General features: G+C 30.9%; 3 protein-coding genes and 1 long non-coding RNA gene across 4 annotated transcripts; 3 read left to right on the forward strand and 1 right to left on the reverse strand.

Annotated features, from left to right (window-relative positions):
* The first annotated feature begins 2,521 nt into the window (after positions 1 to 2,521).
* On the forward strand, positions 2,522 to 3,632 carry LOC123881936 (calmodulin-like protein 6). The gene has a single exon (XM_045930703.1). It carries the CDS (start codon positions 2,677 to 2,679, stop codon positions 3,355 to 3,357), a length of 681 nt encoding a protein of 226 aa, XP_045786659.1. The 5' UTR covers positions 2,522 to 2,676; the 3' UTR covers positions 3,358 to 3,632.
* Positions 3,633 to 12,946: 9,314 nt separating this feature from the next.
* LOC123881937 (serine/threonine-protein kinase PBL34-like) lies at positions 12,947 to 16,220 on the forward strand. Its single transcript, XM_045930704.1, has 6 exons — positions 12,947 to 13,344; positions 14,132 to 14,451; positions 14,560 to 14,695; positions 14,835 to 14,968; positions 15,072 to 15,195; positions 15,417 to 16,220. The coding sequence occupies exons 1-6, from the start codon at positions 13,221 to 13,223 to the stop codon at positions 15,866 to 15,868; spliced, it is 1,290 nt and encodes a 429-aa protein (XP_045786660.1). The 5' UTR covers positions 12,947 to 13,220; the 3' UTR covers positions 15,869 to 16,220.
* A 6,289-nt stretch (positions 16,221 to 22,509) lies between these two features.
* Positions 22,510 to 23,525, reverse strand: LOC123881938. Its single transcript, XR_006799643.1, has 2 exons — positions 22,874 to 23,525; positions 22,510 to 22,777 (listed from the first exon to the last, which is right to left on the reverse strand). It is a non-coding gene; the product is annotated as an uncharacterized LOC123881938 (long non-coding RNA).
* Positions 23,526 to 35,476: 11,951 nt separating this feature from the next.
* LOC123881939 (TBC1 domain family member 15) lies at positions 35,477 to 45,510 on the forward strand. The gene is made up of 15 exons (XM_045930706.1): positions 35,477 to 35,820; positions 35,995 to 36,165; positions 36,253 to 36,304; positions 36,575 to 36,682; positions 38,874 to 38,958; positions 39,461 to 39,515; positions 40,019 to 40,414; positions 40,584 to 40,643; positions 41,191 to 41,289; positions 41,393 to 41,503; positions 42,118 to 42,189; positions 42,282 to 42,398; positions 43,030 to 43,179; positions 44,165 to 44,265; positions 45,006 to 45,510. Exons 1-15 carry the CDS (start codon positions 35,758 to 35,760, stop codon positions 45,331 to 45,333), a joined length of 1,968 nt encoding a protein of 655 aa, XP_045786662.1. The 5' UTR covers positions 35,477 to 35,757; the 3' UTR covers positions 45,334 to 45,510.
* The last annotated feature ends 16,235 nt before the right edge of the window (positions 45,511 to 61,745 follow it).

Here is a 61,745-nt window from a genome sequence, read left to right on the forward strand (position 1 = left end):
TTTGATAAATTTTTTACTCTTATTACTTTTCTAAATTTTATTATTTTTATTTAATTAGATAAAGTTGGACAACTTAAAATAAATTTTTATCGATAAAATATAAAAAAAGTTTAGATTAATAATATTTTTTAAAAAATATAATGGACATATATTATATTTGACGAGTTTGATATCCACCTCTTGGTATGGAGATAATTTGTTTGGGAGGGGAGAATTCATTTTGCTGGAAAGCAAATTCCGCGATAGAGATAGTCACCGTTAAATGACGATTGAAATTTTGTACCTATAACATAATAAACAAAAAACTAATATTTATATTCGTAATATATTTATATCTTTTTAAGAATTAATAAATTGGGTTTTCTGTTCAAATATTAAGCTGGGCTTGAAATACATGGGCCATTACAAATACAGACCAAAGTGGAGCATGTAGGAAAAATTCTCTTCTCTCCAACACTCTCTTATCCTCTCTTGAAATTATTTTTTGTGGTTAAAAATAATATTTAAACTGTAAAAAATTCGGAAATAGAAAATATGTTCCGAACTTTATTCGCATGGGTAAAAATATAATTTTGAGGGGATAAAATAGTGTGGGGGAAGCATGTTGGTGTCTTGGACCCAAAATGTAGTTTAGGACAAGCTCAAACAAAGGAAATAAAAACTAAGATGGCTTGGACCCGAAAATCTAGTTGATACCCCTCTCCTAGATCATATACCTCTATATTTCTCCTAAATTTCACTTCTTTTTCATTTCACTTTTATCCTTCATATTTTCACAATAAATATTTAAAAAATAATTTTCCAAAAATTTCAAAAACTAAAAAAATCCAAAATTTTATATTTTCAAAATGTTATTTTTTTTTTGACTAAACAATCTTGAAAATTTGAGAACTAGATTTCTCACAAATAAAATAATATTTGATCACAATTAAATTTCCCAAAAATATAGTTAGCGCCAACCAAGCCTACACTTTGGTTGACATTATACAATGCAGAATAATATTAGACATGGGTTAGAAAATACACAAATTTGTCATTGTGAGCATAACTTAGTTGACATGAACATTGAATGTAATATGTGTAAATCAAATTTTAAACTCTGATACTTTCACTTATTCATCTTAAAAGATAAAATTATAGCCACCAGACTATTTGACAAAAAAAATTATACAAAATTTAGTAAGAATTAATAAATAAAAAATAGACAACTCAATTCGCTATGTCCTCCCTAAAAATACTGGTCATCAAATCCATCACCATATACTATGAAAAGTGTCACACTTTGTTGGTTGAAAGTTGTTTTCCTTGAAAGAAATTTAACATAAAACATCACAAAATGTGCAACATGCAAGTGCAACCACCAGCCTCGATGACTATTTATGACCATTAAAATTAATAAAATTTTATTTCCAAAAAAAATAATATTAATACTATTTACTGTGTGAATAGAAATTAGTCAAAATAATAAAAGTAAGACATCTATATATATTGTGTGTTTCTCGTGTCCGAAATATTTCGTACATATTGGTATTTCCCTTATGTTATACTTTAACTATATCATAGTATTTTGTAAAAAAAAACTATATATCATAGTAGTCTTTTGTGATTTTTTTTTTCTTTTCAAATAGTCATTTAAGTCATAATATTATCTCTGTCTCTTATTAAAAGATCTCTATAAATTTCACCGACCAGAGCAGACTTAGGTGTAGGTCTCTAATGGTCTTTTACAAAACAAATAATTATGTATGCTCACAAGTTCAATTTTTGACATTGTTAAAAAATATGTAGTCAATAAATGAGAATATCAGGTTTAAATGGTCTTTATGTATTATATGTAATGTTCATATCAATTGAGTTATGTTCACCACAACCGTTTACTCTATTCCACTAAACAAATCACTATTGGTTGACTACACTTCATTCATCATTGGCTCCACATACATTAATATTCCAATTAACTTAAAAAATAGTTTTTTTTTGCTCATAATAGTGACCGAAAGGAGTAATATACATGCATGTCCATCAATTTAATTCAACTAACTCAAATGTTAAAATTTTTAAGTCAGATATTGTGATCGAAATTTGAATCTCAACTCTTGCATTATGTGTGAGTTTTCATTTTCAATAGTCTTTATCATTTTTAATTTTTTGTCAAATCAATGACTAAAAATTCACTTTTAAAAATAAATAAATGAAAGTACTAAAATTCGAATTTAAATTCTTACATGTAACATGTAATATTTCTACCAACTAAATTATATTCATGTGACAATACACATAAAAAAAAGTAATACACATGCATGGCAACAATAATTGGTCCATATTTAAAGTTTTGGGATACACTATTGTACTTTGAGATTCACTATTAGTATATCTTATCTTGAATTGAAAGAAAACATCACACTCACGTTTCACGCGGTTTTGTGTGGGGATAAAAAAAGCACCACAAACCGCGTAACTTCTTTTTCACTAGGAACTAGTATACTTATATTTATATATATATATATAGATATCAAATTTAAAAAATAAATAATCATCAACAATAAGAATATTAGAATCATACAAAGTTTTGCATACTCTTATATTCTAGTAGTTCCTTGCTTCTTTCCTCGTCCTCTTCTTCCTTATCTTTGTTCTCTTTTGTTGTTTGGAATATTAATTTTGAACAAAATTAACATGGTTTTTGCTACACTTTTGCTAGTGGTTCTTTTCATTGCTGGTCTAATAAATATAGTCTTTTACATACCCACCAACAAAATTCGTTCTTTGCTTCAAAAAATATTTCCCAACAACAACATTAATAATGCTCCCAAATCCAACTTGGTTACAACGACCAAGTTGGATAAAGATGCTAATTTTAGGAAGGAAGAACTCAAAAAGGTGTTTTCGACTTTCGACAAGAATGGTGATGGGTTCATAACAAAGCAAGATTTGAAGGAATCATTAAGGAACATAAGAATCTTCATGAATGAGAAAGAGATTGATGATATTGTTGTGAAATTTGATTCAAATGGAGATGGTTTGATTGATTTTGAGGAGTTTTGTTTGTTGACTAGTGAGTCTTTAGGAGGGGGTGAAGAAAAGAAAGAGGGTGTTGTTGGTAGTAAGGAAGATGAATTGGAAGAATTAGAGGCTAATTTGAAGGAGGCTTTTGAAGTGTTTGACAAAGATAAAGATGGGTTAATTTCAGTTGAGGAGCTAGCTTTGGTTCTAGGTTCATTGGGATTAAGGGATGGGAACAAGATTAATGAAGAGTGTAAAGAGATGATTAGGAAAGTTGATGTGGATGGAGATGGTATGGTCAATTTTAATGAATTCAAGAGAATGATGATGAACAAAGGAGGAAGGCTGGTATGATTACAACCTATTTGACACCGGCACGATAACGGTACATCCAGTGTTATATATTCAATCACTTTTATTTTCTTAAATTATTAGCGATATCTAATTTCAGTATCGGTATGGTATTTAATTAGTGTGTGTGCCGTGCTTCATAGAAGACAAGACACCAACAACATCATACATGTATATTTTGCATAACAGCAAGAAAATGGTGCTTTGATGTAGTATCTGTAAATTCTTGATTAGTTTCCAAGTTTCTAGATATGTAACGATGACCTACTATTATTCTTCTTTCTTCTTCCTTTTGCAATTTTTTTGTTTTTATAATTTGTTTGCATATTGATGTAAATAACTACCATAACTCCATTAAAAATGAAGTTGTGCTTTGCTCCTAGCGTAGATTACTATATCAAGTCTTGAAGTTTTAATCTTGTTCTCTTTTCTTCATGAAATCGAGAATATATATATATATATATATATATATAAAATATGTATAGATCGATGCATGCAATTTTTAGGACACAATATATTATGAAGATTAATTTCCATGAGGTAGGTTATTTTAAGCAAAAACTAATATTTTGTATCTCGATATTTTTTGCTTTACGCGCAAAACCAATTGAAGATAGAATAGAAAAGAATAAATCAAGATATCTAGTATCTCAATATTTAATGTGCCAATTGATTTGCGAAGTATGACTCCAATTGGTTTGTTGTCAATTATTTGAGTGGTTCAATTGTACTTTCGCCCCGATTCAAGCAATTTTTAAAGTAACAAAACTATAACTTTGCAATCTCGTCAATTTGATGCCAAATTTTTAAAACAACCCAAAATAGGGTCTAATTAGAAGGGAAAAAAAAACTTTAAGCATAGGCTTAATTATATTTTTTTATCTTAATCTTTCAATTTTCTAATAATATAAAATTCAAGGGAGAGATAATTAAAATTTGATCAAGAATTGTTCCGATCTATATTTACAAGAGATTTCTCCGACCACTTTCCTTGATTGGGTATTGTTTCTTGTGTCCTTTTCCAGCTCTAACAAATGCGTCTAGAAAAGCAAAAGTGCATATAATGTATTAATGTATACTCCAAAACAGTAATGCTTGCTCTTTACATGGTCCACTATAATATGCTTTTTTTTGCACACATCAAGGAAGACAAAAGCTTGTTAATTTAGTTGACCCTATTGATAGGCTTTGCTTACTTATTAAACAATTTTTAAGTAGACTTTTACACTAAAATTAAAATCATGCATGACACCTTGATGGATGAGTGTGTTTTAAAGTGGATCCTTTAACAATGAGTTATTCGTAGACATTTGACTTTTGGTAATATTAAGGTTTTAGTTATATTTGGCTGAATTCTAATGTAGTTTATGTAGAAGTTGTTGTATACTTGTATAGTTTTAACTTTTAATATTCTATTCTCTAAACTATGATGTATCTTAAGATCAAATACCCTAATTACCGTAAGTAGGTAGGTTAGTCGACAACGAAGGAAAACATTTGCTTTGGATTTAGTTGGATTACACACTCAAATACTAACATATGATGTATTGACATTTTTTCCTTTTTTTTTTATAAGCACTTTGTTGTGTTTAAAATTGAGTACTTTAACAAAGGATTAATTAAAGACTCTAGAGAAGTAAAATATAAATAAACCACTGCTAACGCAAATTGTCAAGATTACATGGCCCGTGACTCAGATGATGAAAACTGTGGTCCTCACCTAATCACTTATCTACCCTCCAAATTCAGTTTTGTTCTCAAGACTGAAATTTACAAACATTTGCCGATACTTTGATGATATCACTTTGGGTATCATACATTACTAGCAAGTGGTCCCTACAATGTCATGTAATATAAGTGGTCCCTATAATGTCATGTAATATTTATGCAACTCATACATATTTTGCTCCAATAGTGATACCATTTTGGATATCATACATTAGTAACAAGTGGTCTTTTCTATATTTATTTATTTTATTTTGTCTAAATAAAAATAAAAATTATTTAATTTAATAAATACGTAGATAAATAAATTAATAATTAAATATAATGATAAATACATGACAATAAATAAAAAATGGTGAAAATGCATAAATATGACGGAAAATATATAATGAAAAAATAAAATATGACTTGAGAACAAAAAAAAAATTGTGTAATATATAGAATAATATGAAATATCATCAAATTAACATCCAACTACAACAAAAGAAGAAAAAAAAATTCTGCACTGTTGTTGAAGAAACAAAATTGAATAAAAACTTATGAAATGAAAGCAATGTTTTAAGAACCGGACCGGACCGGCCGGTTCGACCGGTTCGGCCGTAAACCGAACACGGCACCGGTCCGGAACAAGAGCCAGAACCGCTAGTCAGTGACTGTGGCCTCTGTGTGGCGGCTTGCTGCTATCAAATGAATGAATTTTAGGTTTAGTGAAAAGTACTCCCTATATATATATTACCTTGTGTTTTTTAAACAATTACATTGGGTTGGGCTTTTTTTAGACAAATAAATGTGTATTGGGTCATCCCATTATGTTTTTGAAAAACTGCCATTACTATTATTATTGTGAATTTTTTAATAAAAATATTATTTATCAGGTCAAATATTATATTTATTATTTATTATTATTATTATTCCGGTTCAATAGCGATCTAACCGGTCCAACCGATTGAACCATGAACCGGAGGTCACACCGGTTTGACCTCCGGTCCGGTTTTTAAAACATTGAATGAAAGACAATAAAGAAATAAAACCTTCCTATAGTAAAAAGGAAAATGTTGTATCTCCCGAAAACCTACTCACGAAATCTTCCCGAATGACTTGACACTGATTTTTTTATTTTTTATTTGTTAATTGACTTGTTCTTTTTTGGTACAAAACAACCTAATGAATTCAATTAGTTCTCTTTCTCTAGTGCGAGCAAATATGTATTTATCATCTTCTTTATTTATTGCCGCTTCATAATCATCCATGAATTCATGGCAGTAGCTATCACCGACAACCATTCTTAGAGATAAGTTTGGTTATATACTTTCATAGTTGTTTCTGATTTTGCAGATCCTCCACCACTGAGTGATACTGATAAGTGGTAGCTATGGTTCAAAGAAACTAAAGTGTTTGAAATTAGATTTTATGTTTTTTAATAGATAATTTTGATCAAGATTTTCCTGAAATAAAAAGTAACAATCCTTTGGAAGGTGTTTACAAGAAACATGGCGGTGGTTCTTTTTGGTTGTTTGTTGTTTTTCCTATTTTCTTTTTAATTTTTATTAAAAAAAATATATATAAAAGCTATTCGTGAGTTTTTTGGGATCTATTTTTCGGGACATATAGCATTACTCTAGTAAAAAAAGAAAAAGATATGGTCATTGAATATCAACGGTAATATTTTAACATATATGGAAGATAATAATAACATTAAATTGATGATATGGTACCTTATTTAAGGTACCAGTATCATCAATTTTGATACCCTATGTGCCACGTAATGAAACTCCAATGATAAAATAAATAAGGTACCGTATCATTAGTCTATGAAACTCTCTTAGATACCCTTATTGGAGATGCTCTTACATACATTAAAAAAAATGTAGTATATTTAATGTGTTTAATTTTTTTTCCTTCTAATTATCTACTAATGACTAGACTTTTTTTTTTATGGTATCTAATGACTAAACTTACACACTACTATAAATAAGTATGGAAAAGTGAGGAATTTGAAGTTTGAACTCCAACCTCTCTAATAATATCTTTGATAGCATTTAGATTCCCTACATTCAAAAATCATATATTTACTTACATTAAGTACAAATATATCAGGAGAGAGAGAATAAAGAGAGATAGTATGATAGGTGATAATGACAAAATTGATAATCTAGATCCGATATTTGGTAGCTACCAACTCTACTGCCTTTACAGAACTAATGTGTTTATATATATATATATATATATATATATATATATATATATATATATATATATATATATATATATATATATATATATATATATATATATATAGACGTTCCACCAAGTGTAATACGGAGTAATATTTATGCAAATAATAACTAACATTCTTTTTGGAGATATCTTAATCTATATGCCTTCACTGCTAGGACTAGACTCATTGTGTACTTACTGATGTGTGAGAAATTTCTGTTAGTAGCCATACTTGATGCACTGGATTACCTGCAGTTGTGTGCAGCACAACTGCAGGATGACACAGTTGAGTAACTTTGTCCAATTGTTATTTAAATAATATAAACAAATTATAAACTAAAAAAAGAATGTGGATGAGAATGGCTTAAAAGCCTTACAGCAGGACCCTGCAGTAAAATTCAACTGCAGGCAATCCTTTTCCCAGTTAGTGTACTTGGTGATGTGTGAGAAATTAGGTGTGTTTTTCTTTATATCAACAAGGCCTTCTTTTTTGTACTATGTGCTAGATTTTTTTTTTTACTATGTGCTAGATTATATTTGCAAAAATAATGTTGTTCCAATCATTTTTCATTTTCTTTATTTCTCATCAATTATTTAGCTTATTAACTTTTGTCACACACATTTTTAGAAAAGGAAATCATTGTGCGAATAAACTTACTTCCATTGATATAAGTATTCCAGACTTATCTTGATGGAATGAAGTCCACATGAATCTTATTTCAGACTTTGCTAGGAACAAAGTATGGCTTCCGAAAATGGATTTCCTGCTGTTACAGCAGGACGCTGACCGTTCGATATGAATCAGTGGCTCATATTGAATAGAGATAAATTGATCACAGCCGTCCGATCAAAAATCAGTGGTTGTGATTTAAAACAGCGGGAAACTGTGTTAATATCTACAACAGCAAATTTGGGTCCCTAAACTAATGGGGTTTTGGTTTTTGTCCCTCTATTCCCTTTCTTCTTTGTATTTTGTTTTATCTAATATATTTTTAGGGTTGTTGTTCCTCCCCCTTTTGAAAAAAAAAATATAGGAATTTTTCCCTTTCTTCTTTGTATTTTGTTTTATCTAATATATATTTTTAGGGTTGTTGTTCCTCCCCCTTTTGAAAAAAAAATATAGGAATTCTTGTTAGTCCATGTGATGTCTTTGAGTGTCTTGTGTGTGTTTCTTATATGTGTTAGTGTTATGGTGGGGGGCCATTGATTAGGACCCACAAACTTAGTGGGAGCAATTAGTGTCACTCTTTTCCAACAAAGTTTGTCAAGTTGCAACCACAATAAAATAAAGATCAAAACTCCGATACACATATTATATGAATATATTATGATATATAGTTTAGATAGATGATTGTGATTAGTCCATAAATAGTATTTAATATAAAAAAATTAAGAATACTATTTGCAAATCAATCAGAAACCAATCAGAATTACCTACCTTAACAAATGTATCGGTACATATCAACTAATATGTGTACTAAAACAATTAACCTTTTATTTTAGGTGAATTCTTTAGTACACATATTATGTGGATATGTACCGGTAGTCCGTACATTTCACCTAAAATGAATTTGGTGCCATAGAATTGTATATGTAATTGTGAAATAATTAAAACTCCTTGACTAAAAAAAATAAATTCAAATTTAAAATTTACTTTAAAATAATTATATAAAAATAATATGACATTAAAGAATTAGATGTTAGCTGAGTTAGATATATTATTATTATTATTATTATTATTATTATTATTATTATTATTATTATTATTATTATTATTATTATTATTTTCAAGTAGCTTAGTGACTGAAATTTCACCTTTTTATGGTGAATAAGTAGGAGTACCGATGTTTGATCAAAAAAAAAAGTAGGAGTACCGATGTAACAAAAAAAAAGTAGGAGTACCGAAGTTCGAACCTCAGTCCCTACATATAATATACAATATCGTTACCAACTGAACTATACTCATGTGAACAATTAGATATATTATTATTATATTCAACAAAACTGTAAGGTATTAACTCAAACTCAATTTTTGTCACGGTCAAACCAAACACATATTAAGTGTTAAAAATATTTCAAATTGCTTTTCGTCACCTAAGCATTACATGTTCTGTTCAATATGTCTAATATTATATTTAATAGTATTTTTTCATTGATCAAATAATAAAAATAAAATTATATATAATATAAAATTTATTTCATTTGTGCGCTATATACCCTACTCACTCTTCCCTTCTCCCCTTAAAAATACCCTTTTAAGAGAATTGATATCTCACTACCTCAATATATACACTATGTTTGGTTCGCAAGAAAGCAGAAGGAAAGAAAGTCCATGAATGGAAAGCACAAAAACCAATAAACCTTCCACCGTTTGTTTCAAGGGAACAATTTGAAAGAAAGAAAGCTTACGTGGGACCCACTGAAAAATGCTTTCCCTCCATTTGTGAGCGGAAAGGCATAATTGTTGGAGAAACCCACTTTTACCCATGTATATATAAATGTAATAAATATTAATTATTTTTAATATAAGGGTATTTATGTCATTTACTAAATTTATATCTTTCTTTCCTCTCACTTTCTATTCACTTTCACTCAAACCAAACAACTAAATAATCATCTCACTTTCCATTCATTTTCTACTCACATTCAATCAAGGTTATCAAAACCGGACCGGACCGGCCGGTCGGACCGTGAACCGATCATGAAAAACAGTTCAGTTATGAGCAAAAATCGGATAGGAAACCAACCGACAAAAAAATGCATGAACCGGTTTTGAACCGGGTTGAACCGGCGAACCGGGCGGCACGGTCCAAGCGGTTCTGCAGATTTTTTTTTATAAAAAAAAACAGGGCAAAACGACGTCGTTTTAATTTTTTTTAAAAAAAAAAATCTTAAACAAAACAACACGTCGTAGGAATAGAAAATGTTTGTTTTTCATCGTAGGAATTGCTTTTTTTGAAGGCAGTATGTTGTCAATTGATGTTATGGTGCTATTTTATGTTATTGAATTTAGTTTATTATATAATTTCTAATTTGGTTTGAATTATAAATTTTATTTTATTTTGACTTTTGATATTTTATCTTTTTAATGTGTGAAATTATGAAATATTGAGCAATTATTCATATATTTTTATTTATATACTAATTAAAATATATATTTAATTAAAAACGGTTTGACCCCGGTTGAACCCGGTTCGACCAATTGAACCTTGAACCGGTGAACTCGCCGGTTCGATGACCGGTCCGGTTCTGACAACCTTGCATTCAATCCTTCAACATTCTTTCCTCTCACTTTCTTTCCTTCAACTTTCCTTTCTCATCCAAACGAAGCCTTAAGGAGAGGATCGTCTCCCGTGTAAATACCACTAGAGGGCATCCAGTTTCAATATCTACTTTTTCATTGATTTTTTTTGTTACTATTGGATTCATAAGAAAAAAATGGATAGCTCGAATCTAAGAACATTCACAATGGAGCTCCTCAATTTTTAGTACTTAAGTGGACCCCACTATACACATATACTCATTTATAATTTTTTTAATAATAGTACTTAATAAACACTCAATCCCTTCAACCCAACATCTCTTAAAAAGTTTTAAATTGGTCCTACCAATAACACATCTAACTAATAACTCTTCATCATTTATAACGGGTCCCACAAAAATCATATATGTATCATTGCTTATTTTAGAACCAGTACTTATTAGGTACTCGTTTCTATTTTGCTCCAATAAAAGTACTTATTAAGTACTGATTCTTAATAAATAGGTACTTACCATTAGAGATGATCTAATGAGAGAAATTTTTTTCCCAAGACAATCCTGTCCCCAATACCTAGAGAGGGAAAGAGTGATGGGATTGTAAATGCACTCAAAATATGCTCTTGACCATCTTTTTATTAGTTTTGTCCAACAATAATATGTGAAATGATCCTAAATTGTGTAATTAGTATAACATAATTGACGCAAATTAGTAATTACAAGCATCTTGGAGATATGCTTACATATTGCAAAGTCGCCTTTGTGGATATCTCGTGCAAAGATGCTATTTGCAACTAACATTTATGAAGAAGAGGAAAGTGAAAGCAATGTATAAAAATCCCCTATGTTCATTCAGTCCCAAATAAGTATTTGTATGTAATGTTCACGTGAAATTAACTTAGTTGGTAAAAATATTGTATTATATTTATGTAGGAGTTGAAATTTGAATTTCGGACATTCTATTTATTCACCTATAAAATTTTAGCCACTAAAATATTTGATGATATTTTTGTTTTGTTTTATTGCACGTTGTGTAGTAAAGTTTTTTTTTTCTTGTCTATGGAATCAAATTTTTATTGAGGTTTGATCATTTGAATTTTTATTTTTTTTATGGACAAGGTTTGAACTTTTATCTTAAAGTTACGTAACTAAACTAAAAATAAGGTTCGGATTTCAGCTAGGAGTACTATTATTCGGTGTTGGATGCGCCAGAAATACCTCCAATAAAAAGAACTTGTGAAAACCAACGATGAATTGGTTCAAGTGAGAAGAGTTTTGGTTCCCTTAGATATGTGATTAAGAGTTCGATTTTTTGTTCATGCATATGAAGAAAATTTGGTTGGGAGGAAAGAACTCAATCTGTGTCCCATAGATTCCTCGACGAAAATTAGTTATTACTAACAAAAAAAAATTGAATATTTTTGAATTTTTTTATCTTCTTGTTTAATTTTTCAAACCGAATCAAACTAAATATATCATAAAGCTGCAATTAGAACAACCTCTATGATTGCATGTTGTTAACTAGAGCTGCAAGATCTATAGTTACCTTGTAAAATGGTCTCACGGAAGGACTCCACCGGAAACTTTTTCCAATTAATCTTTTAATCTTGCGTTTCATTGAAAATTTGTTCCACTAATCGTTAGTTGGTTTAGTGGTAATTGACGCTGAATTTGGTAGGGAGGACAACGGTTCGATTCCCCACAACTACGATCGGGGGAGGCTAGAATCACTTAATGTCTGACCCCCGAATCAAATTAAACTGGCGGTGAAAACAAAAAAAAAATTTGTCCCAATTAATCCGATGAAACTTTTTCTTCTCTCCTTTGCGTAATCCCACCAAAATTGTTTAATTATAACTTCAATATGATCACCTAAATAAATAAATAAATGTCACCTAAATCGGTAAGAGAAAACATCTCTTAATATAGTTGGAGTTAATATGTGTTTATTCTTGCAATATAGGCGAATTTTAGTTTATTCTTATAATTTTTATTTTTTTCGATTACTTTATTTTATAATATGAAGATTTCATCATTTACCCCGTAATTTTCTTCCACACATGATGTTAAACAAATTTGTTTTTTTTCTATGTCTGCACCATCTAAGATCTAAATCAAATCATTATACTCCCTCCGATCCTATATATAAAAAAAAGTTTGTTTTTTAGATTTATTGTAAAGTTGATGTATCTAGAGTTTAGATACATCAACTTTAGGATGAACCTAAAAAATTAACTTTTTCTTATATCACACTGAAAAAATGTTGTATTTACTTTTTCAATTTTTAAAATGTATATGCGAGGGATGAATAATTGTGGTGAAAAAGATGGATGGCATCAAGTAAAAATGCTAAAACTTTATTAGACAACATGAGTTTTTACTTTTTATTATGTTTTTTGGTTAATTGTAGCAAGCAAAGAGGTTATGTAAAAAGAGAAAGAAAAAGTGTTGAACAATTCCCATCCCCACAGCACAAAAAGGTGGTAGCAAAAAAGTTCTTTTTGTACACACTGCGATGATGGTGATCATGATGCCTCTTGCCTGCAATTTCATTCACTATCACCACTCTCTCTTCTCCTTTTCCACTCACGCTTATTCTCTCCTCTCCAAATCCAACAACACCATGACAAATTTCTGAAACCACCACAAAAAACCACCAACCAAACATGGAAGACAACAACAACAAGTGTGGATGTTGGTCTGTCCTCAAACGTGGTGTTTGTAAACCCTCAGCTTCTTCTACACACTCTCCTAACACTATCCCTCGTACTAGTGTTGTTCATGATGCAGGTTTTGTTCTTTAATCTTTCTTTCATCATGTCTTTGTTTTTTGTTGAATATCATGGATTAGTAATTTAGTATAATGTCATGGTCTCAAAAATGCTTAACTTGTCTCTCTCTAAAGTTTATGCAAAAAAAATTATTCTGGGGTTGCTTAAAATCATGGAATTTTTCAGGGGAAACTTTCTTTTATGTATTAATTTTTTGTGTTTGTGGCAAGAATGGTTTTTTGGACTTCAATTATGATGTTGGTTGTTAAAAAGATGATCTTTTTATGCTTTCTAAGAACCCTTTTTCACATGCTGTTGTTTACCACACTGAAAAAGCATACCTAACTGCATAATCCTTTTTTGAAGGAACATAACTCACACAGAGGAAAAATATTCCCTTTTGTAAAATTTTGAAGGATTTTAATTTATCAATCTAGTTAATAGAAACTATGTAGTGAAAAACAAATCTGTTTTTTGTTTTGTTTTGTTTTTTGCATGTCTGAGGAATTTTTCAAGATTTACTTGGTTATCATCTGTTTTTCACTTGAAGTGGGTTGAAATTGTGTTTTTTCTTCAAAAAAGTTATCAGATCCAAGACCAAAACTAAAGCTAAATATTAGACATGTAGTTACTTAAGATTTTGTTAATGTTGATCAATAATGAATACACGAGAATCTTAAGTAACTACAAATCTAATATTTAGATTCTCGTGTATTCATTATTGATCAAGTTATCAATGACTGAGATATTTCAGTAATACTAAATGAGATTGTCATATTTTACATTCTTAATACTGATTGATGCAGCAACTGAGACGCGATACCTGAATGCTAGCAATCGAGAACTGTGTCCTCCGAATGAAGCTAGGCTCTCTTCTGATAATCCTGACCCCCCACCTCAGGAAAACAAGCCTCCTTGTCAGCTCCTTCAATTCACATTTCAAGAGCTGAAATCTGCAACTGGAAATTTCAGACCTGATAGCATTCTTGGTGAGGGTGGATTTGGTTATGTTTTTAAAGGATGGATTGAGGAAGGTGGAACTGCCCCGGCAAAACCTGGTTCAGGAGTTACGGTAGCTGTCAAAAGCTTGAAGCCAGATGGTCTTCAAGGCCATAGAGAATGGGTGGTTAGTAAAATATATGCTGTTGGTTAGTACTTAGTAGATTGATATCATAAAAGATTGTGTAGGACATGGTAGAGATTAGAATGTAACATGACATTTTGATTATTTCAGGCTGAAGTTGATTTTCTTGGACAACTTCACCATCCCAACCTTGTGAAACTTATTGGTTACTGCATTGAAGATGATCAGCGGCTTCTTGTTTACGAGTTTATGACTCGTGGAAGTCTAGAGAATCATCTTTTCAGAAGTGAGTTTCTTCCTTAACTTGTGATAATAGGAATCACTAAATGGCTTGTTGTTAAAAGACGTCGAATGATTTATGACTAGCTGTTCTGTTTTGCTCTATTTCATCTTAATCCTATGCTGATGCTGCTTACGTTTTGAAGGAACCGTACCTCTTCCATGGTCCAACAGAGTGAAGATTGCACTTGGTGCTGCTAAAGGATTGGCTTTCCTCCATAATGGTCCAGAACCAGTCATTTACAGAGATTTCAAAACATCAAACATTTTGCTTGATACGGTAGGTGTGCTATAAGCGATATCAAGTCTTAAGAAGGAAGCTTTCTCTCTAGTCTATCCCTCTTTTATTATTTGATTAATTTCTAATGCATAGTGTTTTATAGGAGTATAATGCGAAGCTTTCAGATTTCGGTCTAGCAAAAGCAGGTCCTCAAGGAGACAAAACACATGTTTCTACTAGAGTTGTTGGAACTTATGGTTATGCTGCTCCAGAATATGTCATGACAGGTAAAAATGTAACATTAAATTGCTCAAAATCGAAAGGACAGGATAAGAGTAAATGAACATTTTAGTCCTTAAAATTGTAAGAGTCGGCCAAATTTAGTCCCTTAAATTTTACAATGTAACATATTGGTCATCTGTCCAGACACCATAAAATGGAGTACAAACCTTTGTAAGAACTATGTGGACTAACCGATTATGTGATTTTCTGTTTGTATTTTCACCAGGACACTTAACTGCTAAGAGTGATGTTTATAGTTTCGGAGTTGTGTTACTCGAGATTTTAACAGGAAGAAGATCGATGGACAAGAAGCGTCCAAGTGGGGAACAAAATCTTGTTTCATGGGCTAGACCGTATTTAGCTGACAAGCGAAAACTTTACCAACTTGTTGATCCTCGCTTGGAACTAAACTATTCTTTAAAAGCTGTGCAGAAAATTGCTCAGTTAGCTTATAGTTGCCTCAGTAGAGACCCTAAATGTCGTCCAAACATGGACGAAGTTGTGAACGCTTTGACACCATTGCAGGATCTTAACGACTTTGCTATCTTGTCTTATCACTCTCGTTTATCTCAACAAGGGAGAAGAAAGAAGAAACCAGATGGAACTCCACATATCACTTATACACATTCCAAGAGCATGAGGGCTTCACCTTTGAATACCGGAAAACACCTACGATGATGTTTAAAGTCAAATCCTCTTCTTTGAAATGCCTCCTTTATTTGTTGTTGCGTGTGTGGAGATCGACATTTCAAGCTTGCGTGTTTAAAATCTGTTAGTGTCAGAAGAATGATGGAAAAGTAATGTGATGATGAATTGGTTATTTCTTTGAGCTCTTTTTATTTAAGAGCTAAGCATTATAATCATTATGGTCCATGGATAGAAACTTGACATTTTCTAATGATGTAATTGAGAAGTCTTGTATGTATATGAATAGCTTCAAATCTCACAAAGTAGTTTGCAGCTACCTGAATCAATTTCATTTGGCAGTGGAAACAGCACATTTCTACTTCACTGGTTGAATTTATATATACACTATGCTTTATTTAATTCTATTCACTGGTTGAATTTATATATACACTATGTTTTATTTAATTCTATTGAATCAAATTAGACTTTTTTAGCACACAAAATACTTGTTTGTTATCTTTAAGCAATATTCATTAATAGCAATATGTGTTTGGTTGAGCGGTGAACAACCATCACCGTGAGTTTGGAACTTCCCTACCGTGATTTTTAGAAGCTATAATGCCCTTAGAACATATCATAAGCTATAATGTGTCCGATTTCAAAACTGCCTCTGAGTGACCAAAGGCGGCTTAGCTGAGTTGGAAAAAACTTCAGGTGAAGAAATCTTGGTCGTTGATTGTATCTTGAAGAATTTTTGTTACATATGAAATCAAAATTATTTTTTTAGAATAAGAAAAATTAAACATGATCATTTTCATTCAAACTCAAATATAGTTAAACCAATTTTACAAAATGTTTATTCAAAATCATATTTTAACAAAGATTTGTTTTTTACAAGATATTTTAACAAAGTTATTATACTAGTATCATGTTTGAGGACATATATTCTTTGTAGGTCAGTATATTAGGCCATAAATAGCATGATCTGTCAATGTTCAGAAAAAGCTACTCGAATCAGCATATATGCTTGAGACCAACAATAGAGCATATATATATATATATATATATATATATATATATATATATATATATATATATGTTATATGTATATGTCTTTATGCAGAGAATAATTATCTGTGGTTTGTCTCTGTTAAAATCTGGCAGCTTCTGTGACAATTTGAATGGAAAAAAAAGAACATAATTTGCTTTAAGTTATTCTTTTTCATATAAATGGTAGCTGCAAAGTTTGTTGTTCATACAAAAGCATCAATTATTTATAAAATCTGCTTAGTACCATTACTCCATTAGTAATGAAACTTATGCCACTTCTAGTACTATCAATCATGCTACAATCTTTGTAAGCTCACACCATTCATTTTTTTAATTAAATTCCCTGGCACGAGACTGACAAGGATTATGCTTTTTATGTGATTATTAAAAAAGAAAATCCAGTTATTTAATTGAATAAAGAATGATAAAATTATAAATAAAATGGTTTAAATGAATGACAGAATTGAAAGAAAAAAATGATATGCCAAAGTTTGATTCTCTTAAGCCAAGTTGAGATTTTTTTAAGAAAAATGATAACTAGTGCTCCTGTGCACTAATTATCTTAAAGTTTGTAAAGTCAATACTTTTAATCAGTAATATTTTTAGTTATTTAAATTAAAAATTATAAAATGTTAAGATTTTTTTAAATATTTATTGAGATAAATCGAACAATATTTTATATGTAAGCAATTGCCTTTATATATTAGTCCATATATGTTATATGAATAGTGCACATCAGAAAAAGAAGAAGTCAATTTGCGACGCTTATTTTAGAACGGATGGAGTAAAATGCATATCAAGATTAACTAAATAAAAAAATGTTAGTTAATATCTTGTCACTACTAGTAGGAGAATTCAGTTTCTTTGTATCGTCTATTTTTTACGTTTATTATGTTACGAACCAAGTCCATATCACTGTATTTTTGAGGTATTATTCGCTTTGTATTTTGTACAAGTTCTTACAATGTTATTATTTGGAAAATGTGTCATTAAATTGAGAAGTGTGAATATTGTTCACAAACTATATTCTTAGTCTCAATTCTCAATCAATATGATACTATTTTGAGCTAAAAGGCATCGATCTAGTTTATGCCTCTTTTTCTAATGCCCATAATTTGACCTGAAGTCTATAACACTACATTTTTGAAATATTTGTTCGCTTTAGATCTTGTGAGAGAGCTTCATAGTTTCATCCTATATTGAATTCAAAAGGAGAATAAGCGTTGTTTATAAACTATTTTTAACCTCAATTTTCAGATAATATGAGACAATTTTATTGTATTAGCTAGAACACAATATTCCCCTCCTTAGTTGCATAAAGACCAAGAATCATGTGATAGCTAGATTAAAATGCAGAGTAATCTTTGATGAGAGATACAAATTGTAGCGTATTTAACAAATAAATAAATTATTATTTTTTAAACAACAAATAAATTAAAAAATATTGTACGTGCACATAAACCATAATTAAAATAAGAGAGCTGTTATCTTAACATCAAAAAAGCAACAACAAAGTATTGACATCATCTTGTATGTGTGATGCTGCATGCAAATTGAGGTTGAAAAAATATTAAAAAATTCCAAAACGTATTTTTGTCATGTTTGTGTCTGTGATTTGTGTTAAAATAGCATTTCCGATAAAATAAATCATAATAATTGATTAACTAATATTAATCCATATAATATATTAAATGAAATAATTAATCTTATATTCTTACATATACTCATGTTTTCTTGGCCTACAAGTGGAATTAGGCAAGTAGCAAAAACTAAAATGTTTGACAATTTACCATCTAATACAGAACTATAGTAGAATAGTGGAAGACCTAATACAACAATCAAACGCACGATGGAAAAAGTGTAAACATGCTTTTCTGGTAGTGGCTAATGGCTATATTGATCCAAGGGCATAGCATAACCCCTTATCTATTCCTGTTCTATCTTTTACTCTGGCCACCTTTTTCTGATATTGTAAGACCTTGCCTTCTAGCTAGTGCATCTGAAAGCTATCATGTAGAGTCATGCATGATGAATGATTTAATTTCTCCAAGAACTTCCATAATATATAGTACTATATAGTCAAAATTTAAAAGCTCTAATATTCCATGAGAAATCATTGATGAGAAGATAAAGGATGTCACAAATTCTTAGAAATGTATTTCCCCTTACTTCTTTCTTTGGAAAATTAATTTTTGAGTAAATAGGCAATTTGGTCTTTGAATTTACAACCATCGTTCAATTTATTCTCTAATTTTTTTTGAAATACCGTAACAAATTAGTCCTGAATTTGTTTCTCGTCAATCAATTTCATCCTTAGGTCAACTTTTGACATTAGCCATAATGATGTACGTGTCATGTTAAACAATGATGTGGCAGACCATATGAGTTTCAAATCAGCTCACGTATTTGGAGTCATATATATTGCCTACAACACACAACATACTTACATGCCTGCCAAGCCACACAATTGATTACATGTATCCAAGATTTGATTATTAATGAAATGTTATGAGTTTATTGCCGTAAAAAAAACAATTGACTAAAGATTTCAAACATACACATAATTTCAATCAAAACTTCAACAATTTCAATTTGATCATTTCCTAAAGATTCGGTGTGCACAGGACTGAACGTGGTTTGAAACGTTTATGGACTTGCACATCATTGTTTAGCATAGCATAGCATATCATCTTAAGTAACATTTGAAGTTAATCAAGGGATGAAACTGACTAACAAATAATTAATTCAAGGACTATTGTGCTATTCAAAAAATTTAGCTAGAGACTGAATTGGATATTGATTACAAATTCAGAGAATAAATTGTCTATTCACTCATTATTTTTAGCATTGATCCCTTAAGTATGTATCTCAACTTGCTGCTCAAAAATTGTCCATTCTTTTCGATAACCAACATGTATTTCAGGGCTAATGCTACGGTGGACCACCTTCACAAGTGGTCCATCGTGGACAAGTGATATACCGAATATGAATTTTACGAAATTCACGGTTGGATTAAAAGTTTATATCGTATAGATCATCCATAATTTTTTTAAAATTTTTTGAAAATTATTTGATATGTTATTGAGACCCATCAAAATTTACGTTATTTAATAAACCGTTAATCTTGATGTGTCTCAATAACATATCAAATGATTTTCAATTTTTCTAAATTTTTCTATGGATGATCTATATGATATAAACTTTCAATCCAACAGTGAATTTTGTAAAATTCGTATTCGTTATAATGTTATTCATGACTGGTCCACCATGGACCACTTGATATTAGAATTTACCTGTATTCCGATATTAAAATTGATATTTTTATACTCCATATTCTACAAAAACATCTCATTTTAACTTTATTTCCCTCTTCCTATATATATATATATATATCACATGATCAACTTATCATATTTATCGCATCACTCTTCTTATCTTTATCTCTCTTAAGGTATATACACTCATATGGAAGTCCACCATACATTTTCCTCAAAAATAATTAACTTGCTTGATTATCATTTTCTCACCAAAATAAATCTTAATTGTGTTAATTCTGTCATAATGCATTTGAGTATATATTTGTTATATTAATTTGGAATGTTCTTTTTTTTATATATATAATATTTGGATTTGTCTTAAAAATGTAAGTAATTAGAAAGAAGGTAATATATATTTTTGGTCATCTATTTTATCTGGTTTGCATACATTACAGCTCAATATATATTCTCCAAGCTAGCTAGCTAAGCATTTTGTTAGCGCTCCAATTGTTTAAAGGCATAATTTAGCGGTCTTTTTTTTTTTTTTATTGTTTTATCATCAAGTTTCGATTCATTGGACCGTCTAATCTGATTCGGATCAGTTCAGACATCAACTGATTCTAGCATCATATTAAATATGTTTGTAGCTATCAGTTATGCGGTCAATCTTACTTACAATCAAAACTTGTATGACTTGTTATATATAATTTTAATTTTGTTCTTGACCAAATATAAAAATAATAATAATTTTGTTTCAACAGCAAAGAGAAAATATACATGTTTGACCCTATATCATAACACTTTTAACGTCCCATAAAACTAAATTTTCAAAAGATCAAAGGTCACATAAAACTAATAATTTGACTATGGCAACACACACACATATAGTAGGACTCAGACTTGTAAACCTTTTTGCTACCATTTGTAAGAACAAAGTTCAAACATTAAATTACTTGATTAGTCTAAAATTAAAGTTATAGTCTGGTGTCTAAGAGGAGCTTTGCAGCGTGACACATTCTTAATTTCTATGATTGGCATCCTACAAAACCAGCATTTTTTTTTTCTTTTTCAAATTGAAATTTCTTAATGAGATAGCTCTATTGAAACAAATATTTTTTCATTTGACTTTAATTAACAAATATTTCTCAAACCAAATATTTTTGTAGTTCATCGAAAAGCAAATGTTAGGAGTCCCACATCGAGTATTTCAAAGTATTCATCGTGGTATTTAAGTCATGAGACTCTCTTATATATTGGACTACTCTTTTGGGTTGGGTTATCCTCATATATGCTTAAATCCTAACAATTGGTACTCTCATTGAGAGCTGAACCACAAAAGGACTACCTATAGGCTGGATTAAGGGTGCTCCACCGAATACTTATAGGTGAGTGAAGCCGCCAAAAAGGAAAGGGCTACCATCGGGTCAATGCCATTCAGTGGCGGAGCTAGACTTCAATGTTGGGGAGGGTCGCAATGGAATTATGATTTTTTTATGGAGCTAAAAAATGCATAAACTGTTAATTTTAATCAATTTTAATAAGATATCAAATGAGAGAGAAATTCGAGCAAGTTAAGACTTTTAAGTTACACTTTTATTCAAAATCAATAAACTATAAATATTTAACAACTAACATTGCTTATAAAAAAAACTATAAATATCAATTTTGAGATTGAATATATATACCACGCCACACGCATAATTTTTTAAGAATACCACGTTTAATCATATCTATATCCTAATAGTTAAAAAAAAAAGTATGGTATAAATTAAAATTTTGGGGCAGGCCGCTGCCCTGCCCAGCTCCGCCCCTGATGTCAATAAAGTGAAAGCCGTCGTGAACGTCGGTTCTTAAAGGGTGTGGCAATGTTAGGAGTCCCACATTAAGTATTTCAAAATACTCAATGTGGTAGTTAAGTCATGAGACTCTTCTACCTATTGAACTAGTTTTTTGGATTTGACTCTCCTCGTGTGCTTAAATCCTAAAAGCAAACCACAATAGTTGTTCCTTTCTTAAATACTGACTTTATATGGAAGATTCATGAATTAAGTACACTACTTCCTTCACAAACATATAAGTCTATCTAGATCATGGTAGGTTTTTTATTTTGTTACTCTCTCTATGGTTGTTTAATATGTTGGTAAATAAATTAAAATAAATAAATTGTTTTTTTTTTAAGATATGTAACATTGTAAATTCTTATCAAAGATAAGAATGATGCAAAAATACAAATGTATGTTAACTTTCTCATCATATTTAGAGGATTTCATTGCTCATTAATTTATAATGGTGTCTATTTAAAGTTAGAGATTTTTTTTGTTCTATATAGAATGGTTAAGAAATGATACCGAGAGAATTCAAACCTTAAATCTTAAGAGAAATAAATTTCAAAAATTCAAACTTTCACCACCCGGTCAACCCAAGTGGGTTCCATCGAGAAGATATTCTTAATTAAAGGTAAAATGGAAGCTTATATACAGTATATGATTCTAACTATACTAAATTTGACATTTAAAAAAATGAATGAAAAAGGTAAAGAAAGTAAGATCAAACATGACACATGCATGGATCATGGACTAATATCATATCACTTCTATAGCTTATTCAAATTTTGTCCCATACTTTCTGTCGTATCACCTTGAAATTAGTGTAGCTATAAGAAGAAAGAAATCACATAGCAAATAATCAAAACCAGAACAAGCAGGACTAATATAGAGAGAAATTAAAGATATTTGTCCATATTGCTAACCTGTGTACCATCAGAATGAAAGTGATACATACACACATTTATTGCAATTCCTATTGCACTTTAGCTTCCACAAGTTTGTTCATAGCACCAACTAGTTTGAATTCAAGATTGGACCAAGAAAGAAATAATGTTAGACATGATAAGATCTATCAATAAATTGAGAATATTCTCACACAAGAGAATATGATGTGATGAGTTGTGATGAGTTGGAAAGCAATCCAATAATAAAAGTGATATTGGCGCGGCTCAATCTGAGATCGTATTTTACATTTTTCTATATGTAAATCCGTCTTCGGATTGAACCTCACCAACATCGCTTTTCTACTTTCCGAATTCCAAACACCATCATCAATAATATTCTCTCTTACATATATAATGATAAAAAATATCAACCTAGACTATATATACATAGCTTAATCTTAAATATTGCAAGCAAGAACATAACAAAAGTTGATTATATGATCATATATATCATTCAACCATATGAATTAGATATATATGAGTTGATGAAGATGGATCCATATTGTTGCAACTACTTAGAAAATTTCAAGTGGTTTTCATTGCTAGCTAGCTTTCTAATTGACTATCTACCAAAAAGGGAAGAAAAAGGCATTTCAACATTAAACAATATATATTCCATTATATGGTCCCATTATTCACCTAATCACAATTATTAACACCATGGTGGAGCTGAAGAAGAGGGTGGTGAATGGTGATCGATCTAAGCTATAGGTTGGTGATAATTAGGAACATCACTATAAATTAACCATACATTAATTTATGGGAGTCACTATCAATATATGCATTCAGGTGGAACTATATATGTACTAGCAGCATGCCTAAATGAAAATGATCATAAAGTAGAAAAAGAACAAAAACCATTTATATTCCTAGAAAAATTAAGTGGATTCTCCACATACTAATTCACGGGGATATCAAATTCTAAGAAATGGACAAAAAAAAAAGATTAAGATGGGTTTGTTTAATTTAATTCGCCTTTGCTGATTTTGTCCTTACACAACATTATTGTAGTTGCTATCACACTAACACAATTCTCAACATTTTTTCAAAAACATTAGTGCAACTAATAATTAAACTAGCTAGGTAGCTTCAAAAAAAAAATCTTAATAGACCATACTTCTTCCAGCCTCATATGTAAGCAAAAGTAGATTTTTTAGATTCATTGAAAAAGTTATGTATTTGATCTATATTTTAGACTAAATACTTTTAAGGCCGGTGTATAAATATAATGTAACATATATTAAAGGAGGGTGGTGGCTAATTAGTGATGATATATATGAATATGACATATCATATATGTGTAACAAAATAAAATGATGGAGAGGTGAAGATTAGAAGAAGATGAGAAGTGGAAGTGAGGATATGAAGGGTGTGGAGAAGTAGAGAATGAATGTATATAGTAGTAGTTTTGCCTCGGGATGATGAGAATTAAGGTGAAGAAGGTGAGTGGAATGATGTCAAAGGGGAGCAAACACTTACTTTAGGGTTTGTCATGCTTAATTTGTACTCAATAAAAATCAAGCTCTTGTGTCTTTACGCATGCACCTGAAATATTCTTCACACACAAAAATATGAAAACACATCACAAACAACTTCTTTAGTTGTACTAGTACTACCTTTTCTTTTCTAGCTAGCATTAATTATTGTTTTTAACTAGGACCCTTTTTAGATCATGCTTGTAATTGATTATGCTTTTGGTAATTAGAGAGAATAAGTTAGTTGGCTTATATGTGCATGCTCAGGTTATGTGAACAAAATCATGGTTTTATGAAAATTCCTATTGGATGGAATGAAATTATTTAGACACTTGGACCCCTTATCTCTCTCTTTTGAAGGAGGGAAAGGAGACATACAAAAATTAACAACAATTAACTTATTAGATATTTAAATAGTTATTAAATTATATTATTTCTTCTATCAATTACTTAGATTGTACTAACTTGTGTCACAAGGAACATGTTAAAGAATCTAAAATAGAAATATTGTATTAAATAAAAAATGAATTTTTAAACTTTTAAAGAATTAAATACACGGCTTTTAAAACAATATTTATTTTTTTGAACAGTAAATATATTATTAAGAATCGGGTCTCTACACAAGACTAAAATAGACCCATAAAAGACGGGTTACAAATATTTTATTGAGTTTTATAACTTGTTCTCCTAGATTACATATTATTATTTGTCTAATTACATATATTCAATTTTTGTTTTTGTTTTAAATAATATGATTATATATGTGTATGTCTTTGCATGATCTTATTAGACTATAAGTTGTGTTTATATTGCACATCCCTTTGAAGATTTAACGAGAACCACCTCCCCTGTCTCCCCATAGATACAAATATGGTACTTTTGGTCATATATACGAGTAGTTAATTAGATACATATAAGAAATAATACGAGGCAGCGGTATATAGTAAAATAAAAGTGATTTGGTCAAAGTGTTAGTGTTGGTGGGAAGAGAAAGGTGCATATATAGAGATTGGGAAACAAAGTGCAGAATGTCAGTGAAGGATATATTTAGTGTTGGAAGAAGTTTCTAAACGTATAGAGTGGTTTGTCTTACTTTATTTTTTATCATCATATCGGTACAAAATTTCTACTATAATTTAACGGTCGTTAATCTTTGTCGAAAAATCTAAGACACGTAAATTAAATTCTCTCCTATCAACTGTTAAATTTTTTTCATACGTATTTAAGCGGCTAAAATCTCATATTACTAAGACTGATTTATTGTTGATATAATATTTTTTTTAGTCAAATAATCTAGTAGCTAGAAATTCACTTATAAAATAAATAAGTGGGATTATCGGAATTCGAACATCAGTCCTGCGATGTTCCAACCAACTGAGTTTTTCTTATAGTATCTTTTTAATTTCACTCAAAGACACACACAAACACAACACAGCTTAACATAACATAAGAGAGACACAAGAAATAGGCAAAATAAGCAAGAAATAAAAGTGGGCGGGGACACCGGCGCCAAAGAGGGCCTGCCTTGAGTGTGCAATGGGAGACACTCTCCTTGGTTTTTGCTAATACTCCACTACTAGTTCTTCTTTTATTTTTCTAAATGTCATTCATTCTTTGCTTTCTAGGAGTGTATATTCTTGTTGAATTCCTTTCTTTGAAGGTATTTTGGGAAGTGGAAAAGACCCTTTTATAAAAGACTCCATTTTGTATCTCTCTCATGATTTGTGGCGATAAGTTCGCATGCCACTACCCAAACATATTCCCCCACGCCTTAAACCATTCTCATTTTCACATTTCTTTCATCACCAGATCCTAGGACTTTCCCATTCCACCACTACCTCTCTTTCTTTGCCTCATGGAATATGGTCAAACCATCATATACATCTTAGTGATCATATCTCTATTTCATATTAAAGCATTGCTATATCTAAGATTTTAACATTGGATAATAAAATAGTGACCAAGATATTATAAGTAAAATGACTCATATATAATTTTGATCTTAAAGTTTTAGGTTAATATATGTTGTTAAATAGTATTATTTGTCTGGTTGTTCAATGTGATCATCTCATAGACTCTCTTAATTATAACCCAACATAAACTAATCTAGACCAATACATCAATTCATAAATGAATCTAAAAAACAATTTTTGCTTATAATATGTCGTAGATGGAACATGAACAACTACCTTAATTTGGGTTTTCATAAACTGTTTTAAGGAAATTAGGGTCACTAAATATGATCCTGATTGCAGAACAAAAATTTCATCTCCTTCCTCGTTCATCTCACCACCGCTGCTCCTCCCTCTTTTTAAGGAAATTAGTTGTAACATTTAGTTATATAGTTAGTTTTTTTTACATCTGTTATATAGGTAGTTATATAGTTAGTTTTTTTACATCTGTTATATAGGTAGTTGTAACATTTAGAAAAGGGAACCTCGGTTGCATAAAGCTCCTGCCACATGCGAAGTCTAGGAAAAGGTTGGACATTCATGGTTGAAGTTCTTATTTTTATTTCCAAGAGAATAATTTCCTCGACTCAACTTGTGACCTCCTAAACACATTGCAACAACTTCGACCATTGTTTGGAGTGAAAGTTGGGAAGGATAGTGCAAGTCTATCAAATAAGGTGGTTAGTGGTTACTGGTTAGAGAGCGATTTTTACAATTGTTGGTGGATAATCAAGTGTTGCTAAGTTAGAGATTAAATTTTGATATTTTGATTGAGAATTTAACTTTTGAACTTAATCTAAAATTCAGAACTTCATTTATCATTTTAAAATTTATAAGTTGTAAATTTTAATTAAAGAGATGGTACGGTGTAAACACAAATAATACCATTATATCATATAACATTTAAACTAAATAAAAAAAAATGAATATCAGGTAAATAATATACAATTTTTTTCTCTTTATCGTATGTTAAATATGACTCTCATACATATCAATTACGAAATACACCACCACCAAACAACTCATAGAACCACCGCTGTTTTATGAAATTTAAAATTTTAAAAAAATCGAATATTAACAAATTATACAAAATTTTATGCATCAAATATGGCTTTTAAAGTGATGCATATCAATCACAAAAAATATCCTTAATCAACTACTACTACTACATCTACATGCATTACATTGCTGATATAAATTTATAAATTTTTAAAAGAATTCATTCTCCTTAATTGTACATGTAATAAATGACTCTGAATTCATGCCTATCATGTAATAATAAATATTATATATATTGTAAAAATAGAAAATAATTATAAATTTTAACCATATTACATTTATGTACTCCACTACTCCTTCTAATCTTCTATCCTTATTTATAGGACTCTTTTTCTCTTTTTTGTTCTTAATATAAGATACTTTATAAAATTTCATATGCATTTTTTCTTTACAAAAATATCCATGGTATTTATTTAATTTACCGTTGAAAACTTCACCAAAAAATATATTATTGAAAAACTTGAAAAACATAAATACACTCTCTTTCTCAGTTATTATATTAATAATTATACGGGTAAATGTTTAAAACTAGCACACATTCAAGATGAATTCATTACTTAAATAATTTTTCTTAAATGTTCCAATATTTTCTTTACAAATTATATATTAAACAATAATCACTTTAAACTTAGACGAGAAAATCATAAACATTAGTTTATCTTTTCGATATTTTATTTCTCTTATTTTTTGTATTTTTTTTCATTTCTTTCATTTTTATGCACACATGCATAAGTAATTTTTATGATGTATCAAAAGTGTAATTATTTCTCTTATATTTTCTGTTAGGGTCATGCTGACTAGTGCCCCGGGGCACTAGTTAAGGATACAAAAAAAGTAATTTTTGCATTGGAAATGACACTTTTTATACTTTACAAACATTGACTACACAAGTTTCAATGTAATTTTACTATAATTAGTATCCTTAAGTAGTGCCCCGGGAGCACTAGTTAGCATTTTCCTTTCTGTTATTTGCTTAAGAGAATTAATTTTGTGATGTATCAAAAGTGATTTGGTAATCTTCTATCCAAATCCCAACTCATTTACACCCATATTGAATATTGATCAGTCTATCATCAATATATTTAAAAGTTTTGAGAGGTAAGTAATTTCAAAATGGTTTTGATTTAAATATTTAACAAACTAGTAACTAAAGGTGTTGTGAATCATCTCGTGATTTCGAAGTTGTACAACGAATATGTCAACAAGATATCTCGCAGAACATTCACATTTGGATTATCATCCCCTCATAAAAAGCGATCGATCTATCAGTTCTCACCTTCAAATATACAAAGGAAAAATAGTTAAAATTACATATATACTATCATTTATTTGTTCATTTGTAGTCATTTTTAAATTTAAAAATATATAGGATCCGGCTTACCACATCTTTCTCAGTAAATTATTTCCCTGAATTTCGTGAATCGTTTAGTCTGAATGGGGCTGATACTCTACATAGTGTATCGGTCTTAAAATTCATAATATAAAAGTTGGTTATTTAATGTGATTTTACTCGACTTGAGAGATCTGCGCTCCATTTGCACGTGGAGATATCCAATTTACACCCAAAATTGACATATCTCATAGTAATAAATTACAAAAATAGTCATGTTTAAAGACATCAAAATTTTTTTAAAAAAAAACATTTTAAAAAATATACTAAATGGAAATTTAAAAACACAGTGATTGAAATATTCTGTTGAACAGGAATACTTAGGAAAGCACGTTAACTTTTTTGATTGGAAGAGGGGCAACACGACCCTACAAAACTTTTAGATGTCTCAGTTAAATTAAGAAAATGGATGTACTTGTCCAATATCCACCCTGAAGGCCCTTTTGATTAATTTGATCGGACATACTTTAAGGACCACACCATAATATTCTCTGACCATAGAGAATTTATGTTTTCCCCTGCACTTTTGCTATACTAATCAATTCAACCATGCACGAGTTAATGAATTTTAATCAAAAAATGAAAGCCCCTAAGAGTAAGATTCATATTTAACTTTTGACCATGGTTATTGGAATACCTTATGAATCTTAAAATTCATTACCAGTATAAATATGACTTTTTTTTTTTTGTAAAAAAGGTCACATAACAAAATGTCTCAACGTAAGTTGATTCGGTTTGTAAGAATTCAACTTAAATTCTACAAAGATTTAAGTTTGAATCTCATTGTCAATACGATGACTTTATTGGTGGATATATAAATACATATGTTAACGTTCTCTTAAGGTGTGAGCCATCATAATCCTATTTACATAAAAAAAAATGAAAAGAAAACGTTCGACTATATAATGTTAACAAAAAAGTGACTGATTACACTGAATTTAAATGATAGTACTTCAAAAGAATGAATTAGAATTCAAGATGAGATTCGTGAAATAAGGGAAGAGAATATTCAAGAGATGGAATCGAGAAACAAGAAAGTAAAAAAGTACTAAAGAATTCACTGTTTTGGACTATTGTGAAGGGTATATGTTTCAGTTATGCATGGCAATCAAGTCAATGGAGGTTGTCTGTTTCTAAAGACAATAAGGACACGAACTCCGTTTGCTTGCCCTTCTTTGTCTCACTTTCTACCCCTATCTTCATGCATAAATAAATTGTTCAAGGACTCTGTTCACATCACACATGAAAATTAAGGAGCAAATGTCAAACAAAATTAGCATGTGTCTCTCCTCTAACCTTAATTATTTTAGTATATATGTCTCTCCTCTAACATTAATTATAAATAAATACATCAACTTTTTCTATTCTCTTTTTTTTCTTATAATTAAAGTTGCAAAGTGTGTGCACGTGAGCATAATTCAATCTTTTATATTATAAGCTTGTATACATAAGCAAACTCTAAACCCTAATTTGTTTTTCCTGTTTTCCCTCCATTTTATCTTCCAACTTTTATTAAAAAATAATATAATTTTGTCTTGACTAAGATTCGAACCCACAACCCTTCAATACAAGACAATATTTCCAACCATTATGGCAAGTATACCAATTGTGATTAAAATTATGTGCAATAATTGATAAGCACCATCAATTTTAAAAGTATATCATATCAAAATTATTGTTGACTATATTATTTATCACGAAATATTTTTATGTCTTTCCTGATCAATGATTTTTTTTCTACCGGATCATAAATTTAGAGAATAATTATCATGTGAGATTTGGAAAGTTATTATCACGTGTAATTTGGAAAGTTATTATCAAACTCAATTCTGTTAAATCAATTTTTTTGCAATACAACCAAACACAACCATAGTCATGTCACTAATCACATTCATTATTTTGATTTTAACATTGCAGACTTAATATTAACCGATGATCAATTGATACAATATGCACTAGCAGACCAATTGTGATTTAAATTATGTCCACAAAGTGTTAAGCTCCATCAACTTTCATAGGAAAGATTTCATACGACAATTAAGCAACATCAATTTTCGTTGCACAATTTAAACAATTAAAAACTGATAATCTCTTATCTCTTATATTATAAGCTTGATAACATAAGCTAACCCTAAACCAAAATTTTTCCCCTCTCATTTTCTCTTTCTTTTTATTGCAACTTTATATTCAAAAAATACATATTTGTCTATGATGGGAATCGAACCTGCATCCCTTACTTACAATAAAATCTTTCAACCGCTAAAACATGTGATTCAATTATGAAAGAATTTAGGAATCCTAATATGTTAACTCTGTTTTCAATAAATTTGAATGGCGGAATTAATCACAATTTTTATTTATTTATGGATGTCTACTTAAGTTTATATTCTTGATTGTGTCTTTAATTTTTTTTAACCTTTAATTATCATCAATATTTTAACCTTTAGTTATCAGCAATTTTTTTTTAATAAGTAATCAAAACGACGTGGTTCCAAAATTATTTAAAAAATATATAAAATATAAAATAAGCACATAAACAAATATAGAATAATTAGTCCATGAAATTCCCTATACTACTCTTATTGAAAATGCTCTTAGAATTTTTGTATTTTATTTTTTATTATTACATATTACATCTAATTAGACCCATGCACCGCATGGGTCAAAGTTCTAGTTGATAGGAATGTTGCATGTAATATGTAAGAAATTGAAGTTCGAACTCTGATACACCTATTTATTTATTTTAAAAGGATAAAATTTTAGCTATTAAACTACTAAAAAAATCCAAAAGAGTGTTATCATCTGGTAACCAATGAGCATCTAGCTCCCAACACTAAACTAATATAACCACACAAAAAAAAGTGTACATACATATAATATAAAACCAGTAAAAAATTTCTCCCCCAATACTCTTTTATTCCCTCAAAATTACATTTTTACCTATAAGAATAAAGTTCGAAACTTATTTTTTGAACTTTTTATGACTTTAAAAATAATAGTTAAAATAGAAAAAGCTTGGAAAATGTGTTCCAAACTTTATTCACATGGACAAAAATGAAATTTCGGGGAATAAAAGATGACTACCATCAAAATGTTCATCGGAAACCAGCTCAAGCCCATGGGAAACGAAATGGGCCCAAAGCTCTGCTTCAAGAGCATCTCAAATTACAAGCAAAGATAATGAAATTGCCTAATTGTCCCTCAAAAATATACCTCCACAATCAATTTTCTAGTTGCTCCACAACCGCGACATCACAATTGAGTATTACTTGAAACTATATATGACATCAATGTATGCACATGTGCCCTTGTCCCTTTTGGTATCAACAGAAGAATTTTTCTAATATCACCTATGAAAACTGTATAGGAATGTAAGGGTCCGTTTGATCTGCTAAATATAAAGACTGGACAGAACAGTACATGACAGTACAAGACAGAACAGCACAGGACAAACGTTTAAGGTATTGAACAAACTCTGTGTTATACGATGTTTGGTGGATAAAATGTTATTTTGGTATTTTAGACAACTTGTGCTGAGGACAAAAAGTTGTCCCGTGGTTCTGTGGGGACAAGAATTTCAAGTTTTGTCCTGTCCCTTGGCCCCTAGTTTGTCCAGTACCAGGAACAGTTTTAAAATCAAACACAGTACAACAGAAGTTGTCCTGTCCAGTCCCTTATTTTTTAGCAGATCAAACGCACCCTAAGGATGTTCAATTTGTAAACATGGGTTTGTGAACTGTTTCAAACTACTACAAAATTAAGGCCAATGTTTTTTCTAAATAATTAAAAATGTATTAATATGATCTAATCAAGAGGTTAAAAAGGGAAAAGGTCCATGTGAATTGCAAAAGATAAAATTTACTCTCACACCTACAAATAAAACGTCAACACTCTAAAGAGAACACCTGAAAACTTCACTCTTGATAAATTGATCAAAAGATGCTAAAGAAAAATCTCAAAAAACAAAATCACCACAATGCCTTAAAAGAAGAACAACACCCGAAAATCATGAGCAAATAAAAGTTCAAAGAAAAAATATTTATAACATTTTTGGGTAATTCTGTTCCTTGTGTTTTGTTGAAGTTTAGATAGATTTTGAAGAACTTTATCATCCAATTATGCATAAAGCCCAATTGCTTATTCATCTCCCAAATTTCCTTGCTTCTTGAAGGTCCTCGTCAGGGTTCTCTTGAGAATTTAAGTTGTCCAGGTTATGCCTTTTTTTCGATTTAATTTTTTCTCAAACAATATTCAATTGGGCTATTACACATGCTTGCCGAAGAATTTCCATTATCCGAATTTTTTTTTCTACCCCTACATTTATCTCTTTACCCCAACATATTTTAAAATATTCTCATTCTACCTTTATATTAAACTGTGCTGGTATGTTAATTAAAGTGTGCTTATATGTTAATTAAAGTGTGCTAGTATGTTAAAAGTGTGCTGGTAGTTAAAATTGCATCAAAAGTGTGTTGGTATATTAAAACTGCATCAAAAATGTGCTGGTATGTTAAAAGTGTGTTGTGCTGGTATGTTAAAATTACATTTGTCTCTCCAATGTTGTAGATTGCATGAAGGCAAGTTTCTCAGCAGTACCCTTAACCTCGTTTAAGGTTGCAAAAAAAATTTAAATTTAAGAAAACAAAGCTCAACCTCGTTCTTCTATTTTCAATCTTTCACTTTCAGTTCCAAATAACAGAACCTAGCACTAGCAGTTCCAAATAGACTACAAAACATGGACACTACATGTTTTTAATTCTTAGGGATAGTTATGTTATGAATTTGCAAATTTTTATTTGTCAAGCATCTCAGAAAGCCTCCATTCACAGATCCATTACCTGCCTATTTTCCATTTTTTCTTTTACAATTTCAATCATCAATGGAAACAATGCGGCAAGCACGCAGTAAGAAATTTCATATCAAGGAAATTAAAATAGTTCCAACTATAATGTTCTCAACCATGACTCAAAAGGGGATTACTTATAGCATACAAAAATAATCTAGACCACATCATAAAATAATCTAAATCATATTTATATTCATATGGAATTACATAAAATAAAAGAAACTACCAGATGGTGAAATAAGGTTAGTCATACTAAACTACAGGTTGCATTAGGAAATTTTGGAAGTCAAAGCATGCAGCTCATATGCCACATATAATGCCCACTCTATTCACTTCTTGCTTAAGATAACTTGCAATGGAAGTTATTATCAAAATATCTTTACAGGATCAAATCTCATCATATAAACCATCTTATCAGTGATGACCATAAGAGATAAATGTAATTTTAACATATCAGCACACTTTTAACATATCAGCAAACTTTTGATGTAGTTTTAACATACCAGCACACTTTAATTAACATATCAGCACACTTTTAACATAACAACACACTTTAATATATAAAGGTAGAATGAGAATATTTTAAAATATGTTGGGGTAAAGAGATAAATGTATGGGTAGAAAAAAAATTCTAGAACCAGACCAAATATAATAAAGGTCCATGACAAAATGGATTATAGGAAAAACCCTAAATAATACCACTTGTACAAGGTGGCCGTCACTCACTTCTTGTTTCTTTCCTCTGCACACAGCTCCTCATATCTGTTATTTTCCTTGCATCTTCTCTGTAACTGTATAGGTTTATAGGTGCAATTTTATTTCCTTTCTCCATGTCTTTTCTTCTCTCAAGTCTCTTAGCCCAGGGTGCAAAATTAAATTTTCAGGGGGTTCAAAATGCAAAAAATACACAATTATATGTGTAATTGTTAGAAGTTCAGGGTGTGCAGCACACCCTCACTTGCGTGTAGCTCCGCCCAAGTGGATTCCTTAACGTTTGTAAGAAGTGTTTTAAATGACAAATTTGAAAGTGTTATAGATTTAAATATTTTACAAGAAAGATTAAAGATCTTTCGAAACTTTTTGAAAGATTTGCATGGTTTATATTTATGGTGAGACCTACAAATATGTTTGCACGAGTGTATACCAAATAACGACATAAGACATTATAATGTTTTAGGAGCCTCTTTTTAATTGGTGGCACCGACTTTTTTTTTCCTTTGGTAAGTAGCCTAGTGGATAAGGGGATGATCGGGTGTGATAGGTGACACCGATTTGAAGTGTGTATTTGGCCCAACTTTTTTAAGGCTTAATATTTTACGACAAATTTATCATAATAATAGGCTTATGAAATTCTTGTTTTTTTAATAAAAAATATTTTATTACGTAGAGACGTGATTTTTAAAAGATAATTATCTTAATAATAACAAACTTAAAAAGCGATGTCAACAATATTTTGATAAATATAAAAAAAATAATAATATTAATAACAAAGAAAAAAAAGATAATAACATATAATTATACTAATAACAAACTTTAAAAAAGATAATAAAGATAATATTAAGTCACTTAAAATTATACTAATAACAAACTTTAAAAAAGATAATAATAACTTATAAAAGATAATTATCATAAATTCTTTTTTATTTAAGTCACTTAAATTGTGTTTTCTTCATTAAAAGAAAGACACTTCTTATTTTAAAATCTTTAATAAAATTGTGTTTGACTTTACTTCTCCTTAAAAGAATTAGAGAATCAGAAAATAAGTAGGCTTTAGAAATTTTTCCTTATTTCTATTTAGTGTTTTTTTTTTAATTGAACAAAATAGTTTTTCATAGGAGGGCGGTGTTGAAGGATGAAGACGAAAAAGAATGAATTGGTAAAATAAATTCATCGATCTCAGCCGTTTATTCTGGCCACCGTAAGCATCAAGCGGTGTACATTCCACGAAACAAAACGCAAACACGCAGTACCCGCGTTATTATGCAAAAGATATTAAACAAATAACAAACGTCACGTTCTTTCTTTCTCACTTCTTCTGTTCAATTTCCCCACAGCACAGATTTTCTTTTCCTTCGTCTCGAAGACACCTCTCTCTATATTTCGCACAATTTCTTCGTTTTCGGTTATTCGCAAAATCGCCGATGCTAGACTCCGATCTTCACGACCTCTCCGACGACGCCGATTACGCCGCGTCACAGCAACAAGTAAGATATATAGATAAATAGATAGATATAAACCCTATTCACTTCACAATCGAATTTGTTTTCAATTAGGGTTTTGCTATTGCGATTGCGATTTCGATTTAATTCAATTAAATTCTTCAATCATGCACTACTTTGTTTGTAACTTTGTGAATTTTAATTGTTTGTTGTGATTAGGGATCTGCTAGCGTGATGCTGTGTAACGACAGTACCAAACAAAGCTCTTCCTCCAGTGAACTGCAAGATGCTGAAATTATATATTCGAAGGATAATGTTGCAATTCATCCAACTCAGTTTGCTATTAGTGGAAGATTGAAGTTACTTAAGCAAGGACCTGCTGTGTTTATGGTGATAATCGGTTTTTCTTTGATTACTTTTTGGTTTGTTTGATTTTGTTATTTATTGTAAATGTGAATGTCTTATTTTTGCTTGTAGACTTGGATACCTTATAAAGGGCATAACGCAGATAATGGCTTGTCTGATAAAGGTATTTTACATTTAGAGTTATGAAGCACGAACACGACACAGACACTGGCACGTCGACACTGATAATATTTTGAGAAAATACATAATTCAATGAAATCATATGTGCCACTGTCGTGTCAGTGTCAGACACTAACGTGTGTCTGACACTGGGACACTCATAATCCGAGGAGTGTCTGTGCTTCAAAGATTTAGAGTAGACTTGATGATTTTACTACTTTTTGTAATTATGGCCAAGTGTTGAAGTTGTTTTTCTTCTTAATTTCTTGTTTAGACAGAAACCTTTACACTATTAGGGCGGTGCCGTTTACTGATGTCAGGTCCATCCGGAGGCATACTCCTGCTCTTGGATGGCAATATGTCATTGTTGTTCTATCGTCAGGTGAATTTTTTGCTGTTGAATTGAATCAATTGGATTTTATATTTATTGTTATTTATCTTATTTTTCTGTTGAATTGAAACAATTGGATTTTATATTTATTGTTCTTCATTTCTCAATTTGTCGTGGTTTTATTATTTTTCCTACTATGTGTCAACCATGAAACTTCTATTATTAATGTGTTTTATGCATATGATATTATAATCAATCACGAGGCCATTGGGGAAGAGAGGAGTGGTTTACATGTGGTTAGATGAGATGGTATAAAAGCAAAATACTACCTTGGATATAGATTATTATGTTCTCTCTGTATGGTAGGTGAATGAAGTTCCCTCAAGTTATTCTCTTTTGTTGCTATGTTGTTAATAGTACACTATAGCGGCGTGGCAGCGCAGCCCTCTGCTGCCACGCCATAATCCCGCGGAGCACCATTTAGAGAAGCGGCAATAGTGCGGCCACTATGAGTGTTTGAAAAGCGGTTCCATCGAGGCACAATCCCAGTATCGTAGCGGTTTGATGGCCTCTGTTGCAATTTTGGAGGGGAATTCTCAAAAACCCTAAAATTTTAATTTATTTTTTATTTGTTGAGGGTATATTGGTACTTTCTCACCCTTTGAATTACCTAATATTGTAACCCACATGTTTGATTGTTCAATTGTGGCCGCTTTTCATTCTTCTTCTCTTCTTGCTGCCATCGTTCCTTTGAGTTTGAGTTCTGCCATTGTTGCTTTGCTCTTGTTCGAGTTCTCTATTTCGTGTTTTGCCATCATTTTTCTCCTTGCTCTGTTTCTGTGTGAAGGTGTATATACTCTTTCTTTTATGTTTCTGTTCGAGTTCGTTTTTCTTGGTTCGTTTTTGTTTTCATTCTTCTCATTCCTTTTTGTGCAATTTATTTCGTTTACTTTTGGAACTTGCTTTTGTCTTTTTCTGATGTGATGTCATTTTCAGTACTTTTAGAACTTAATTTTGATGGCATGTTATTTTGATTACATTTAGAACTTGATTTTGATGCGATGTAATGTTGATTACGTTTAGAGCTTACTTTGATGGGAAAAGACAAAGTTGATTATAATTATTAAGTTTGATTGTCCCTTTAGTTTTGTGCATTTTTCTATTTTTGAGTATTTATGTATGTTGTTGGAATTTATGTTTACTTTGTACGTGGTTTTTTGTGGTTTTTTAGTCTTCATAATAGTGGTCATTCTGCTATAGCATTTTGGGGTTTGGCACTATGCGCCGCTATCTGAGATTGACAACATAGCTTTGTTGTTGACAGTGACCTATGTATCAGGATTTAGTTTTTGTGGAGTTGGGGCGCATTTGAGTAAACAATTTAATTAAGTGCTTCTTTCATAAGCTATCTTAAGAAATTTAATGAAGCTCTTATTTATAAGTCATTCTAGTGAGTTGATTAAACTAAGCTGAAAATAGTTTATGAGTATGTCATTAGCTATTTGTAAGTGTATGCAAATACTAATATAAGTTCTTATGTCACAAGATAAGTCCAATCAACTGTAAATAAACACTTTCAAACACTCCCTTTATGTGCAAGTTGGAAAAAACACCACATCCAATTCTCTTAGCAGACACTGAATGAGTAGATCAAGCATAGTATATAGACTTTATTATTAAATTAAATGCTGGAAACCAGGGTTTGCAATCCAAGTATGTATTTTGCTTTCTATATAGCATATAGGAAAATGTTATAAATGGAATAAGGTTTCTTTAAGTAGGTAATAGATTAATGCACAGAATTAACATTTGTGTGTAATTTATGTGATGCATGGATGCAAGGAAAGAGTAATTAAAAAAAAAAAATATAGGATAAGGGTACTGCAAATACATGTTATCTATAGTAAAAATGTATCTTAATGTGTTTAAGAATTAATGTTACGATGAATATTAGAAAATATAAACACATTATATCCATAACATTTTTACTATCTTAATGTACTAAAATGAAACTATAGTTCCTTTTTAAATTACAATTTTATTTTTTTAGTGATTTGTTTTTAGTTCAATGCATTTTAAAATGATTTTGAGAGGTTGTCATACTTTATTGTATATAAACAACTTTGATATGTTTCTGCCTTTTCTTTTGCATGAATGCTTCTTATATTAATAGATGTTAAGTAACTTGTATATCAACCAGTAATAACTTCCAGTTGCCAAATTTCTTAAATACCTTTTGCAGGGCTTGCGTATCCTCCACTATATTTTTACAGTGGAGGAGTCAAAGAATTCCTTGCTACAATAAAGCAACATGTTCTTCTTGTGAGGTTAGGTTCTGATTTCATTGCATTTTGTATTTAATTTCTTTTAGTGCAATCGCCAATATATTGATGATATATTATAAAAATTGTGAAATTTACCTGGGAATTGAGAAAGTCTGTGGGGCACTAACAGTTTACAGATAGTTGTTTGATTTCCCTTTCTCACTCGTATAGTTGTATTATATCAGGAGAGGGATATAACAATAGAATACGGACATGATAATATCTTTTGTTAACATCTGGCTTGGATAACATATTTTCTAAGCTGATTGTTTGCTGAGACATTTGTCTTTGTGTGTGATTACTTTGTCTTTGTGTGATTACATTTGTCTTTGACATGTTTCATGTTCTACAAGGCCCATATGTGTTGTTAAGTTTCTCTCAAGTGGTTTTTGTGCATTGTGTCTTTTTATTGTGTATTTTTCTTTAGAAGCCTTCATGGGTAGCTTTTACTTATTTCTGTGCCAAATGTTTAATATCTCATTTTGTTTCATCTTCTGCATTTCAGATCTGCTGAAGATGCAAACGTATTCCTAGTAAATGATTTTCAGAGTACACTGCAGGTGTGTGCTGTGCAATGTTCAAGTGAACTGTGTTTAGTGTTTGCAACAGGATCATGATAGGGACTGGGGCATTATGAGGTGCTCAAGTCCAACATTGAGTAGTATGAATACTTGGTGGAGTATTTAAGTGGCTTGGTTCTTCCCCCTTGATAGCCAGCTTTTAAGGGAGGGTTCCCCAAGTGCTTGGATACTTGTCGGATTGCTTATCCTGTTTGTCTTTTGACTTTTAGCAAAATTATTTCGAGGAAAGTATTTCAAAATAATACGAGGGAATTTTACCTCGCTAATTATACATGATCATAAGTAACTTCCCCTCTTTGGTTGTTATAGTATAAATGTTAAATAACTTGTTCCTGTAGCAAATGATAAGTCCAAATGTTAAATAGCTCGTCCCTTGCAAAAATGGTGAGAGAATAATGAAAATGGTTACATGTGGAATTTGTAATTGAATATTATGTCATTATTTGGCCTGCTAACCTTTCTATTGCTTTGTTGACTTCCAGAGGACTTTGTCTTCCTTGCAACTGCCCAGGGCTGTTCCTCTTGCACGTGGACCTTCAAATATGTCAGTTGACGAGTCCACTTTGAATGAGAACCAAGAGAGGAATGATAGCGGTGTCAATAATGGAAGTGTAAGTGTTCCTCAGTTCCATGGGAGACCAAGACATAAAGTTCACGATCCTGCTCGGGACCTCTCTATTCAAGTTTTAGAGAAGTTCTCTCTTGTTACTAAGTTTGCCCGTGAAACAACTTCACAGCTCTTTAGAGAAAATCAGAGTAATGGATTTAGTGCCAATGAGAGGAGAACTCATATCCAGACTAACCTTGATCCTCCGAAGTCTTCCAATGTTGCAGAAAAAAATTCTGATGAAAATTCTGATATTCCAGATTCTCAGGAGGTAACTGCTACTTATTTCAATTGTACATTGTGCCCTGGTGATTGGTTTGGATATTGCTCATATCTGCAAAAATTTTAGTGGCTTTTTCCCCTGTTCACCTTTGTACAACATTAATAATTATAGTTAAGTAATTAATAACAGCTTTGTTTATTTGTTTCTCTTCTGGCAGTTTGACAATTTGTCGCTAGTATGGGGAAAACCGCGACAGTCCCCTTTAGATGCTAAAGAGGTATGTGCTGTATGTTTCATAAAAAGATTGTTTCTTATACAGACTGCTAGCAATAGATTAAATGCTTGAATTTCTCTTGGAAATGCTCAGTTAACCAAAACCAAATGCTAAAAAGGGTCCGTATTATGCTTTTGGATGGTTAATAGTTCTTTTGGAATTTCAATTAGCTTATTAAAAAACATGTATTTTTATCTTAAAAAATTTAAAATACTATATATACATGTAAAAAATATAAAATATGAAAGTAAAATGATTTTTAATACTTAATTGTTTAAATATATTTGATATAGATTTTTATTAGACTTTTTTCCAAACCAGATTTATATCCTATCCATTTTGAAATGGTCTGTTATCAAATAATATGATTGTATTGTCTATATATACTGTGCTATAAAGGAGCATGCTGTTGGCGATAAGACAACTTGCATTAATTTTCAGATTTTGAGAGAGAATTGTGCAAATGGTTGAGGGATGTCATTCATGTTAAGTATTTTGAAAATTTTCAGATTTTATATGCTAATTGTTTATTGGGCTCAATCATATGCAGTGGATTACCTTCTTGGATTCTGAAGGTAGAGTGACAGATTCAGAAGCTTTGAGAAAGAGAATATTTTATGGTGGACTTGACCACGAATTACGAAATGAGGTTTGTATATACAAGTTATAGGCTTAGTATCTTGATTAGAGTTGAAATATGCTTGTGCTCCTCTAATATATCTTTTTATGTAATATATAAATATAAATGATAGGTTTGGGGTTTGCTTTTGGGATACTATCCGTATGACTCAACATATGCTGAGAGAGAATTCCTGAGTTCAGTCAAGAAGTCGGAGTACGAGACCATAAAGAACCAGTGGCAGGTATAAACTTGAAAATGATTTTCTGAATCATAAGTTAGATGCAAATGATTTATGATGTCACTATTATTTCTAAAGGACTGTCCCGAAATCACGAGATGATACACACACTTTTAGTTTCTAGTTTGTTAAATATTTAAATCAAAATCATTCTGAAATGACTTCCCTTTCGAAACTTTTAAATATACTGATGATAGACTGATCAGTATCCATGAGTTGGGATTTGGATAGAAGATTGCCAAATCACATTTGATACATCACAACCACGTTAGGTATTTTTCTCACCCAGAACCAGGCAAGAACTATTGTTTCTTGATTCCTGCTACCCCAGCAAACTAGATTCTCTGAACTGTGCGATTTCAAAATAGATATGGAGCTGATAATAAATATTAAATACAAAACCTACCCTGCAGTTGCACAGATATGATGATCTGCACATGAATATACTCATCTGTTTTTTGTTGTCTTGGATTATTTTCTATTTTTTAAGTAATTATGAATTCTTATAATAGACATCGCCATCTCTTTTGACATTTTTTTCTGCTGTAATTCTATGGTTTTGCTGTAATTCTATAAGCCTTTTTCAAAGGATAAATTTGTTTATCTACTTCATGTAGAGTATCGCCCCGGCTCAGGCTAAACGATTCACGAAATTCAGGGAAAGGAAAGGGCTTATTGAGAAAGATGTGGTAAGTTGGACACTACTTTTAAATTTGAATGACTAAAAATGAACAGATAATGCTTACGTAGTTTTAACTGTTTTTCCTTTTTATATTTGAAGGTGAGAACCGATAGATCGATCGCTTTCTATGAGGGGGATGATAATCCAAATGTGAATGTTCTGCGAGATATATTGTTGACATATTCATTCTACAACTTCGATCTTGGTTATTGTCAGGTACTGTCGACGGTTTTGGGTTTAATATTTCAACTACCATTAAAGCTTTTTTCTACTAGGTTTGGGCTTAATCTAGTTTTTTTTTTTTTTCTTTTTCTTTCTAAAGGGGCTTAATCTAGTGACTAGTTGTTAATATATATTAGTAACCACATCCAAGTAGCCAGTTGTAACATTTAGTTATATAGAGAGTGATTCTTACAATTGTATCCTATGTTGTCTCTTTTCTGTATCATAGAGATACTGTATGTATCTGTATCAGAAGAGTGAAGAATCGGAAATAAAGGTGTTTCCACTGTCTTTTTGAACCAATACCCAACAATATCATGTCTTAAAGACCAAAATTTTGTTGTAATGCTCTGTTGAAGTTATCAGCCGTATTTTCGATGCATGTGTGGTGCAGTTGTTTGCTTGCTTTGATTAAACAAATCAATTTTGTATTCACTGTAGTCAGAGATGAGTGTCTCAATAGCTATTATTTTTCTGAACCAAATATATTATGAACTAATGAAAAATAATGTCCTATATTTTTACACGCACCATCTTCATCCCTTCTACCAATCCAGAAAAATAGTTATAGTTGAGGACTTGTAAACACATGGTTAGGGAATCTTATATGTTCCCTCTTTTGCAGGGAATGAGTGATCTTCTGTCTCCGATACTGTTTGTAATGGAGGATGAATCAGAGGCATTTTGGTGTTTTGTTGCTATGATGGAACGTCTTGGGCCCAATTTTAATCGTGACCAAAATGGCATGCACTCTCAACTTTTTGCATTATCTAAGGTTTATCTCTAGTTCTCTCTCCCTGACAAGCTGCATACACACGTCGTTGTTGATTTTTAATGATTACATTGTGCTATATTTGTTTGTCAATTTTACACTTCTCCTAGCATTATACTATTTTAACATGCATGTACTCAACCTCATTATGCATCATCATTTACGGCGTCTTTAAATAATTTGGGTATATATGTCGAGTGATTGCATATTGAAGTACTACTCCGGTTTCATATATAAGCAAAATTTGGCTTTTTAGAGATACATTACTTTTTCAATGAATCTCTAAAAAGTCAAATTTTGCTTATATTATCAAAACCGGAGGGAGTAGTTGTGTTTTTCAATAGTTTTGCTCCTTATAAAGAGGTGCTGCTTCTTCTGACCGGACATGCTGATGTAACTGCTGAAACACATTTAATTCTACAACTTCAAAAATATATAAGTGGGACCGAATGAGTTTTAATGGTGTGATGATGATGAATATAACCCTCTCATGTTGGATTCAAACATAGTAGGATCCAAATCTATTACCAGATTTACTATAAGTTAAAGTAATTATATGTTTGACACCAATTTACTTGCATCCAGCTGTGTTTCCTTTTCATATTTTTTCTATTAACTACTGTGCAGAATTACAAATGAATACTTTCTGTATTAGCAACAAGAATGCATGAATTATTTCAATCAGTAACCTTTCGATGTATCAGTCTCACCTAACAACATTTTTATTTTTCTTTTCATGAAAATATAAGGCAAAATAGGAGTTTTAGGCTGTTAGTAAATTATTATTTGAACTCGGAACTCAAATTTTAGATTGAGCTTTCTGTAGCAGAAACTGGTATTGATACTTTGATTGTCTGTATCATGGTGTTTCTATTTGTCACCACCCCCATATATATGTCCTACATTTCTATGTAACTAGTCTCCACATTATGAGATATATTGCTTTTAATCTCCTCTTTGATCCTTAAACTTAATTTATTTTTTGCAGTTGGTGGAGCTATTGGATAGTCCATTGCATAACTATTTTAAGCAGCGTGACTGTCTTAATTATTTCTTTTGTTTCCGCTGGATTTTGATTCAATTTAAAAGGTTAGATTCCTTGAATTTTCAATTTGTGTCATAATTTTTGGTGTATATGATGTTAATAAGTGTTGTATCTTTTGAACGTAGATTTAATATCCCATCAATTTAGAAGGCTATTATTAAATGGTCCTTAACTAGTTTCCATTTGAGCTGCTTTTAGAAAACCAGGACTCTGAATCTCTGCCTCCTTTAAGGAAAACGAGTCCTACCTATGTTATATTTCTCAATTCTCCTCTTCTTGCTAGAGATGATTTTGCCTCCCCTTAAGTTTAATGAATTTCAACGTAACCTAAAAAGATTCTGAAAATTAATTTTGGGACTTATGATGGACATTGGACAAGTTCTTGACAATGTTATCTAGTTACTGTCAATTGATATTGCCTTACTTCTCCCAATATATCAAGAAGAATTTTGTAATTAAATTTCATTTCGGGCTTTACATTTGCACAGGACAAACTCTGATAACAAAAATCCATCCCATTTACAATTTTGAATTTTTCTAAACACTCCCTCCCCTCAAAATACAAAAGAACTGAGACCGAATTTTGTTGAAAACTGGCCTTTCTTTCTGACAAAGTCTCTCCCTCCCAATGCCCGTGATTTTATTTTTAGTATATACATAGTTATTAGTGTTTCTGATTTGCAAATTGCCAAGTCTGATAGGTTTAGCCTTACCTTGAATTATCTGAAACATTTATATATGCAATACTCCTTTAGGCAACTAATAATATTTATTTACATTTCAGGGAGTTTGAGTACGAGAAAACAATGCGCTTGTGGGAAGTATTGTGGACACATTATCCCTCGGAACATCTGCACCTCTATGTATGTGTTGCAGTCTTGAAACGATACCGTAGTAAAATAATGGGAGAGGAAATGGACTTTGATAGCCTTTTGAAGTTTATAAACGAGCTAAGTGGTCACATTGACCTTGATGCAACGCTAAGGGATGCAGAGGCTTTATCCATATGTGCTGGTGAAGAAGGTGCAGCTCGTATCCCGCCTGGTACTCCACCATCGCTGCCTGTTGATGATGGTTCGTTTTACGTCCAACAAGATGATGAAGTGTTGTAGATAAATTTTCAGTTGTCACAATTTTTTTTTGGGTATAGTCATAAATTTCATTCGTGAAGCATGAATATTAATTAACTTCATTGTGCATTTCCTGATTTGATTTAGCGTACTAAATGCAACGTATCTTTGTAAATTGAGTCAAAGCCTGATACCTATGCATTTGTTCCTTGCCTTATCTCATGCGCCGTGTATCTTCAGTCTTCACTACTATTAGTCTTTTAAGTATTGAATAATGTTTTTCACTCCTAATCTTTTCCATTTTAGTGATTTTTTTTATCAATAAATGATAAAGAAAATACAATATTTAAGTATAGATTAAACTAAAGAAGAATTTTTTAAAACGTCAAAATAAAAGTAACAAAAATTTGACTTAGAAATTAAATTTTGACCAAGAAAATACTGTATTCATAGGTTTTAAACATGCCTACAAATTGGTTGCCACATATGCAAAGGAAAGGAAAATGTTATTTCAACACAATTTTCAAACAAAAGTATAACAAATATATACTTTTTGTTTTTTTAATATTATTTGCATGCATCGATTCGTGCATGTAAGTGGTAAAAAGGTGTGTCAATTGTGTGTCCTCAAATTTTGTGTTTAGATAACACTCATTCAAAGGAAAAACCTTGGTGTATATGGTTGGTTATCCTTAGATTTAATTTAAGAAAAATGTTAAACAATGTCCTCGAGGTCCTAGTTAAACATGTTAATAAGAAGAAAAAAAAATAGAATTTGTGTATTCAATATCTTAAAATTGTAGAAAGTTACTATCTTTTTATCATTAATTTTTTCTTTAATTTTTTTGTATGATATGCTTTATAAGTGAGCCGGAGTAATGACCATTTATAGGCTCACCCTTAATTTAATTGATAGAAACAACACAATGAATGAGTTGGTTGGATTTAATTTAATTTATAGCAATAACATAATGAACCAGATAATAAAATTCTTCCCTACCTCATTTGCTGCAAATGGACCAGACAGGCAATTTTACAAACTGATGTTCACCTCACTCTTCACCCCATACCATGCAATCCTTAGCCGGGAAGATAACGATATGTCTTGTCCATCATCTATGTCACTCCCTCACGTGTGTGTGTATATTTGGAACCACAGCTTAATTACACTCCAGGTTCCATATCCTTATCCATGTGATTGTGACAAACCAACTACTCATTAAAATTAATTTTACATGATTAATTGAATGGAAATGTAATTAAAATTTTGTGTATTATTTTTGTTTGGGGAAGTTAAAGTATGTTCAAGATATAGTATCAGGTTTTGAATGCTTATCGAAACAATATCAGGTTTTGAGTCCCATTCATGAAACACTTGTTCAACTTTTTCTTTTAAGTAAAAGAAAGATGGTACATCATAATTTTCAGACAATCAAAGGAAAAAGGATTTCTACATATATATTTAATGAAAAAAGTTGGTCATGTGAAATTTTTGGGTCCTATAATATAATGTATTTAATGACATTAAAATTATTAATTCACATATATATATTTTTTATAAACATATATCAGTATTATATGTATGAACATCCAAAGATGTCATGTGACAAAAGGTATTAATCACACTTTAGAACCACATGTGTCACTTCTGTGTTATTTAAATTGTGGTTGCATTCTTGACAAAATAAAATAAAAATTCAAATATTACAAATGTCACATGTAGGTCTTTGATGAATGTCTCTTGTTGTCACATGGAATTTTTTCTTTTTTTATATGTCGTTAATGTTTATGTGTCGTAATAACATATCAAATGATTTTGGATTTGTCTGAAATTTTAAACAAATGATTTATATGATATAAACTTTCAATTCAACGGTGGATTTTATAAAATTTATATCGGTTAAAACGTTATTGAGATGTGTAACATTTGGCGTCAAACTAGTGGTGTTATTTGATCCTGACATATATATATATATATATATATATATATATATATATATATATATATATATATATATATATATATATATAGGGGGCTGCTAACTTAGACCCAGTTGGGTCTAAGTTAGCAAGGTGCACCTTTTGAGTTGGACAAAAATACCCATTTTTTTAATTTTTGAAAGAATAGAGCAACAGGGGCATTTCTGTAATTTTCTGCAATTTTACACGCGCCCCCCACTTCTTTTTCCCCCCCAGGACACGTGTCACGCTGTTATTTGCCAAAATCCAAGCGCGTGCATCACACGCGCCGACAGGCGCGCGTGGGTGAAGACCACACGCGGAGAGAGAAAGCTTTTAAAAAAGAAAGGCCACGTGTCACGCTATTATTGGCTGCGTTAATTTTTTTCCATTTAATACTTTAAACTCGATTATTTCGTCGTAAATTAATTTTTTATTTTTTAATTTTTATACCAAAATTCATAATTTTTTTTTCTCTACAAATAGAGACTTGGTTCGTTTGATTTGGACACCGAAAAAAAAACGCAATTTTTCACTACTTTAAACTCGATTATTTCGTCGTAAATCAATTTTTTATTTTTTATACCAAAATTCATAATTTTTTTTTCTCTACAAATAGAGACTTGGTTCGTTTGATTTGGACACAGAAAAAAAAAACTCAATTTTTCACTACCTTAATCTCATTTTTCACTACCTTACATCAACTCCCTGAAACCATTCTACCAGAAAAATGGTTTCGGAGTACAAATCTCTGAAACCATTCTACAAGCTAAATGGTTTCAGAAGCAAATAACTAATAATCAACTTACTGAAACCATTTTACCAGCAAAATGGTTTCAGATTACAACTCTCTGAAACCATTCTACCAGATAAATGGTTTCAGAAGCAAACACAATTAATAAATTACTCACTGAAACCATTCTACCAGTAAAATGGTTTCAGAATACAACTATGTGCAACCATTCTACAAGCTAAATGGTTTCAGAAGCAAATAACTAATAATCAACTTACTGAAACCATTCTACCAGCAAAATGGTTTCAGATTACAACTCTCTGAAACCATTGTACCAGATAAATGGTTTCAGAAGCAAACACAATTAATAAATTACTCACTGAAACCATTCTACCAGTAAAATGGTTTCAGAATACAACTATGTGCAACCATTCTACAAGCTAAATGGTTTCAGAAGCAAATAACTAATAATCAACTTACTGAAACCATTCTACCAGCAAAATGGTTTCAGATTACAACTCTCTGAAACCATTGTACTAGATAAATGGTTTCAGAAGCAAACACAATTTATAAATTACCCATTGAAACCATTCTACCAGTAAAATGGTTTCAGAATACAACTATGTGCAACCATTCTACCAATTAAATGGTTTCAGAAGCAAACATTAGTTTTTAATTACCGTTTTATCTCATTTAATTAACTAAAAATAGTTTCAGGTCTCCAAAAATTTCATAAAATATACCAAAAGTTCCAGAATATTATCTACTATTTTCCTGGTATAATGGTTTCAGTGAGTTGGTTGAGTTTACAACACACAAGTAACGTATTTAGTAAACAATAAAATGAGATTAAGGTAGTGAAAAATTGCGTTTTTTTTTTTGTGTCCAAATCAAACGAACCAAGTCTCTATTTGTAGGGAAAAAAAAATTATGAATTTTGGTATAAAAAATAAAAAATAAAAAATTAATTTACGACGAAATAATCGAGTTTAAATTATAAAATGGAAAAAATCACGCAGACTCATTCATATGCTGACACGTGGCTGCCTTTTCAAAAGCAAAATTTTCTCTCTCTAGCTTATAATCTAGTGTGGCGCAGACAGGATGATCTGATAGATCAGGATCATCTGGGCTGTCTGATTGATCAGACAGTCTTAATGAGATCACATCTTGGCTGTCTGATGGAAATCAACGGTCTGTAACCATGGTCCTTCCGTACGCGCGCGACACTGGATCCACGTCTATTAATTGTTTAAGAAGGTGGGGCGCGTGTTGTTATGTTTTTTTTTATGTAAAATTACAGAAATGCCCCTGTTGCTCTATTCTTTCAAAAATTAAAAGAATGGGTATTTTGGTCCAATTGAAAAGGTGCACCTTGCTAACTTAGACCAAACTAGGGTCTAAGTTAGAAAACCCCATATATATATATATATATATATATATATATATATATATATATATATATATATATATATATATATATATATATATATATATATGTGTGTGAATGATCAAATTACACGGGTGTAACATTTGAGTAATGTTACACCGCTCAATAACGCTTTAACAAATACAAATTTTATAAAATCCACCGTTTGATTGAAAGTTTATATCGTATGATCTTTGTTAAATTTAATAAAAATCTAAAATCGTTTATGTTTTTGAGATAGATCAAGATTAACGGTATTCAATAAAAACGTATAAACAATTAATCTTGATCGGTCTTGATAACATATCAAACGATTTTAGATTTTCGTAAAATTTAGCATGAATGATCTATATGATATAAGTTTTCAATACAATGGTGGATTTTATAAAATTTGTATTCGTTAAAGTGTTATTGAATGGTGTAACATTACTCAAATGTTACACCGGTGTAATTTGATACCTCCCTATATATATATAATCAACCAGCTAGTCCCTTCAGCACAAGGTGTGCTAAAAAAGACTATAAAAAAAATAACAAGTTACGTCAGGTCTAGACAAATAAGCAGGGTCAACCACCGGCCATTTTAGTTATAAGCTATATTGGAATTAGTTGTCTTTAACCACCAATACGAATACAGATTGACCTTGTCCAGCAAATGAGGTAAAAACTTTTCTGAGTTTAGGAATAGGCGTTGATTTCTTTCGTTCCAAATAACTCAGACACATAAGAGCCAAATAATCTGTAAGAAGGAGCGACGCGCTCTGAGCCCACTATAAGAAAAATTAAACTGAATAAAGTGATCATCCAGACTATGGGGATCCACTGATGACACGCCAATCCATGACCTAACCAACGACCAAAGAGAGCGAAAAATATTGCAGAAGATAAATAAGTGTTGAGCTGACTTTCTGCCACCGCATCCCGCCACACACGCCTGAGCCTCTGAAATGATGATACCACGGATTGCCAAATTTGTTTTAGTTGGCAACCTATCTCTCAATAGTCTCCGAGCAAAAATAGACACCTTCAAAGGGACCCGTTTGTGCCAATGAGATCTCCTGCAACGTCCAAAGGAACAATCAGATGAGAAGTCAATAACTGATAAGCTCCCCGGACTGAATATCCTCTAACAGGATTGTGACGCCACTGCCACATATCTGGGATATGGGCCTGAGGGAGCCTTGAAGATGGAAATAGCATAGACAGGCAGAGAGGACAACACAGACTTTAAGAGAACTAAACGACCACCGAATGACAGGAAAGCGACTCTTCCATCCTGACAACCAATTTCGAATACGAATCAACACCGGTTCTCAAAAACCAAGACGTCTCGGATCACCACCTATATGAAGGCCCGGATAAAGAAAAATCACATTTACAATGCAAAGAGATCGCCGCCGCACGCAACCAAGAATCAACAATATTAACCCCAACCAGCATACTTTTATTAAAGTTCACCTTGAGACCCGACATCGTCTCGAACAGAACCAGAATAGCCCTCAACGCACGAACATTCGCCTAGATTTTGGTTCCTAAAAGTAATGCGTCCTCGGCAACTGGAGGTGAGAAATAGAGATCGGGTTTTGCATTCCAAAACTATACCCTGAGAAGAGTTGATGTTCAACCATGGCTTGCATCAAAACATTCAACCCTTCAACGGCTAACAAAAATAGAAAAGGGGACAGCGGGTCCCCTTGTCTTAGACATCTCTCCATAGGGAATTTATCTGTGGAGTTGCCATTAACTAAGACCGAAGTTGTTGTCGTGCAAACGCAATCTTTCATCCACTTCCTCTACAACACGGGAAAGGACATTCTCCCCTTGACTGCATATAAGTAGCCTCAATTTACCGAATCGTAGGCTTTCTCAAAATCAACTTGAAAAAACAACAACTCTTTCTTGGTCCTACGAGCTTCGTCCACCGCCTCATTCGCGATAAGAATCCCATCAAGAATCTGTGTAGAAAAATAAGAGGCAAAAAACAAAGGAAAATTTATAATTACAAAAAAAAATACTTTAATTGATTTTGTATGTTGAAATGATTATTACAATGAATATTTATATACACCAGAAATATAGACCACTTATCTAATTGGCCAATGCCTACAAAATTTAGTTTTTACTGATATTATTGGGTTAAACTAACGTAGCGTATTTGTGATTGTTGGTGGATAATCAAGTGTTGCCAAGTTAGATATCAAATTTGGATATTCTGATTAAGAATTTAACTTTTGAACTTAATCTAAAATTGAGAATTTCATTTATAATTTAAAATTTTAAAAGTTGCAAATTTTAATTAAAGAGATGGTGTAAATACAAATAATATATCATGATATTTAAATTAAATAAAAAAAAATTGAATATCAGATAATAATATACAACACCACCAACCAACTCATAGAATCACCATTGTTTTATGAAATTTAAAATAAAAAATAATAATAAAATTTGAATATTACTTTTGAAGTCGTGATTACAAAAGATAACAATTAATATTGAGTTATCTTCATTCTCATACATTGAATATGACTTTTGAACTCATGCATATCAATCACAAAAAATATCATCAATCAACTACTACTACATTACATCGCCAATATATTTTTAAAAGAATTCATCATCCATAATTCATCCTCTCTTTGGGCTTAGGCCTCCTTATAATAAAAAAATAAAAAAATAATAAATATTATATATCTTAGAAATAGAAAATAATTATAAATTTTAACCATATTACATTTTTGTACTCCTTTCATCCTTATTTATAGGACTCTTTTTGCACTTTTTTGTTCTTAATATAAGATAATTTATAAAATTTCATATGCATTTTTGTTTACAAAAATATCCCTATTTATTTAATTTACCATTGAAAACTTCACCAAAAAAAATATCATTGAAAAACATAAATTCACTCTCTTTCTCTATCATGATATTAATAATTACTAGTCCCACACCCGTGCGATGCACGGGTGTTATGCCGTATTTTATATTATAATGTTGAAAAATCATTCGTATAAATTGAAACAATAAGTATTATGAAAATTATAATAATAACATCAACAACAACAAAATAATTATAATAATAATAATAATAATAATAATAGAAGTGATGTAAATATAAGATAAATATTAAAGATGTGTTTATACATTTTGAAAAGATTACAATGGATCCTATTGCATCTACCAAAATAAGTTGGTAATCCATAAATTGTCATGTCACAGTGAAAACAATTTGTGGTCATACTCATACATTGTGCATTTGATTCTTAATTGGACACTATAATTCAATATATAGTATAAAAGATTAATTAGTATGTATAATTTAGTAAAAACTATTATTATTAGTTGAGTGGGTGTATAATGAAAAGTTATAGGAATATAAATGTAGGCATATGAAAAAGTGTATAGAGATGACAATGATGTAAGTAGAAGTGATGTGGCATTATTAAGTGGCTTAATTGGATATAAGTGGCTGACGTGGATTAGGGTTAGATTAGTGGTTGCAGAACTATCTAGGAATTATATATATAGATAGGAGAACTATTTTTGAAAATATTTGTTTCTAACATTCGTAATGGTTAGTTAGGAAAATATGAATAGGATACGAATTAAAATAATTGTAACCTATATATTAAAATATTGGTAGAAGAGTCCAATGGATGAAAATTGAATGGTGACTTAAGAGATGAAAAATATATTATCGGGAGTTACAAAGTTAATTAGTGTGTATTTTTGTATTCTCCTTATTATAATATAGTAAGCAAAAATTATTATATTAGCCAAAAAAAGTAAAGGCTTGAGTGAGTGTATATTAAAAAGCCATAAATATATAAATGTAGAATATGAAAAGTATAGAGATGATGATAATAATAATAATAATAATAATAATAATAATAATAATAATAATAATAATAATAATAATAATAATAATAATAATATAAGTAGAAATGATTTGGCATTGTAGAGTGATTTAATTGGATTTAAATAGATGATGTGGCTAAATGAAACAATTTGATTGGTCTAAGTGGATTAGGGTTAGGAGAACTATTTAGGAATTATATATATAGATATGGGTTAATAATATAAAACTAACACACATTCAAGATAAATTTATTACTTCAATAATTTTTCTTAAATGTTCTAATATTTTCCAGACAAATTATAAATTTAAGCAGTAATCACTTTAAACTTAGACGAGAAAACCATAAACATTAATTTATTTTTTAAAATTTTATTTCTCTTATTCTTTTGTATTTTCTTTATCTATTTTTCATTTCTTTCATTTTTATGCACATATGCATACGTAAAATTAAAAGAAACTTAAGCCACTAAGTTTAGTGGTGATGAGTTTTGGTAGTATGCAAGAAGTCTTGTGTTCAATCATTAACTCTATTATAAATAAATAAAGGGGAAACCGTCATTTTGGTCCCTGATTTGTGGAACAGGTGGCTTGATGGTATGACAGGGACTAAAATGACAATTTTTTCTTCTTTGTTTCTTCTTCTGCTTCCTCTCAGTTTTATTCTTCCTCTCAGTTTTATTCTTCACCTTCTTCATATATTCATCAATTAAATCAAAAATTTAAAACCCGATTTAAAAAAAAAATCATCAATCCAAAATTTGCAAAGGGTTTATGATGTGAGTTTTGTGATTTTAGGAAATCGAAGTTAACATCTAAAAAATGAGTAGCCATACATACAAATAATTTAAACTATTATCCCAAAGTCTCTTCCATAATATTTTCTATATTTGGATATGGAAATGAAATATAGAAAAACATGAACTTGAAGATATTTAAATGATGTTCGCTACACATCCAAAATCTCTTCCACAATCTTTCCTAGATCTGAACATGAAAATAGAATATAGAAATATCACAGCTTAAGCTTAAGAATGTGAAACTTCAAAAGCAATTTTGGTGATAAATGAAGCAATTTTGGGTTTAAAGTTCCGGAAGTGATAAATGAAGCAATTTTGGGTTTAAAGTTCCGGAAGTGATTTTACAATGACGAAGAGAATAAAAAAACAATATCTTTATATCTTGAAGCTCCTTGGAAGAGAACTTCAGATCTTGTAGGTCCTTGCCACACCAAAGCAAAGAAGAAAAGAGAAAGTGCATTATTGGTTTTATTGATGAATGCGTGAAGAAGATGAAGAATGAGAGAAAGAAGATGAAGAAATGAAGAAAAAAATTATCATTTTAGTCTCTGATCATATCATTAGTCCATTTGTCCCACAAATGTGTCAACTCAACGTGTCACGTGTCCAAATAACTGTCACATCAGCTTTTTTTAAAAGTTAACAGTCAATTTTTGGAGTTGGTGGAGCTATTGGATAGTCCATTGCATTATTTTAAGCAGCGTGATTGCCTCGATTATTTCTTTTGTTAACTATTTTAAGCGGCGTGACTTCCTGGACTATTTCTTTTGTTTCCATTTGATTTTGATTCAGTTTAAAAGGTTAGATTCCTTAAGTTTTCAATTTTGGTCATTATTTTTGGTGTATATGATGTTAATAGTGTTGTATTTTTTGAACGTAGATTCAATATCCCAACAATGTAGAAGACTATTATTAAATGGTCCTTAACCAGTTTCCATTTGAGCTGCTTTTAGAAAAATAGGACTCTTAATCTCTGTCTCCTTTGAGGAAAAGGAGTCATACTTATATTATATTTCTCAATTCTCCTCTTCTTGCTTGAGATGATTTTGCCTCCCCTTAAGTTTAATGAATTTCAATTTAACCTAAAAAGATTCTGAAAATTAATTTTGGGACTTATGATGGGCATCAGACAAGTTCTTGACAATGTTATCTTGTTACTATCTATTGATATTGCCTTACTCCTCCCAAAATTTCATTTTAGGCTTTACATTTGCATAGAACAATCTCTAAAAAAAAACCATCACATTTTTACAATTTTGAATTTTTATAAACACTCCCTCCCCTCGAAATACAAAAGAATCGAGACCAAATTTTGTTGACCCGTTGCCTGAAAATATTGAAAACTGACCTTTCTTTCTGACAAAGTCTCTCCCTCCCAATGCCAATTGCAAGTCTGTTAGGTTTAGTCTTACCTTGAATTATCCGAAACATTTATATATACAATACTCTTTTAGACAACTAATAATATTTATTTACATTTCAGGGAGTTTGAGTACGAGAAAACAATGCGCTTGTGGGAAGTATTGTGGACATGTTATCCTTATCCCTCGGAACATCGGCACCTCTATGTATGTGTTGGAGTCTTGAAACGACACCGTAGTAAAATAATGGGAGAGGATAATGGACTTTGACAGTCTTTTGAAGTTTATAAATGAGCTAAGTGGTCACATTGACCTTGATGTAGCGTTAAGGGATGCAAAGGCTCTATCCATATGTGCCGGTGAGGAAGGTGCAACTCGTATCCTACCTGGTACTCCATCGTTGCTTCCTTGATGATGGTTCGTTTTACATCCAACTAGATGAAGTGTTGTAGATAAATTCTCAGTTGTCACAATTTTATTTTATTTTTGTAAAAAGTAATTTAATTTAAATGAAATAATAAACTAATGACCATAAGATTCATATATAACATTTTTACCAAATTTAATTCAAATTTTTTACCAAATGATCAAATTTTTTGGTATAAAATAATTTAATTCGAATGAAGTAATAAACTAATGATCATGAAATTCATATATATATAACATTTTTTTATTATTATAATCTTCTGGTTTTCAGGAGAAGAGAGTCCCGATAATCTAAAGTTCAGCCGCAGAATTAGAAAAATCTGATCAAAAATTATTCTCACTAAAAATTTAACTTGAATTCTCTCGAACGATGCATTCTATTTCTAAGGAGCTCATAAATAGTGATTAATGAGTAATGACCCATCCACCCCCACGGGGCCACATCACTTTGCAGTTTGTATCCTCTGTCTCTTGAGGCTATACTTGTACTAGCAGTAGCATTATCAATCAGTGCCGCCCAAAACCAAAACCCAATCAATTTATTCCGTGATGTTTAGTGTCTCCAGCACTATTCAAATTAAAATCCATTGCTCCCTATTCTCACAATGACCCATTTTTTAATTGGTGGTTAAAATTTCAATTTAAATAACTATTAATTATGAGGACAAAATAAAATCTAAATATTAGTTAGACTTAAAAGAGTAGTTAAACTTTAAACTAACTATCTAAACACATACTATTACCATATATTTACTAAAGATATATTTACAAGAGGATAAACTTGAGAGGCTAAAATCGAACAACCATAATTGAAATTTGGGGACCAAAATTAAACAATCGTAAAACTCCGAAAGTCAAAACTGCATTTAAGTCTTTATCCAAATATTATAAATTTATGATGACATGGGTTATGGTTTGACACATTCAATTGAATGACCAAAACGACCGTTTCCTCATTTTAATCCTGATGTGGTTGTTTCACGTACAGATATTACTTGTATTTGCAGGCATGTTCAGTAACCAACCACACTGAGCCCTAGTAGAAATGTAAAGACATCACGTGCCCCCACAAAAAACAATACCATGAATGCATGTCGAACATCTTCATCATCATGATATATGAACTTACCCCATTGATTAAGACAAACAAACCCAAAGACTGTGTTTGTTTACCAAACGTCACAAATCAAAATTAATCAATAGAGTGTGAAATTGGAGACATAACTTTGAATTTGAACCCACTCCTCCATACCCTATAAACATCCTAGATGTGGTCTCAACCTAGCTACCTAGCCCATACAATTTTTGTCAATATAAGTTGAATCTTCAAATCATATTTTTTAGACCACTCAACTCGCCGGTCCAAAGGGACAAATAAGCATATACATGTATTATTATTAATATCTAGCAAGAATATTGTTTGTTTGGGTTTGTATTTTTTTGATTATTTGAAGTAATAATATTCATACTATAATTGACGTTTTGAATGAGAAATGGTTGATGTGGTCCTTTTTTGGTCGAAGTGTTTGTGGATTGGACCATTTGAACACATGGGCTTCTTCAACACCATCTTGAATTATATACATTGCGCATGGCATTTTGTTTGACAAACTTTATTATGACTAACTATAATTAAGACAAATGCTAAATAGTGCTCCGGGGCACTCTTTAAGCTCTTAAATAGTAAGTTTTTTATAAAAATTTTATGGAAATGCGTAAAGTCAACGCATTGGAAATTGGAGTGTTTAATTTTTTAAATAAAAAGTTTCTTTTAATGGAATGCTTAAAGAGTGCCCCGGAGGCACTCGTTAGCAAGACCCTTTAATTAATTTGCTGGATTATTGTGTCAGAAAAAATTGATTAATTAATATGAAAAATGTTAACATATGCCCTAAAATATTAATGTAAAATGTTTTTTTGAACATGTTGTATTATTAAATGTAAATTTTCTATATCATTTACATTAACATGTACTCTTAAATCACATGTTAACATGACTCAATCAATATCCTCATCCTCATGTTTCTAATTATCAATATATTTATTATGACTAGCTATAAGAACCTTACTTTAATTTGCTTAACTTTTTTTTTGGAATTATTGCGTGGGAAAAATTGCTTAATTAATATCCTTTTGTCCCTAATCATCAATAAATTTGCCTCTAATATAAGTCTTGTTAAATTACTACTAGGTGCGTTATTTCATTTTAAAAAAACATAATCCTAATTAATATTATTGATTTGTCTTTAAATAGATTTGCAAAATGTTAAGTGTTATGTTTACCTAATTACCCCTAAAATTTATTTTGAAACTTGTTTAGTTATTTATTTATTTTTGGGTTTACGTTTAGTTAATATTTTAAAAATATAAGCAATGTTGTTTTCAATGGAAAATATCTGTATCATTTTTGTTTTCTTAACTCATGACATGTAAAATACTATGCATTTTTTTTCCGGAAAGGGTAAAATACTATGCATTTGTCTCACTTGTGTCCTAATTTGAAGTAAAAACGGATGAGTAATAGTGTATAAATTGTGTAATACTACTAATATTGGTGCAGAATGAAAGGGAAACTAGAACTTCGACCCGTGCGGTACATGGATCTCCGCACGGGTCTAATTAGTCTAATATGTAACAAAAAATTATAATATTAAAAGGTATTTTAAAAAAAAAAATTATTGTAAGCAAAAAATGCGGATTTGATTCCCACGGTAGACAAATTTAATTTAATTTTTTTAATTTAAAACTGAAATAAAAAGAGAGGGAAAATGAGCGGGAAAGAGATTAGGTTTAGGGTTAACGTATCGGAATAAGCTTAGAATATATAAGAAAAGATTATAAATGCATTTAATATTAGGTTAACATATTAGGATGACAAAATTACACCGCAGATCCTTTATTTTATTTTTTTGTAACACTTTGGTCCTTTATTTTTTTTTTTGGTAACATTTTGGTCTTTATCTTTTATTTGTAACACTTTGGTCTTTTGTTTTTTTATTTGTAACACTTTAGTCTTTTTTTTGTAACACTTTGGTCCTTATCTTATTTATTTATGAAATATAGAGGACCTAAATGTTACAAATAAAAAATAATAAATGACCTACTGTTACAAAAAAAAAAAAAAATGACCAAAGTATTACAAAAAAAAAATAAAGACCAAAGTGTTACAAAAAAATAAGATAAAGGACATGTAGTGTAAATTTGCCTATTAGGATTTTTAATTTTAATCACAATTGAAGCACATGCTCTAGTGGTTGAAAAATTTTATTGTGAGCAAAGGATGCAAGTTCGACTCCCACCGTAGACAAATTAATTTTTTTATATATATATAAAACTGCAATAAAAAGAGGGGGAAATGATTAGATTTAGGATTAGCTTATCGGGATAAGCTTAGAGTATAAGAGATAAGAGAATATTATAAATGCATTTAATATTATGTTAACATATTATGATTTTTAACTTTAATCACAATTGAAGTAGGTGCTCTAGTGGTTGAAAAAATTTATTGTAAGCAAAGGATGTGGGTTCTATTCCCATCGTAGACAAAAAAAAATTCAATATAAAAATTTAATAAAAAAAAGAAAAATAATTAGGTTTATGGTTAGCTTATCAGAACAAGCTTAGAATATACCGTAGGCTTTGTTTGGATTGGTGGTATGAGATGGAATGGAGTGGTATGTGGTGGTATGAAGTGAAGTTCCATTGTTTGGATTCTTTAAAAATGAATGGAATGGAGTGGTATGTGATGGTATGGATTCCATCTCATTCCATCATTTTCTCTTATTTTTCTTCCCCTCTAATTTGGGGTGTATGGGATGGAATACAAAATGTCCAAACAATGGAATACATTTTATGCTCCATTCCATCCCGCTCCGCTCCATTTCATCTTATTCCATTCCGCTCCATTCCGTTATGTACCATCAATCCAAACATAGCCTAAGAGATAAAAGCGTGCGGTGTGGTGTGGGGGACTGGGGGTGCACCGGCCCAGATTTGCCTCCTACTCGTGTGGAAGGTGTACATCACGTGAAATCCGCGATCTATTCTGACACCAATTAACTGCCTCTGTGAATCAATATTTTGAGACTCTCATAGGAGACAATTCTTTCAAACTTTCATATGTTGGGACTTTACCACCAACTAGTCGGCTGCCCGTGCGTTGCACGGGTTCGCCGGAACATGATGTCTATACCAATCATGGTTGTTATGCGCCGAGGTAATTAGTCATAAGTATATGGAAATTCCTTAAGGGACATCATTTATATACCAATCATGGATGCTATTAGCCGAAAAAGTTAGTCATGAACATGCGGAAATTATCAAAGGGGGGTGTCATTTAGGTCGCAATTGAAATAGTATCATGTCGCAATTAAAACAACGTAAATGAAGTACAAATTCATATTCAAAAGCTTAACCATTTGTCGATCAATGCAACACCGCGTTTCTTGGATTTTCTCTTTGATGACAAGAGTGCATCTGGGATGTAAGACAAACGCTTCTCACACCCATATATTTCCAAATAATCATGCTTATGGAGTCGCAACTCATCAAGCATTTTCTCTTTAATAAGTTCATAATCATCCTCACTGTTCCTATCGGCTAAGGCTATCACGCGATAACCGCAATTACCATCACCTTTGACATCAATAATAGACTCAATATAGGGATGCATAAAATCAGGGATGTGTTTACTTTGATTAATTTTAGATATGTCACCATTTCCAACAGCCTTCCTAGCTCTTTTCTTTCCAACAACTGGGTCAACATTGTCCCTATCCGTAGATGAAGCAGCAACATCTAAACCAAATGAAATAGAAGAATCTGAGGTCATATGGTACGATATAAACCAATGGAAAGCAATTAAAATGTTGATTCAATCTAATCAATTTATGCAGTCAGACATACCTAGCATAATATTTTGAAAACAATATATACGAAATGCATATAAGAAAGGGATGATAGTTGTAAAACCTTGTGAAGAACAGCCATGGGACACATATTCTGGGGAAAAGCCAACACCAACTGCAACACTCTTGCAAATATCAGTAGGTGCAATATTTGTTATGTTAGACATGATTTGGGTGATTCAGGAAGATGGACAAAAGATCAAGAGTATGCAGACTGTAAGAATCACCACAAGGATTAAGTTAATATAACTTGTATATCTAACATAAGATTAGTTTATTAGTTGATATGGAATCAGTGGCTAGCAAAAAATCAGTATTTTATTAGATCACTCCTACCATACTTTTAGTTTTAAGTAGTTTATGAAGGCATAGTTTAATGTAATTTAACTGTCAAATATAACAGTAGGCCATAAGATTGCTCGCAATAATACATTAGATTAGTTACTAAGTGATAGCATAGAAGAGTTTGATAAAGGAATTGTACTTCAAACCATTAGCTGACATATGGATTGGATATTGGGCGTTAGACAAATAGGAAGATGAAGGGAAACATCACAATTAAGCAAGTGAGATTGAATAATAGTCTCATTGGTTAAAAAGTTGTAAAGTAAAATAGCTATAGATCACAATCTTCCATGAGAATAGCTGTTCATACGTCATAAACATGGATAGCCAAGGAAGCAAAAAGTTCTTTATGGTTCCAAAGCAAATGCAATTATTATAGAAGAAGAGTGAATGTTCTATGGAAGCAATGTGCAGGTCGCTGGATTGGTCAAGCAAGACACAAGTCATTATTATACTATTGTCTATATAGGTTCTATGGTTAAAGTCATAGGAATTAATTCCATTGGGCAAGATGCACTCTAGTACAGTGTACGTTGACAAATGAAGGGAAGATGAATAGTAGAATGGCTTGATTCATGGAAGGTAGATAGATTGGCATAGAAGTGTCTATCTGAGTAAAGTATTATACTGTTACATAA

The sequence above is a fragment of the Trifolium pratense genome, linkage group LG4 (genome assembly GCF_020283565.1).
Source record: "Trifolium pratense cultivar HEN17-A07 linkage group LG4, ARS_RC_1.1, whole genome shotgun sequence".
Classification (NCBI taxonomy): Eukaryota; Viridiplantae; Streptophyta; class Magnoliopsida; order Fabales; family Fabaceae; genus Trifolium; species Trifolium pratense.

Bases quoted from the DNA above. Each gene is read 5' to 3' on its own strand.
- LOC123881936 (XM_045930703.1), top strand. From the start codon at position 2,677: ATGGTTTTTGCTACACTTTTGCTAGTGGTTCTTTTCATTGCTGGTCTA.
- LOC123881937 (XM_045930704.1), top strand. From the start codon at position 13,221: ATGGAAGACAACAACAACAAGTGTGGATGTTGGTCTGTCCTCAAACGT. The intron at 13,345-14,131 runs GTTTTGTTCTTT...TGATTGATGCAG, and splicing joins TAGTGTTGTTCATGATGCAG to CAACTGAGACGCGATACCTG. The intron at 15,196-15,416 runs GTAAAAATGTAA...TATTTTCACCAG, and splicing joins TCCAGAATATGTCATGACAG to GACACTTAACTGCTAAGAGT.
- LOC123881939 (XM_045930706.1), top strand. From the start codon at position 35,758: ATGCTAGACTCCGATCTTCACGACCTCTCCGACGACGCCGATTACGCC. The intron at 38,959-39,460 runs GTTAGGTTCTGA...TCTGCATTTCAG, and splicing joins CAACATGTTCTTCTTGTGAG to ATCTGCTGAAGATGCAAACG. The intron at 44,266-45,005 runs GTTAGATTCCTT...TTTACATTTCAG, and splicing joins ATTTTGATTCAATTTAAAAG to GGAGTTTGAGTACGAGAAAA.